We start from the raw sequence: 65935 nt of genomic DNA on the forward strand, positions 1-65935 counted from the left end.
TTTTTTTTACAGTGGTTATATGTCTCCAGAATATGCAATGTTTTGGAATATATTCTGAAAAGTCAGATATTTTTAGTTTTGGAGTTATTGTCCTGGAAATTATTAGTGGAAAGAAGAATACAAGTTTTCAGGATCAATCACAATATGCAGATAGCCTCTTAAGCTATGTAAGTTATGATAATATAATTTTCTCATTCATATTTCCTATGCAATTATCTAGACCTTTAAATGAGAGAAAGATGATTTTAACCATATATTGTGCAAGCCAATAAACGGTTGTTGATTGAAATAATTAGTTTTACTTAATTGTTGCCAGGCTTGGAATCAATGGAGGGATGAAAAGTTGCTAGACATATTGGATTCAAGGATAGAAGAATTCGGATCATACATGAATTGATAAAGTGCATCCAAATAGGGTTGTTGTGTTTCAGGAAAATCCAGAAGCGAGGCCTTCCATGGCCACTGTGGTGTCATATCTTAGCAATGATTCAGTTCAGATTCCATTTCCAGAACAGCCTGCATTCTTTTTACATGGTTCGAATGGAGCTTAACACTGCATCTGGAAGTAAAGCATCATGCTCAACTAATGAGGTGTCCATGACTGAATTCTTTCCTCGCTAGTACAAGCTAGGCTTTTATTTCTTCTTTTTCTTGGAAACCAATGCTCTCTTTAGTGTCTATATGGTAGAAGTAGTCTATGTTATTGTAAATAAAAATATATGCAATTATATTGTACTCATGTTTTTTACAACTCAGTATGATGATATTTTATTTAAGAGAAAAATGACATTTTTTTATTTATAAAATTAAGAAAAAATTAATTAACTGGTCTCTATAGTTTTGCCCAAGTTATAATTTAGTTTTTTTTACTTGATTCATTATAACTCAATCATTATAGTCTTGATTTGGATAAAATTCATTTTCTAAATTTTGACTCTTGCAACTCAGTCCTTATAATTTTATTTTTAAGAATGTTGGTCCCTATATTTTTAAAAATAAATTGCAAAGAATAAATTTTTATTAGAGATTAGGAACTAGTGTTTTTAAATAACTAAATTTATAGGGATATAAGTTGTATTGAGTTAAGTTAAAGGTTTAGGTTACAATTAACTTAATTAAATTATAAGAATTAAGGTGTATCAAGGTAAAGTTTGAGAGTTGAATTGCTAGAGCATATTAAAAATGCTACTAGCAAGTCAATAATCTTTATTATATGCTCCACGAACCCCCGGAATGTAGTCAAGATAGTAGGTGGTTGAATGCTGCTAATGCTTGATCCCTGGGTGAATTTGATGCCTTCGTGTATGAAGATGGGGATTCAATAGCGATACAGAATCATAGGGTCCGGTTCTAATATTGTTAAAAATAAGAATGGCACTTGTCCTGATGCAGAAGGGGTGTATATTCATGACTAACTCTCTGCTGGTCAGGGAAACAGAAGCTATATGCTCAGAGCTCTAAAGAGTGTCCTAATAGGTTTGTCCAGATTTGTCCTCTTGTTAAGTCGTCTCCTTTGGTTGATTTTGTTAATGGCTGTGTAGTATGCCCTGAATGTGAATGTTCAACCATCGTGGATTTTATTCTAAATCCTGGTTACTCATTAAGGACTAGTTCTTTAGGGGGGTCCCAAAAACTATTTACTAAGTTGCAGGTTTGATTGCTCGCCTTGCAATAAAAGGAATGTGCTCCTCGATCGGATTGGGTTCAAGGCCCGCATACCCTGACTCGTTTCCTAGATCAAGCTCTTTACTTTTCTGAAAGTCTCACTCCGGGAGTTTTAGATTCTGTTTTGTATTTTGCATTAATTTTTTTGTGTTGTTTTGTTGTTGTTCTTTTCTGGTTCACTGTTGCTAGTGTTAAATGCTTGGATATATTTGCTCTTATTTGATTGAAAAATAATTTTTCTGGCTAAAAACAAGTTGAAAAAAAATAAAGATTTGTATTTTGACTTAATATGGATTATAAACACATAAAACAAAAATATTTAGATGATTTATATTTTCATTTCTTTCTACTTTTTAATATATCATTTAACGAAATTTTTTTTACTAGATTATTATGATTTATAAACAAAATGCTTTGAATACTTGAAAAATAATTAGAATATAAAAATGATGACGAAGATTTGGAAGGGTAGGTCTTCAGTGGGGCTGGGGTTCAAAAAATATTAACAAAAAACTATATTTTGCTTAGTGCTTTAATTTAATTTTGATATTTAATGAACAAATCCTTTATCCTGAATGCATATTTTGTGTTAATGCACAAAGTTAAACAATATCAGAATGACACTTTTGTTAAGAAAGGAATTGATATGGATTTTATATTGATGAATAGTCTAAATTCACTATTGAACGAGTCTCTTAATTATAACTACTAGATTTTATTAAAACTTAAAAATTATCAATATATATTTATTTTTTGCAAATTTAAAACAACCATCAAGGTCAGAATTTAGAACGCTCATAATGTATATTATCCCCTCTAAAAATTTTAATTTAATATTTTTTAAATGTCATATAATAAAATCTCTTATAGTCAATGTTTTGAAAACCGGATTGGACAGGACCAACTGGTTCAGTTGATTCGGTTGACTTCTCAAAACTGTGCACAGAGAACTGGTCAATGAGGGAAAAAATTGGTCAAAAATTGAAAATAAGTTGAAAACCAAATGGGTTCCCTTCTGGATTAAATTAATTAAAAATTAAAAAAATTAATTTAACAATAATATTAAAATTAAAAAATTAATTAAAACAAAGAATAGCCAAGCATAATTAATATATATTAATCATGTATTAATCAACAATAGATCATTTTACCAAAGCATTTACGAATTTTTTTTTGAAAAATATAAAATATTTCACATGTATTCTTATTTAATTATGATACATAAATTAAAATATATTAATTTAATGTCAACGGTTCGACGATGGTTGAATCAATGAATTGTGAATTAATGCCTAGTCCTATCCAATTTTAAAATCTTGCTTAAAGCCTTTTAATTAATTGACCAGTTGTTATTGGATTCAAATCTGATTAACCACACACATTCAAATATAATAAGAATTGCGGTATAATTTAAACAAAATCATAAAATTTTGTGTAATTTTTTTCAAAATTTGCAAGAAGTAGTCATGGACTTCGAAGAAATTAATGCAAAACTTTGCTATAATTAATTTAAATTATCTGACAGAGAAACATCTCTCAAGTGGGAAGAGAAATAACAAATAATGAGTGAAAAGGTAAATAATCTATTTCCTTTATTTTTATTCACTTCTTTGTTTTTTTTTATCTTTTTTAAAAGCAATTATTTTAGCTTTTTGTTTAGATAATTAGCCCCTTAAGTAAGAATAGAAATGACTCAAATAAGGGATTTGAAGTTCAAGCTCCAAAACTTTCATAAATATTACAATTATATTCTCTTTGACCAAAAAAAAAATATATATTCCACGTGTCAACAAATTAAGGTGCTGTACAAAGATCACATGCATGTGGGTTGAAGAAAATTTTTTTAATACTTCGCAAATAAAAAGAAGATATTCTTTTTAATACAAGGATCGCACTGGTAAAAATTTTGAATTTTAAAGATAAATAGCAAACCATATAGAAAGTTTAGGCTGTGATGTGTTTTATAATATTTAAACTTCAATGTTAGACTTTTTATATCAGGAGTCTTTACAAATCATGTGGAAAATACTTTTTACATCAAGTACCACACCCAATGTAGAAAGTGTAGTTTCTACATTAGGTGCTATATTTGATATAAAAGTGATTTAAATTTTTTAAAAAATAAAAAATAACTAATTTTTACACCAATTGAGAGCCTCACACCCAATGTAGAGAGAATTTTTTTTTTTACAAAAAAAAAATACTCACTTTCTAAATCGGAAAGCAGAGGCACTCAATGCAGAAAGTGATTTAAAATTAATAGGGACAAGTCTTCTCCTCTTCGTCATGTCTTCTTCCTAATAGAGTTTCTCTCGCCTCTTGTCTCTTTGCACATTGCCATTGTCTCTCCCCTCCTCCTCCTCTTCCATTGAGCATCGTCAAGCTCCTCCCTCCTCCTCATCTCTTTGCTGTCCTCTCCCCCCCCCTCCATCCCCCCCCCCCTAAAGAGAAAAAAACCCAAAACCCATTTTTCCTCCCTCATCCTGCTCCTCTGTGGTTCTTGAAGAATTTTCCAAGTATACTCTCTTCACTTTCTTTTTTTTATTTTTTTAATGTGTGTGTAATGATAGTTGAATGTAATTAAGTTTAATTTAATTTTAGTTTAATTTGATGGTATTTTTTTATTAATTATTTTAATCAGTTAGTGGCTATTATATGATGATAGTTAAATATTATATGCTTGAGAGTGCTGTTAGTGGCTGTCTAATGCTTTAGATTGTTGCGCTTGATTAAATTGTTGTTGTTGTTGACATTGTTCATGTGATAAGTTCAAATTTCTTTGTCCGCTCACATGATAGAGAAAAGGAATACTTTGGAGTTAAGGCCCAATACCTCCTGGAGAGAGTATGTAAAGTCATAGAACGTTTTCATGGCTTTATATGTACACTCATAAGGATCAATTTGTAATTAATTGTTTTTACTAATGTGAATTTACTCTAACTCATATTTTATTTTGCAAGAACCATTAGTAGCTGTTTGTTCTTTCAATGAAAAGAAACACTATCTGTGAATATCGTATTTTGTCTGGGCGCTCATAAAATTAAATAAATGAAATAAATAAAAGAAGAAGAAGAAGAAATAAAAGTGGTTTTTGTGATTTAAATAATAATAATAATAATGTTACCCTTTTATTTTGTTAACCCCACATCCCCTCAATCATATTTCTCACAAAAATTAATTTAATTAAGAGAAAATTAGAAAAATTGAAAATTCAAATTAATCGATTTTTGATTTCGAGATGATTATGGCTTGATTGGAATTTGGTTTAATTGAGAAAAGAATTTGAAAATCTAATTTGAAAAGTCAAATAGCAATTAATAGGATTTTGATTTGAGAGTATCAAGTCTTGATGGGATCATTGATGAAAGAAAATCCTAATTGAGCTTATAAAAAAGAAGAGAAGAGAGCATGGAGGGGGTGGATGAAAAGAGTGTAGGAGAAAGAGTGAGGGTCAAGCGCGATGCTGCAAAAGGTACAGTGATTACTTTCATGCGTTTTATTTTTTCATTCGTGGGATCATGGTAGAACAATAAAGAATGATAGTATATTACTCTTGTGTACCTCTTACACTGTGCAAACTTGTACAACTTGTATGTTGCTCAATATCATCATAAGGGATACGACCGAATTTACACTTGAGATAAATATATTTTTAAAAATTTTATTTTATTATATTATTTAAGATTAATTAGTTAATAAGCTTTTGCCAATTATATTTTAGATACTTGACAATGCAGATTTATTCTCCAAAGAAGAAATTGAAGATATCCGTGTATATTGGGCAACTCATTTTATAAAAATTTGTGAGTTTTGTTGATAATTTTAGACAATTTAACAAGTTTATTAGTTTTAGATACTTTTGTTAATAGTTGATTGTGAGAATTTTAATTGTTGCAATTTTTTTATATGAATTATGTTAGATAGAGTTTAATTTTGGATAGGTAAACAAGATTGTGATTTGTGTTGGAAATTATAAATGAATTATGCTGTCTGGTAGTGGCAATTTTCATGTACAAGGATGGGTAATTGAAAAAACAAATACAATATTAAAAAAAAACTTTCTCATCAATTATGACTTTAATCGATGTAAAAAGTGTATACTGATGTACATCAGTTAAGCTCAAGAACCAATTTAAAAAGTGTCGAATTATTTTTTTTTCAAAAAAATTGATGTAGAAAGTCTATTTTATAATATTATAATATAACAATAAAACCTATTTTCTACGTCGATTTTTGGATATAGCATTGTAGAAAATAGACTTTCTTGTAGAATTGGTGTGGGAAATCCCACCTCCAAGAACAACGCCTTTTAAACTGATGTAAATATAGTGAGACCAGGAAAAATGTGAGACTAACTACCTATTTACCACTTGTGATGGAAATTTTGGAGAGAACGTACACCTCTATACTCTACAGGAGGAACATTATATATAGACAATTTCGACTTGTAGTTGATGTCCCCACACGAGCTAGCAAGTTTGTAACACGACTTACTTCTTTTGACTCTTGATATGTGATAAAAAATAAAAATGCAATCTCATATGAGGAGATGTGAATTTCTCTAATCTTGCCATTTAGCGAGAGATTTTGGGAGAGCTCTCACTGTTTATGAGGTGTAGAGCTTACATGGAGTCACCGAAAACGTCAATTCCAGCTGAAACACTTGTTCCTTGATGTAGAAAATAACGAAGCCCCAATGTTGAACGTTGTGATCTTTCGAGAAAACCTTGCTGCATATCTGTTTTCTGATTGCCCCAACAAATGAGTGAAGAGTTTTGCTAAGGGTATAGTATTCTAATTTTCTGCTTCATTTTTGAGTTCCACAGAATCCACTGCACGCGCGAAGAGAAAAAAAGGTTTGGTAACATGTGGATTGAGGGTCGGTCCCGAAGCAGGCATGTGGATCCACGAGTCAAAGGAATCAGGATACAGTATGTGAGTTCGAAGAATTTGAATGCAAACAACCACAACATTAATCTTGTGCCATGGGTTTTCACCTTTTAGCATTCATAGTGCGCCTGACATTTTAAGCCCCATATACGACAATTAACGAAGACTACCTTTTTTTTGTTTTTTGACCAGAACGAAGACTACTTTTCAAGTCTTCCTTATTATCCATTCGTGAACGCGATCGCTTTCACTGAAGGACCCGCATTCGGTGCTTCCTGCTCCTCACCTAAAAGGTGATCTCAACCCTTCATTTTCCCTCACAAATCATCTAGATACTTTTATTATTAATTTTTTATAATATTAATTTTAAAATTATTAAAAAAATAATATTAAGTTCAGACTGTCCAGCATATCTAGATGGTAAAATTGTTAAAATTATAAAAAAAAAATTTATTATTAAATTAGACCTTTCAGATTATATCCACGCTATACAAAGTATATCAGGATAGTTAATTTATAAAAATTATTAAAAATACTATTGAATTGGGTCATCTAAATTGAATCCGTATTGATTAGATTAGTGATAATCAGTTTTATTAAACCTTTTTATGTTTTTGACATATTTTTAATTAAATAAGTATAAAATAAAAATATAAAGTTTAAATCTAAAGTATGCAGCTCATCAGGAGTGATGACTACCATGACACTTATGCTTTCATAAGCATGAAAAAACATCCCAGATTTCATATTAAAATTTTTACATATTTTTATTTTGATAAATATAATAGTAAAAATAGTTTAAAAAATTTAAAATCAATGGCAAAAATTATTTTTGAGAAGAAAATGAAGGGTTTAGATTACCTTATAGGTGATAGCACGATCCATTGAATGGTAAGAGGCTAAGAGCCCCTTTGGGCTCTGGCTTTGCCTCTCTTCAATTTTATATTCGTTAATAAGTGAATGGTCTGGCAATTATTGATGCAGAAACATCATTGATTGCTTGGTAGAAGATATGCATGATAAATATTAAAATAAGACTTGAGCCAAGTACTATTTTAAAACAAATGTATTTGTTAAAAAAAAATGGAGGGGAAAAAGTGGTGGATACTTTTAAAAGCCTTTTAAAAGCCGACCATGTAAAGTGAAGTTTGGAATAATTGCCCATTGGGCGTAGACAAAGTCATGACATGACATGGTTGGACATTGTATTGTAGAAGTTGAAACCACCTCTTTTTCTTTTCTTTGTAGCTTTCATGTTTTCATGTCATTTTCCATACCACATACTATTCCTGTCGCTTTTCGCAAGTTTTATAGTTGTTATATAGATTTATGTTGTAACAGTAATGTACTAATTCCCATTTGGTTGGCTATTAATTATTCTCCTCAAACTATATCTTCCAAATTTTGGGATATATAAAGATAATAGAATAGGTCGCGAAATATTATATAATATAATAACTTAACAACGAAAGATATCCTCACAGCTCAATCTCTTAACATCTTACTGATGATAAATCAGTTGACAGACTTGTCAACGTGACACTTGTGAAATAACAAGGTGACTCTTACATAAGAGCTAGATAATTGTTTAAAATTGGAAAGGCAATTCTGTCCTTAAGCTTGCACTTGACCTGTAAAGTATTCCATAATCCTCCTTTAAAGAGAAATACACAAATGGCGTGTTTTAATTTTTGATACTACACGTCTACACCCATTTGACGCAATAATGCTAATTTGAGTATTTAACTGAACAAAGGTACTAACGAGGATGCAAGTCAGTAATTGCATCTTCATTCACAGACCGTTGCATATATTTACTTGCAGAACGATCCGAAGTATTCTCAAAAATTGCAAGATTGTTTAAATCTGTTCTATGGCGATCTACAAAAGATGCAGCTGGCTCTTGAGGATCTGACAAGGTGACGGAATGACTACTTAGCATCACCAAAATAGATTGGATTGCAGGTCTTAGAGCTGGATTTTCCTGAATACACAACAAGCTTATATGAATGCATCTCATGACTTCATTCCTTGAACAAGAACTTGTTAGACTAAGATCCAGCAATTCTAATGGCGCCCCTTCCCTCCAGAGTTTCCAGGCCTGCAGATCCATTCGTATATAATTAATTTTTTTTTCAAAGATTTTGATCTTTGTAACTACCATTTTAGTTTATTTACTTTGATAATCTACTTACATAGCTTAGCAAGTCTTCAGCATGGCTTGATATATAGAAAGATGCATTCTTGTTGCCACTAATGATCTCTAGAATTAGGACACCAAAACTATATATATCAGATTTTACTGAAATATGACCATGCATTGCATATTCTGGAGCCATGTAGCCACTACAAAATAACACACAATACATATTATGTGGCAAATAATCTCTTCTCTAGTTCATTATAAATTATGAACAAAACAGCTAGTATATGAAAATATTGACTTGAGTAACTTACTAGGTCCCGACAACTCTACTTGTGCTAGCTTGAGTTTGATCAACTCCAAAAATTCTAGCTATACCAAAGTCAGATATTTTTGGATTCAAATCTTCATCCAACAACACATTGCTAGCTTTAAGATCACGATGTATAATTTTGAGCTGAGAATCTTCATGAAAATAAAGTATTCCCCTTGCAATGCCTTCAATAATTTGCAACGCTGTGACCAATTCAATTTATCTTTGTTTTCGGTTCCTGTAGGGTTAATAAGAAGCAAAATTTAAACAATATATAAAAGGTTAATTCACATCCCTACTTAAGTTCAAACCAATTATTAATAAAGATTATATGATGGGCGGGTGATCGTATGTGTACCTAAATGCAAAAAAAAAAAAAAAATCCACAGAACTTACGAAACAGAAAATTGTCCAAGCTTTTGTTGCGCAAAAATTCATATACGAGTATCTTTTTCTTCTTCATCCAAGCAAATCCCTTGTAACCTTACAAGATTTCTGTGTCGAAGTTTTGCCATTGTAGCTACTCTACTTCATTCTTAAATTCTGGTACACCTTGTCTGGAACTACTTGACAGTCTCTTCACAGCTAACTTTGTCCGCCAGGTAAAATACCCTGCTTATAAAATAACAACGACTAAACTCCATTAGCAAAAACCTAATTAATCATTGTATGATTTGGAGAGTGATTGGGACATCCATCAGGAAAATAGATTTGCATACCTGTATACCTCACCATATCCTCCTTGACCTACTTTATTGTCAGGAGAGAAGTCGTTTGTGGCTGATTTGATGGTAAAGCCAAATCAAAACGTAGTGGCTCTGCACTTGAAATCTCATCAACTGCATAACCGAACACAAAAATTGATCAGTTGCCCAAGACTTTCTTGCACTACTCTAGCTATTTAAAGTACAAACGTTGAGAACTGTTAGTTCATGCGAAAATTTCTGATATCATGCATTCAGCAAAGGTCCTTCTTACTTCCATGTAAAATGAAAATTGCACGTGTATCTAAACATGAAAGCTGATCCCATACCAGTTTGTTTAGGAAATGAAGTATTCTTCCTTGCTCTCCATTTTAGGCACAAAAAGCAGGGATACTTGCATATGATAGTCCGCTGCTGGAACTGCTATGGCAATAATTGTCCTAGCCGAAATCTTGGTTTTATCTGAACAAATAAAAATCCAAGTCACCCACACACTTGTTGCTGGATGTATTGTAAAATAAAGATATGCTCATGATTGCTTATCATTCGAAGTGGACTCTGGGGGACTCTGGGGGATGATGAAGAGAAGGCAGCGGCGAAAGCACGTTTATAAAAGGGGTACAATTCCATACCTTACGTTTGCAACTGAGGGCGCGTGCTATTGCCCCTACCCTCCCAAAACAGCAATTGGGGTACTCTCCGATTGTTCTGCTCAGACATTTATGACATTCATCTCCAGATATATCCGTGTGCACTGCGCCAGAGTATATAGAGTCTGAAAATCACTGTAGTTTTCTTCTTTCGTCGCAAATTTCTTGTTTCCGCCACCGTACGCCGCGTTCTTTCGCCACCGCATTCATGGTGCCAACCACCAGTCCGCATAAAGCTGGTCGCGTCAGTTGCGTTGGATTTGTTATGCAGGATGCGCGTGGGGTCATCTTGCTCTGTGAGAAGAAATATGCGTTGGAGTATCGTAACGTGCACTTGTCGTACCAGGCCACTGCTTGTGTAGTATTGGGGCATCGCATGATTTCTTTGCTTGCCATGGAACACAATGCTTGACAGGCCGGAACGGTAACGTCTCCACGGCAGAGGAAGAGGCCGTAGACGGTGCCGCTGTTTTGTCCGACGGAGGTGTTGTAAAAGCCATCCCTGCGATTGGCGTTTGAGGAAAGGCTTGAGAGTAAGCGGACAAGATTCGCCTCGTATGTGCTGTTTGGGGCATAAGTTGGGGCCTGAACAATAGACGTCTGGCACCTGGCCTTTGGTTCTCTGCAATCAAGAAGACTACAAGAACAAGGAGTGGAAGGCCTTAATAGAATTCATGAAGCGAATCATTAATTTTCTGATGATCAATGTGCCGGTTCACACTACTTGGGCGTGATACTCGACTCATTTAAGAGACGCCTCTGGGATTTTTAATGTGGAAGCCTTGAAGATATGGAAACCCTTGACCAAGAGACGTGTGCTGGGACTTTATCGTGACTGCTTCCCTGCAGCTTTCAATTTCTTCCTTTGTTTTTTTTTTAGAGAACATTAACTTTCATTAATCATTAATTAAAAAAAATAGTGAAAGATAGGAACTAAATTAATTAATCTTTTTTTTTTTTACCAACAATCTCCTAATTTGTTAAAATACGAGAAGACTTTGGGTCGTCTCGGTTTTAGAGTTAATAATTTTAGCCGGGGAGCTCAATTGAAGTGGGCCTTGAAATAGTTGGATATATATATATATATATATATATATATAAACTAATATAGTCAAATCCTATTACCCTAGCCCCTGGGTTTTTGGATGTATTCGAAATGGTCCAAATACTGAAATTGTTAAAATTTTCCCACTTTTTTAAGCAGTTTTAATTTTGAGTGAAAGTGTAAATTAATTTTTAAATTATAGGTTTAGAAGTATGTATGATCCTAAACTTATTTTTAATATAATATTCTCATTTACTTTTGAAAATGATGTAATTTAGCTTTTACTGATAACAAAAATTTATTTTAATCATTAGTTGATCAGAAATGATAGAAAATGACTCCAAAATTATGAAAAATGATCAATCAAATTTTATTTCTCAATCAAATGAGGGTTAATGTGTTTGGATCCTTGTCACAAATTTTTGGGTCCTTTGTTATCCTTTTTTTATTTCTTTTTTGTAATTTTTGGGTCCTTCTATGTTTTTTTTTTGTCAATTAACTATCAAAATTAATTCTTTTTTTATGGTAAGGGCTAAATTGCATTTTTTTAAAAGTTGAAAGAAATATTGTATTAAAAATAAGTGTAGAGACTCAAATGCTTTTGACCCTATATTTTAGGAGCTAATTTGTCATTTGACCCTTTAATTTTAAGCAAACATAACACTATAACACACACCTTTTTCTACCCATGTTAATGTAAAACAAAGTATTAAAGAGTAAAAGTGACAGTATATGAAATAATCTAGGGAAAATGATACTAAAATGTTATTAAAATATATAAATGACAATTAAATTCCTTAAAATTTCATAATTCCTTTAAAGTCCTGGGATACCTTTCAAATATTAATAATTTATGTTAAATGATTAAATTTCTCCTTACTTAAAATAAAAATAATGAGTCTAGCTTCATTTTCCCAATTACAATTTTTGTTTAAAAATCACAACTTTTGTTCTATAAATTAAAAAAATTAAAATAAGAAATCATAACTTCTCACATGAAATTTCCCTTTATAATGATAAACAAGTTCTAAAAATAATCAATCTAAATCAAACTTTTATTTAATCAATCACAACTTTGATTCTGTGAATAGTAAAATTGAATAAAAAAACCACAACTTCTCATATAAAATTTTCTTTATCATTGAAGTCTAGGTTCTAAAAATAACTATCACAATTTTTATTTAAGCAATCATAACTTTTTTTTATTAATCTCAAAATTAAATAAAAAATCACTCAAAAATCATTAATGTCACAAAGGCACCTAAGGACATAAGAGAAATTATGATATTTCAAGAGACATAATTATCATTATATATTTTGATAAAATTTTATTATCATTTTCTAATAATTTGTTGTGTTTATTTAAAAATGTGAAATGTGTGAACTGAGAGTTTGGGAAGGTGTCGTGACTTGTGAGTTCAAAGCAAAGGCTAAAATAATAATGTTAATTTTATTTTTTTAATTAAAAAAGAATTTAAATATTTGGACCAAATTTATTCAAGTTCAAACTTTGCCTGAATAAGTCTAAAATAAAATCTCTGATAAAAAAAGTCTAAAATAAAAAATAAAAAATTCAAATTGACTCACATTTGTTTGAACTTATTGCTTAATGAGGTCAGCTTGAATTTTCGCTATACTCTCGTCCAAGCTAACTAAACTTTTCATTATCCAGTGATCGCTAGACGACATATTTGGTGCATGGGGTCTGTCCCTGTGTTTCATTTGAAATATTTGAATGAAATATTTAGTTTATGCTCAGTAATTAATTTATTGTTGTAACCTATAGGATGATTTGATAAAATAAATTTTATTAATGATTTTTTAATATTTTCCTTGAAGTAGAGAGAGCTGAAATGATTGTTCTGTAATTATTGAGTTCTAGATTTTGATGTTATATTACATAAATGATATTTTTAAAAATTTATATTTTTGTTTTAAAAAATAAATTCACAAAGTGTCATTATTAAATTTTATTAATATATGTAATTCTATTTCAAATTTTTTGGCTTGCCTCGGGATAATTTTGGAAGAAGAGAAAATAATGCAAGCTGTAATTGATGAGTTCATTAAAAGCCCGGGTCCATCAATTGTTTTACCATAGATCGAGTCAAAGTCAATGGAACAGGTTGGCAAGTCGGGGGTGAAAATGACACGATGGATCTTCTGTCTCTATACACCCAAGCTATGTGAGTTCATGGAAGTCATGCGAGCTGTTAAACCATTAATGGAAGGTTTTATACATTAATGATAATTGTTGGGCATTTATGTCTGAAAATTTAAGATTTATGATGAGTTTTGGAGGTTGTTGGACAACATTAATAACTCTAAAAGAGTTAATGAAGTTAGTTTGAATTGATAGTTGAGAATTAAAAAGATTGAATGCTAAAAGAGAATTTTGGGATATTTATAGAACTGAAATTTGAAGCTTGAATTAATGTAAATGATGTATTAATGAGTTTAGACACAATTAATTATAGATTAATAGCCTGCGCACCTATTTGGCTTGGTAGTAAGTAATTGGAAGTATTAACTTGAGGAATAAACCTTCGACCTTTTAAAAATTTAGGTAATAAAAAAATATATTATGTGTATTGTTTTTTAATTAATTTATAATTTTTAAAAATAAATTACTTAACATAGATGAATACTTGACATAATTGTGTATATGTGTAAAACAAGTGATGTTTGAATTTAATATATATGAAATATCACCATCATGTTTTAAAAGAAATTGATAAGTTGATAAGACACGAGTTGTTATACCCAGTTTTGTACAATATATGAAAAGAAGTGAAGAATATGTTATTGGATATGAGATTGAGAATAAAAGTGATGTGCGTATTTGACAAAAAAAAAGGGTGATGTGTGTAAAGTGATAATATTTATAAGGCTCACGCATGAAAAATTTATGTGTGAATCAAATGAGTTTGTATTGTATATGAGAATATGTTAAAAAAATGTGAGCATGAACTCATTGCATGAACTTTTGGGTAGAATGTCTAAGAGATGAGTAGTTAAATTCATATGGTATTATTTGGCTACCTTTCGATAAACGAAGGCTAGCTCTATCCTACTAGTTGTTGAAGGATTGTTCCCATAATTAGTCAAGGGATTCAAATTTAGCTATCTCCCCTGTTGTCGAGAAGACTGGCTCAGAGTTTACGAAACCCTAGGGATCTGAGAATGGGAAAAGTTATGGTCTGAGAGTGAGTGTAGTAATCTTTGGGCTCGGGCACTCCTCACAATTGATAAACTTAGGTAGTACATTCACACAGATGAAGCTTAATTGATTTATAGCTCATAGTTTTAGTTGATGAAAATAAAGAGAAATCGATCATGCATTCTTATATGATGTATCATATAGTTGTTAAGTTTGTGGCAAGTCGTTATATTAATTATGCCATTGTCACATGGTTGTTGTTATTATGGCAATGTGCAATGTTATGCTCATTGGGTCATTGTCACATAGTTGTTAGTATGGTGGTAATGTATCTTGTGATATAATTTCATGGAAATATTGAAAATAAGATGAATCTTGTAATGGTATATGTGTTATCAATGAATTAAATGTGTACAAGTATTTGTCTTTCATATATGTTTTAATTGTCAATTAGTATGGAATTATATAAGACAAAACCTACCTTAATTACTGAGTGGTTTTACTCACTCTTCTTTCTCACTATTTATAAACTCTAACTCGGATGCGGAAAGGGAAAAGATTCTAAAAACTTAGAAACTTTTGTATTCCTGCTATTAGACCTCCCAAACTTTATTTTATGTAATTGATGGGATATTGCTAACTAAGAAAGGCATTTGAAAATGCTTGCTATTACGCCTGATGTCTTAAAGTCTATCAATATTATAGAGTCTGTCAATATTAATATATCTTAAATTAATGAGATATTGCACAAGTTGTAAAACCACTCTTCTAAAAATATGGTTGTGCAGTTTTAATTCCAGGTAAAAAATAAAAAGTGGTATTACATTTTATTAAATTAATATAATTAAAAAATATTTAATTCTAAATAATTGAATCAATATAATTTTAAAATCTTTACTTCTAAATAATTAAATCAATATAATTAAAAAATATTTACTTTTAAATAATTATTACATTTTAATCAAGAATGTCTTGTTTCAATCAATGAACTTACAGATTTTTAAGGGAGATGGGATCATTAACTTGTGAATTTTTTTGTCACTACTTAGCTTTTGTTTTAGTTTTCTGTGTTTTCCATCTCCTTGTTTTAAAAAAAATATATATATAAATAGCTTTATAATACACAATAATGTATTTTCTTTTTTTAAACTATTAAGTACAGCATGTGAGATAAGATTAGAAAAAAATGAAAGAGATTTTATTAGGAGCAGTATAGCATTTTTAAATTTATATTTTAGTATTTGGTCCTTCTTAATAATTACAATTTTTTAAAATCTTCTCCAATAAATATTATTTTCTTCAAGTCCTTCGTTATAATTTTCCTTTTACTTAATTGTAGAACAAAGTAGTTGCGGGCGTGGTTCCTAAAAGCAATATTAAAAAAGTCAAGAAACTGGAGGAGTGAGAATAGAAGCATGGATTTGGATTAGATCCATATCTTTAATATAGATGCTGAATATTTGTTTCATTTAAGTCATTAAAATTTAGATTAATGACTCTAAATTCTTACTCTACTAAAAATTAATGAATGAATTAATTTATTTAAAATTTTGATTTAAATTTCAACAATTCAAATAAAATAAATACTTCATGTCTAAACTAGACCTGAATCTACATCTATAGAAGTAGTAAGTAAAGAAGTGCTATTTTAACAGTGATATTCATAGATTCCATAGAGTTAATCACCACGATCTCGGTTTTGAATATTCTCATGATAAAATAAATTAAATATTATTAAATGTTTTCAATAATATCGTTAAAAAATCCAACTCAAGTTTTTTGTAAGAAGGAAAAACTACGGTGCTTTTTTTTTTTGTTAAAAAATAAGTTGGATTAGTCTATCAGTATTTGATAATACTTTGTAGTATTTTAGATTGTTTCCTGAGAAAATTTTTGAGAAATAATGAAACTTGATTGTATTTTGAAAGTTAGAGGATGAAAAAGAAACTAAATAAAATTAAAGGATGAAAATGAAACCTGCATTAAAGAACGAAAGAAATTATTTTAGCCGTATAATTATATTCCATATTTGCACCATTGGGGCTGCTGCAAAGAAGTGGAGGTGTTTTTTTTTTTCTTGCCCATTAAATAGTTAAAAAATCATATCTTATCAATTTTTTATTAACCATATCTTATCAATTTTAATTAATTTATTAAATATTTTTAAATTAAATAAAATCAATATAATCATTCATAATTATCCTTAAATCCTTTGAGACAATTCATCACTTACATTTCTGAGCTTAGAAAATAAAACCCTGAAGCAAGAATACATAGAAATAAGGGGATTTGAAACTCCCATGACAACACATGCACATCTATCACAGCCACTGTGACTGATGATTGCACACAGATATTTTTTCGAATTAAGATGATTGAGGTGGGGATTCTCTCTCTTTTTTCCCCATTCTTTTCTCATTCTTTTCCTTTTCCAATTATGAGATCAGGATTTAGATGATTCAAATTTAATCTCTTATAAAATAATTATTAAAATATTAATTACAAAAAATAAATAACCAAATTCAATCTACTAAGATTTAATTTGAATAGTTTAAAATTATAGTACAAATAAAATAAAAATATTTTATAAAAAATCAAATCTGCACTGTTGAAAATGTTAATCTTGTGGTTAGAAAAAGAAAAGATGAGGAAGAGGATAAGAATTGGGAAGGGAATTTTGAAGACAAACGCTGTCAATCAAAAGTATAATTAACTGTTGTCTGCTCCACATTTCCATGTTTATTCAACTTCTCCATCACCCAGAGGCCCTTCCGTTCGCTCTTTAAGGAAGCCAGTTCGTGTTCATCCGTTTCCTCTTGGGCGGTAGATTTTTCTCATTTCCATTCTTCCGTTTCATATTCCTGGAATTATCATTGTCTTTTCCCTTGCAGTTTCGATCTCTGAGGTCCTTTTGTTCCTCTCCTTTTACGAGGATATAATCCTCTATCATCATTCCATTCAACAGGCTTTTCTTTTCTATTGTTCCTCTCATTTTTTCCTTTACATTATACTCCTCCCTCCGGTCCCTTTTTTATGTGATTCCTACCAACCTCACCATACCAATGCAAAAAAGTAAAATGAATGAAAAAGTATAAAAATTTCAAATATACCCATATATAAAAAATTCAAAAAGTAATGTCAGGTTAATTTTTTTTTCTCTCATGAAGGATAATTTTAAAAATATTTTTTAAATATTACCTAAAAAGCTATCACTTATAAATAAGACTAAATGAACTTTTTAAAATGTGCCTTATAAATAAGTTGGGGGAATATCTTCTAAAGTTTTCCTTTTTGTGGTTTCTGTTTTGATATTTTATACAAAGTCTTTTGAACTTCAGATGGATCTCGACCAGTTTACTCCTCTAAAGATCTTCAAGAGGATGTCCTACATGATGACTTACCCGTACATGTGTGAATTTTTTGGATAGATAATCTTGGTTATTCCTCTCATGGCGATGCTGTTGATTTAGGCCAACTCTACCACCTCTTCGTGCAACTAAAGGTCAATCTTATAGTTCATCTCATAGGGATAGTGGTTTTTCTATTTCTTCATCAAACAAGCATGAAAACAAAATCGTTTTTGCTCATTCATCTTATGATTTTAGAAATGGGTTTTTTTCTAACCAAGTTGAAAGACCATGTTGTTGTTGACCCTTACTTTGCATTATTAGGCACTGTACTACAATATACGGGCGTGTAATTTGGCCTCCTTTCTGCTCTGTATAAAGTAAACAAAGTTTTTAGTGCTGCATAGATGTGGATATTTCCTGGCCCTCTCTTTGGTGTTTTTCTGTTCATTCTCCATTTTAGAACTAAATGACCTTATTTCACAAGCCTCTTTCACCATTATTCTTGGAGATCCGAAACGGAGAGGTCATAAAAGTGTAGATTGGATAGAGCTCTAAAAGACTGCGTTCGTTAACTAACGATAGGCCGCAAGAATCCCACTTAAATTGAAGTACAAGTGTGAAGAGATTCTTCTAAGATGTAATCTCTTCATTGCACTTACCATATGTAAGGTTGCCCTTAATAATCCATCATTAACTCCAAAATTGTGGTAATTATCAAACTAATTCAATTAGGTTACCAAGTTTGTAATATTTACATAAAGATGGTATTCCAAGTTTTCAACTTAAAAGAATATACAATATTCTTTTATAAACTAAAATCAAACTAAGATATAAATATGAAAGCATGATATTCTTATAACTTTCAAAACCATGAAAGATAGATGAAAATCCTTTTATTCCCCTAAATTGAGAGATGTGTTACGGCATAGCTCCCTTGCATAGTGCAGGCACAATGTTCTGCAGCGCGTTGCACGTTTTGATAGCATTTTCATTATCATTTTGACAACAATTCAGGCAACTTTGAACTTGTCTTAATTTTTGTGTAGGAAAGTTTTTTTTAAACCCTAGCTATTGACATAGGTTTTATTCCTAAAAGATTTCAAACAAAGGAGTTGGACACCTAAATATATTTTTACCATTCTTTTCTTAACCAAAAGGTGTCCAAAACCCACATACAAGTGCCAAAGCTATATTTATCATCTACACCATACTCAATAGGCTTAGGACTTCCTGTGCAACACACTATATACACAGAATAACTACAAGAACTCATTTCCAAGCCTCAACCCCTCAATATCAAAAACAATGGGGGAGGTCATGCATGGGAACTATAAGGATCCTCCCTATACTTGCACTATATTTTGACCTTGTTATTAATAATCAAATTTATTTACAATATTTGAGGGCCCAAAATACATCCCTTAATCATAAACATCACTATAATGCAAGTAGTTCAAAATGCCTTTCCTAGTTGGCAATATCCCATCACTTATATAAAATAAATGAGTTTGGGAGGCTTAATAACAGGAATACAAAAGTTCCAAAGCCTCTAGAATCTTTTCCCTTTCCACACCTGATCTAGAGCTTATAAAATATTGAAAAATAGGAGTGAGTATAATCATTCAGTAATTAAGGCACGTTTGTCCTATGTAATTGCATACTAATTAACAATTAAACATATATGAAAGATGAATACTCGTACACATTTAATCATTGATGACACATACAATTACAAGATTCATCTTATTTTCAATATTTCCACAAAATCATATCACAAGATGCATTGCCACAACACTAACAACTATGTAACAATGGCTGAATGAGCATAACATTGCACATTGTCATAATAATAACAACCATGTAACAATGGCACAATCAACTATAATGAATTACCACAAACTTAATGACCATGTGACACATCATATAAGAATGCATGATCGATTCCTCTTTATTTCCTTCGACTGAAACCGTGGGCTATAAATCAATTAAGGCTTTATCTGTGTAAATGGACTACCTAAGTTTACCAATTGTGAGGAGTTCCCCAGTGAAAGATCACTATACTCACTCTCAGACCATAACTTTTTTCATTCTCAACTTCCTAGGGTTTCGTAAACCTTGAGCTAGTCTCCTGGACAAACAAGTAGAGATAGCTAGATTCAAGTCTCTCGACAAACTATGAAACAGTCCCTCAATAAATAGTGGAATAAGGCTAGCCTTCGTCTATCGAAAGGTAGCTAAATAATACCATATGAATTTAACTACTCATCTTCCTAGACGAGCCCCTGCCAAAAGTTCATGCAATGAGTTCATGCTCACATTTTTTTAACATATTCTCATATATAAATACAAACTCATTTAATTCACACAATAAATTTTTCATCTGTGAGCCTTATAAATATTATCACTTTACACACATCACCTTTACTCTCACTCTCATATCCCAACAACATATTCTTCCCTTCTTTTCATATTGTACACAACTAGTACAACAACTTAGTTGTCTTATCAACTTATCAACTTCTTCTTTTAAAACATAATAGTGATATTTCATATATATTAAATTCAAACATAACATGTTTTGAACATATACACAATTATGGAAAGTATTCATCCATATCAAGTAATTCATTTTTAAAAATTATAAATCAATTAACAAACAATTACACATAACAAATTTTTCCCTAATTATCTCAAATTTTTGAAAGGTTAAAGGTTTACTCCTCAAGTTAATGCTTATAAGCTTACTATCAGGCAAATAGGTGCGCGGACTATTAATCTATAATTAATCCTGTCCAAACTCATTAGCATAATCATTTACACAACTCAAGCTTCAAATTTCAGTTCTATAAATACCCCAAAATTTTCATTTTTAGCATTCAATCTTTTTGAATTTCTTAAATTCCATCAACCCAAACTAACTTCATTAACTCCTTTAGAGTTATTAATGTTGTCCAATAACCTCCAAAACTCATCATAATGCTAAATTTTCAGACATAAATGCCCAACAACCATCATTAATGTGTAAAACCTTCAATCAATGATTTAAACAACTTACACAACTTCCATCAACTCTATTCGAGTTAGTGGACCAAAAATTAACTCTACTCAACAAACACTACAACATTTTTGTCTTCTAACAACATTTAGCTTTGCAACAGTTTTGAAAGTGTTGCCTAATGTGTAAATAAGCAACATTTTTTAAGCGTTGCAATTGATTACTACTTTAAGCAATTTATATTTGACAACATTTGAAAAATGTTGCTTAAAATAGAATAGGCAACACTTTTAGACTATTGAACTTCATTTTTCAAATAGACTATACTAGAATTGTTGCCTATACAATGACTTTTTCACAATAATTGAAAACTGTTGCCTTTAAATGTTTCTTTTTGGAACATTTAATAACAATTGCATATTGTGTTTTTATACATAAAAACCATTCACTTTTACACTTTTAATATTTTTTGTTATACTTTTATTAATTAAATAATTAATAGATTGATTATTTAAATTATTAATTGTTTAAATTAAAAAATTACTTAAAAATTATCTATATATATATACACACAAAAATTAGCACCAAATGACATGATAGTAGCTTTGGAAAAGTAGTAAGAGTGATTTTTGGCTCCCTTGAGATTCAAGGTTCCAATACCAAGTATAGAGAGAAATTCTAATTTTTTTCTATTTTATATCTATACAATAGTTCTTAATTGCTGCTTATTAAAATATGATAGGCAACATTTTAAAATTGTTGCAATAGATTGACATGAGAACTGTTGTTTATTCTTAAAACTATAGGCAATAATTTTTTAAATGTGTGGTTATAGAATGCAAAAACTGTTGCCTTTTATAATAGGTAATACTGGAATACGTACAAGTTCAAAAATGTTGCATTTTTTTTAGGCAATAGTTTTCATACTTTAAGCAACAATTTTCAAACTGTTGTTATATGGCAAAAGTATTGTAGTGAAACCCTAACCATAAACTTAAGAAAATGGGTTGAAGAGGAAGAAGAAAGGGCTAAAAGACTTACTCTTAGGGTTTGATAACTTAGAAACACCTCCATGTTTCTTAAAATTAAAGCCCTAACAGAGTAAATTCATGCTCTTTTGTTTTCTCCTTCTAAATCTTCTAAATCTTCCCTTTGATTTCAGCAGAAAATGAGCCATGTGCTATGGCATTTGGCATAAAGAGCCATGGCCACATTATTTTGTGACCATGCATCGTGATAGATGCTTCTTACATTGTGGTGGATGGCACAGAGAGGCTCTCCCTCCCTTTCTCAGCCTATTGCATTGTGATGAACTAAAAACATGCCGTAGTGTGTGAAACAAAACCACACTTCATCATTTTCTCCCTCTTCTAGGCATATATGGCTCGAACTCAATCTCGGACCTATTCCTAGGGCTATACCCATGCTTGGATGGTCCCTTAATCTTCTCTAACCATTCTCTAAATCAATTCTACTAAATTAATTTTGATTATCTCTTTAATTAACTAAGGAATTAAAATTTAGGATGTTACACTGTGAACATGGTAGATGAAGAATTATGACAATTTTTTTACTTTATTAGAGATAATTATTTGTTGCATGTATTAGTGAAATCTATATATATTATTATCCTCCAAAACACCTTCTAGTATGCTTAGCTATTTAGCCTTGGTTTTTTTGCTTCTTGATGCATAATAGACAGATAACAATTTAAAACATATTATAGGTTGCAATAGGTTTTTTTTATTTTATGTATACATCAATATCAATATCAATTAAGAGAGATGTTCGTGGCTCCGCGCACGTGCACACACACAATTTTCAAATTCAAATTGTAAATCGCAACTTTCACGAGAGCATTAATTGATGCAGTTTTCTCCATTACGGTCCAGGTCAACTACCATTTTATATTATATGTGTGTGTGCATGTGCATGCTTTTTAGGGAAACATTTTTATAGGTAATGGTTAGACAGGTGATGTACTAGACTTATATATGCTGACAAAATTTATTTATAATGATTTCAAAATCTGAATTTGGACACATGTTTTGTAATTTACTCATTTCTATAATGATGTGAGGGCATGTGGAAGGTTTTTTTTTCATTCAAATCTTTGATATGAAGAATTTATTCTTGATACTTAATTCATCTAAAATATGTGAACTAATTTTTGGTTTAATTTGATGATTTCTACATATTGGTGCAAACAATGGATTATTCTATCATAATATGTGATACTGCTCTTATTGGTCATACACTCATACTCCTGCAATTTCCATAAATTTTAGAGAGTGTCTTGCAAAAGTCATGTATTGGAAAAATAAATTCATTAGTTTGTTTAATTAGGTATACTTTCTTTATTTGTTTGAAAGTGAAAGAGGCTTAATGTTTTAAATAATTATCATATTGCAATTTTTAAAAATTCATAATCCTTATTTTACATTTCTTTCTTGTAGAGTACATGAGATTAATGCAATTGAGCATGTTCTTCTTTGTCAAAGGACAGGATGTATAGTCTTTTGTTTCTAATTCAAACCTGAAATTTTTGTTAATGTAGAGCCATGAATTTCTTAAGTGAAAGTTGACAAAGTTATTAAAAAAATTAGGCTTCCTAATTCGCATAGGGTTGAGGCCTTAGGATTCTCAGGAGGCACTTAGATCCTGTGGATGCAGAATGTTGATATCAAAATCATTGCTAATCACTTCCAATTTGTTCACATGGAAGTCTCTTATCCTACTGCAAATCAAAGTTTCTTGTTCTCAGCTATTTATGGCAGCCCTCAAGCTCACTGGCGTAAGCTCCTTTAGAAAGATCTCTCTGTATTTACCCCTCAACACAATTGCCCATAGGTTTTGGCAGTTGCCTATAATGCTATTTTGTCAAATGATGAAAGGAAAGGGGGTTCTGGATGCAATGTTGTGGGTTGTGGTTTATTTTGGTCTTTTTTAAATTAACATGGGCTAGTGGACTTGGGCTTCAATGGCCAAAAATTCACTTAGAGGGGTGGTACTTTTCTAGTGCGACTGGATCGGGCTTTGGGCAACCAAGCTTGGATTAACTCTTTTACCTCTTGCATAATTAACCATCTCCCAAAAATTTCTTTCTAATCACTGTCCCATTTTGGTCAATTTGGACTCTCTAAAGCATTTCTCCCTAATGGATAAGCCCTTTAAATTTCTGGCCTCTTGGATTACACATCCAGATTTTTCTGACCTTGTCAAGCGATCTTGGGTTGATAATACAAATATCAAGGATAAAGGCCTTCACTGCTGAAGCTAAGCACTGGAATGGTTCCAAAAATCTTATGGTTCCAAAAATCTTCTACAAATATCAGTGTTTCTTATCCTGGATTCTGTCTATTTTTGGTCATTTAGCAATCTCACCCAGATTGACGCCTTTTTTCTCTATATATTTTTAGTAATACTTTCCTTTTTTTTTTCAATTTGAATATTTTCCCGTAACCGATCACAAGACATTCTTACTATTTTTTTTGTCAGCGTTTTTTTCCCAACATTTCATGAAATATTTATTTGACATTGTAACACGCGTCATAACAAAAAATCTGTTATTCCTTAACAGAACGTGTTCAATTAAAAAAATTAACGTTCATTAATTTTCAACCTTATATATACATATATATATATATGTATATATATATATATACATATATATATATATGCATATATAAATTGATGTTCACACAATTTAAGCAAACTGCAAGTGTACGGATCAAATGTAATAAAGCGAATTAAAGTCATCCTACAAAGAACTAAAGCAACAGGAATCAGACACAATAGAACTTGTTTTCATCTCAATTAAGTTATCCAATTAAAGGTAAAATTTTATTAAATTAAAAATAAATATGAATAAAATAAAATAAGGTCAAAGAATATATCTAAGGTAAGATTAGCAATTAAAGAGCACCCTAGAAATTCTAATCCCTTTCACTTTGCTATTCAATTCTTCTAGTTACCACATTTTAATTTAACTTTAAAATTAAGGCTCTAATTTAGATTTTGTATCGGTCAATTACAAATTCGTGATTTAATTTATCATATCTCTATTTAATATTTTAAGAGATATTTATTATCATGTAAGATATTTTTAGTTGATAAGAAGCTATATATATATATATATATATATATATATAGCTTGTCTCTCCATCTCTCACAATCGAGATAATTATCATAATTTTTATTTTATAGTGAAATTGCTTGCTTGTTGCCCATGAGTTTTTGTCCCTCATATAGGGGGTTTTTCTATGTTAAATTTTTTGCATAATCTTTTATTACTTTTCTCAAACTTCTCCATATTTTTCAATTATTATATTCTGTTTACTTTGCTAATTATTTGCGCACTTACTAACAATAATCAATCTATTCAAGATTTGATTTAATACCTAGCCAACCATCATTTGAGCTTATTTATTTGGTAATTTACTTACATAGCTTAATAGGTCTTCAGCACAACTTGATAAATGCAACTTTTTTTGTTAAAAAATGTAAGACATTTTTTAAGAGGTTGGATGTTCAAAAATATAGGGCATTTTTAGTATTTCAAGGTATAATTATTGCTTTTTTTTCAAAAGTACCTCCATTAAATAAATCATTTTATATCTATTTTAGGGTGAAATACCGTATTAAATAAGGGCAAACATGAAAAGATAGGGTTATTTTGAAGATAAAAACTACTTTATTGAGAGATAAGATTGGTTAAAAATGCCTTATATTTTTTAATAGAGAGAGTAATATATTAAACACTCTCTCACATCTACCACATCATATTATTTCCAAAAACTACTTAAAATAGCTTCTTACAATAATTAAAAATATATTTTTTATTTTAATTATTTTTAAAAGTTTAAATAAATATTATAAAAAATAAAAAAAATATATACATGTCAGTTTTGATTGATATTTGGCCGAGCTTTACATACTCTGGAGATATGTAGCTCTGCAAATAGCATACATACATGGTAAATCATCTCTTTTCTCTAGTTTGTTAAATATTATGATGGAAAATATTAATTTGGCAAAATCTTGATTTCAGAAACTTACAACTACCACCAACGAACACTTGTCTTTGCTTGAGTTTGGTCAACTTCAAAATGTCTAACCATACCAAGGTCAGAGATTTTTGGATTCAGACCTTCATCCAACAATACATTGCTTGTGCTTTGAGATGGGGATGTATCATTTTGAGTTGAGAATATTCATGAAGATAAAATATTCAGTGCCTTCAATAATCTTGTAATGCTCTTATCAATAATTCAATTTATCTTTGCTTTCAGGTCTTGTATGGGGTATATATACATAACAAGCATGTGTAGACCATATGATAAAATTATATATATTAATAAATAGCCCTACTCAAGTAATACAAACCAATTATTAATAAAATGATATGATTGGATGAGTCATCGTATGCGTACCGGTACCTAAATGTTGAAAATAATTGTACAGAACTTACCAAACAGAAATTGTCCAGCTTTTGTTGGGCAAAAATTCATATATAGACGAGCATCTTTTCTTCTTCATCCAAACAAATTCCAGTAACATTACAAGATTTCTATGTTGAAGTTTTGCCATGGTAACAACTTCATTCTCAAACTGTGCTACGCCTTGTTTGGAGCTACGTGATAGCCTTTTCACGGCCAACTCTTGTCCGCTAGGTAGAATGCCCTGCATATATACCATAAAAATAACCAAACTGTTAAAATCCCTTTGCAAATTAACAAATAATAAGTTTATAATTAATTCTAAAAGTAATTCTGCTTTTCATCAGTGAAATAGACTTATATGCCTAGTAGACCTCACCAAATCCTCCTTCACCTGGTTTATTGTCGGGAGAGAAGTCATTTGTGGCTGATTTGATGGTATGCAAACCAAATTCTAGAGACTCTACACTTGAAATCTCAACTACGTGACCATACAAAAAAATTGATCGATTTCAATTTCCACAGAACTTTCTTGCAAAATAGTTTGACTGGTCGAAGGGAAATTGTTAATTAATTAGATCGTTGTAATTAGATTCATCATATTAATCGACGAAGGATACTTCCTTAATCATTACTTCCACGTAAAGTGAAAATTGCAACGTGTATCTCAATATGAAAGCTGATCATTATCATACGCATGCCAGATTGTTTAGGAAGTAGGAACTGAGGAAGAGGAATGCTTCGTCCTGGCTCCCCTCTTTTGGCACAAGAAGCAGAGCAAGAGTAGCTAGTAATGTGACTGTCACTGTTGGTACAACTATGGAGATAATGGTTCTGGCTGGAATATTGCTCTTGCTTTTATCTGAACAAATAACAAAAATAAATTAATTCCACCAAAAAAAAATATAAATAAATTAATCACATTTATCTTTATTAATTTATATACGTATTTTTTACACAAAAATTTTAAAATTGAAGGTATTTTCTTAATCACTAATATAAAAAATTTAAAAATCTTTGGGCCTGTTTGTTTTTTGTTTTTGAAACTGAAAATTAAAAATTTGTTTGGATAAGTGTTTTTTATTTAGTCGTTTTCAAAACTGTTTTCATTTTTTATTTTTAAAAATAACAAAATAGAAACAATTTTAACTTATTTTAATTTTATTTTTCTTATTTTTAAAATATAATATATTTAATTATTGAAAATTATAATTAACTTGATTAATTTTTATTAATACTCACAATCATTAAATGCCTATAACCATCACTATTAATTTATTTTTTAAATTTTAAAACTTTTTTTAATTGGCATAACCAAAGAAATTTTTATTTTATTTTGTTTTAAAAATAATTTTTAAAACTGGATTATAAAACAGTTTTTAAAAATAAAAAATGAGAACAGAAGCCAACAGGCCATTTATGTAGGAGAAATTTTATGCATATTTAAAAAAATAATTCATATAAATTTACTATTTTCAAGTACATTAATGAAACTTCACTTCATGCCATATTAATCACTAATAAATTTCTAAGACTAATTTTAGTTTGTGCTCCCCCCCCCCCGGGGCGATGAACAAGTTTCTTTAATTACAAATACTACAAAGGGTTTCACAACTATTCTATTCAAATTCACAAGTGTCCATAAGAGGGATTGAAATTCTATATAATTTTTTTTTAAAATACAAGTTTTAAGAAAGAAACTCACAATAGACCCTCTCTCAGATTCACAAGTCCGCTAAAGGCGAGGAGGTTGAAATTTCATGCAATTTTTTATTTTTCCTAAAAAATAATAAATTTGAAATAGTGCTTCCAAAAAAAAAAAAACAAAAGATTCACCGTTTTTCTTTTCAGATTTATAGCTTTTTCTTTTGGTCGAAAGTTTAAGATAGGGAGTTGAAGTTTCATTTGGTCAAAACTCAGAAGTTATAGATTTCCAAAATTGCCAAACTTTGCTTCTTTGGTCACAAATAATTTCTTGCCGCCGTACGCCGCTTCTTTTTGCCACCACACTCAACCTATTGCTCGACAGTCTCATAAAACCACTCTGGTCTGATACATTGCCGGAGGTCCAATCCGTAACCATGGGGTTATCTTGCATTGTGGAGAAGAAAGACTGGTTCGAGTATCGCGTAACCAGCATTTTTCTTACCAAATGATGGCTTCTTTCATCTACGGGCGTTTCACGAGGATATCTTCGATTGCCTCGGAAACACATTCTTGACAAGTCGGACCGGTGACGTCTCCGGGGAAGAGGAAGAGGCCGTACACGGTGGCTCTGGGGTTGTTTTGCCCGACGGTGGTGTTGTAGAATCCAACGCTCTGATTGGCGTTCGACGAAAGGGAAGAGAGTAAGCGATTGAGATTGGTTTGGTATGTACTGCATGGGGCATATGTGGTTGTGTCTAGACAGAATTGAGCCTGGCCTTTGATTCTAGCCATTCAAAACATTGCTCCTTGGGTCCTTTTTATTTTCTAAAAAATTTTCTTGGTTCTTTATACAACTTGTTTTTTTTTCTTATTTTTGTAATTTTTAAAGCAAAATTCCAAAAATATCTTTAAATAAATTATTTAAAAAAAGTGTAATGTTTTAATTTTTTTTAAAAAATATTCTTATATATTAAATTACTCTTTTTTAAATTTAAGGATAAAACTAAAAAGTGAATTATTTTTAAAATAATTTTATTATTTTAATTAACTGCCTTAATTTAAGTGATCTAGTTAAAAAAAATTATAAAAAGGATAGGATAATATAAGATAAATAAGAAGAAAAGCATAAATAGAATTTGGGAAGCGAATCACTTTCTGATGATCACATCGACATATGAACTAATATTAATCGGTCGTTCTTGTAGTGAGTAGTAGTACAAGTGTACAACAGTACAAGACGAAGGCTCTATTAAATGCTTTAGCTGAACTCGACTACACACCCTTCATTTATAGTGAAAACCTTGGGCCCACATCAGTAGTCGGAATCTTGGCAGCAAAAATTTCGTTAAAATCCTGAACAAATTTATTTAAAATCAACCCTTAAAATTTTAAAATATCAGTTTAGTCTTTATAGATATCATTTGTACGCAATTAAAATTAAGTTTTTGAGAAAAATGACACAAATAATCCCAATTCCTAATGTCAATTATATAATTTTCATACAATACTAATCAATTTTCTTTATATGAGTTGTTCATGTACATTACTTTATTTGTTTTTATTCATAGTGGTATTATGTTATTAATAAGAGTTGTAAATTTTTCTGTCAGTTATTTATTTTTTATACATCAGTTGTTTATTTGGATTAAAAAATTTACAACTGAGGTTAGGATTCAACTGAGGTTAGCAAACTAAGGTTAAAAAAAAGTCAGTGAATGTAATGTGATTTATATTTAGATATTTTTTTTAGAAGTCAGTTAGATAAATTAAATTTCTTTTTCATGATTTAAGGTAAAAGTCAGTTGAGATATTTAACGATGAAAATAAACCTAAATTTTCTTGTCTACATTTTTGTTACTAATTAAAAGTAAAAAATATTAAACTTAAAATTACAATTAATAACTAAAAAATATTAATATTTTAAAAAATATAATAAAAAATTCAATTCTAATTATATAATATTTATCTAATAAAAAATCAAAATATTTAATTACGAAAAACTAAAAATTCAAGTCCTCATATGCCAAGATCGACATTCCTCCACTATCTTCAATTCATACTATAAGCAAGCATCATTCCTTCGCCATCTTCAATCCCAAGATCCCAATACTTCTAACTTGACACATGATCAACGAATGACAATGATGATCATTTTCATGCAGAGAAGCGCAGATCTGGTACGAGAAGAATGGATGACGATAGTGATGACACTCTTGAAGCAGGAACACTGTATCAACCCAAAAAGAAGGGACGACGACAAGCAAGAATCAACACGAGCAACACACATGGTTGAGATCAAATAGTAGTAGCGGTGCCGGTGGTAGCAATCTTAGGTAAAATTTGACAGTGCAAAGTAAATGAAGGTGAAAATAATAAATGAAGCAAAGCAAGGATTTGAGCAATGGAGATAATGAAGAGAGAGAAACAGCAGAAAGGGGAAGGGATGACAGCAATGCACATGGTGGAGATAAGGTCTCGTGGCGGCTATGATCTCTCATCAGATTCGGAGAGTGAAAGGCAACTGAAGGGTGAGCAAGGGATGAGCTAGCATAGGGTGACAACAATGAAGGGTGTAACACCCTGTCCTACTATCTAAACATTTAGCAAACAATTATCGAAGAATAAAGGCTCCACCCACTTTATTTAATTCAAAGCATAATTTTTATTTTGTGACATCATAGTTCAAAATATAACTAAATTCTAGAAATATTAATCCAAGCCAGTTTATGGTGAACTATCGTCCAATAACTAAAAGCAGATAGAAAGAAAGAAATATAGTTTAAAAATGATAAAAGGTCCAATAGTCAGTGCAAAAAGTAAATATAATCCTATATGTACTGTGAGGAGTACAATAGCCAAACGCTCATTCCTCTGACGCCTTCTCTTGATTCCTACTTAGGCTTTCTCCTAACAAATGTTAAAGAAGGGATGAGAACTAGCGTCTCAGTAACCCAAAGTTTAATCATACATGCACAAACTACAACCACACAATTATACAACTAATATACAAGTGAGTTCATAAGAATCATTCAATTATAACAAAAAAAGTTCATACAATATAGCTCATACTATGTCAATATGCAATATCAAAAATCTCCTTTATTACTCCATCTATCCTTATTCCATTGACTGGAACCATAGGCTTAAATACGGTCTGGCCACATGCTGGACTGACCAAACTTCTTCAGTGCTCGAGATATACCTGGCTAAAGGTACAGAACCCAAGCTTAGATTATAACTCCCTTCTTTGAAAAACCCCAACTAGGAGGTGTCACTGTCCTACCTTCTCCCTTTACAAAGCCGGCCAGGTAAGTATTGAGGAATGGGACTTTTTTTAAAAAAAACAAGCCAACTACTATGCGCGCAGTAGAGGCAAACCATGTGGTTATTGAATCATATATGTATCAACATCATCATCTCCTCATCAACCCATCCCCTAATGCATACTACACATAAACAACAATTACATCGTGTACAAGCATGCTTGAAAAGGAATAGACTTATCTCATTCAATCAACTCAATGTACAAACATGCTTGAAAGAAATAAATCACTCTTAAATAATACATACCATTTCCATCAAATAAAATTCATTAATCAGCATTTACAAGCATGCTTGAAAAGAAACACTAATAATATATAGCCAAGCTACAAGCATGCTTGATAAGATTATAAATTTTTACAATTAAATTTATGATTATATGTATTCGTTATTAAACACATAGCTTGCACACATATGGAAAAACCTCGAGATACCTGTTCTCCTTAAGCACAAGCAGCCACACAGCAAAATCAAATAAGAAGAGCTTTCAGTGAGAGTCTACAAAAAGTGCACACATATAATATATTACTATATAGCTTAAAACTATTAAAAATTCACCCTAAAACTACTCTAAGGTCATCCTAAAGCTATTTTAACTAGGACCTTAAAACCGTCCTAAAGAGCCCAAAATTCTCTTCAAGTTTTCATAATTAAAATTACACAACCCTTAATTTTATTTGACCTCTGTAATTTATATATACTAGTAGTTAAAACTAATTTACTGTATAATTTTTATCTATATAGCTTATCCAAGAAAAATAAAAATTAGCCAATAGTCTTTTGATGAAATCTTGAGAAAATAGATGGAGAAACAATAGGGAAAAAAATGAGAAAAAGAGAAGAACAACAAACAGGTCATATGTATTAATTAGCGTATATGTATAGAAAAAAAAAAGAGAGGAGCATGTATATGAGGATCTATGTGTGACTAAATATACCCACACCAGAATTTAATGTAGATATGTATATGGAAAAAGAATGATAGAAAGATGCATTTATTTATGTACATGCGTTGTGCGTACGGTGAGAATGAGCACGGAGAGAGAAGATGCACCTATAACTTATGTACATTGATAAAGTGGTCTGACACAAGGAAAGGCGAAAAGCAAGAGAACAAATGTGAAGGGAAGAGGAAAACGTGAAAAGAAGATACAACTTGGAAGGTACCTGAAAAGAAACTCTATGGAGCGAGCAAATGCAGCAGATGTTAGGATAAAAATGGTAGTGTAGGGTTTATAATTAGGTTATATTTTAGACTCATAAATTTATAAATTTAAATAAATTTTCTTTCTATTAATTATTATTTTTATAATATTTTTAAAGATAATTCTAGAATGATCTGATAGTAGATAATGAAGAGAGAGAGAGAGAGAGAATTCATTTATTAAACGCTTCGGTCACACTGGCTTGGATAACCATTTAATGCTGCCAACATTCATTCACCCTGACGCAGATGAGAAAGCTAGGTATATCAGCTTAATCTAAAATGCTAGTTTGGAGCTAATTGTGGTTGAATTTTTTTTTTTTTTTTTTTTGCAATCCAAACTTCATAGCTTGAGTTTTTAACATCCTAGCTTAGGTTTAGGCCATCCCAACTTAAGTTGAGATGTTATCCAAACATGCTCTATGTCTTGCATGAAACACGTTCCCAGTCTCAACAATAATATAATTCTCTTGTTGCGTTCCCATTGACTATCCCGAAAATAATTTTCTTGCTGTGTGTCACGATGAATCCAATCTTCATATCAATCTATACACTTGTGAAAGCAGAATTTTTTTTTTTTAATGAAATAAAGTTTAGATGAGTTGAATTTTGAGATTCACTAATGTCAGTGTATGCCTCCAAACTTCAAGAACACTTATAGAGATACTTATAGATCATCCACTAACAAGATCTTCAAGATTTAAACCCATGACTAGATGTTGTAATTTGGGTCAAGCTTAATAAGTTAGTTTAAATGAGTCTAAAAATCTTAAGGCTAAGCTTAGGAATTTAGAAGATTTCCTTTTATCTCGGGTTACAGAAGAAACTCAATTCAAGCCTCGAACCCAAATGAGTGTAGCTTGAATACCTAAATTCTTTTTTATTATTATTAATAAAATAAAATTAAAATAATATAAAAATTGAAAATATTAATTTCCAAGGTAAAAATTAAAATTAGCTAGAAAAATAAAAATATAATAAAATAATATTTTTTAATTCAGATATGTGAGCTAGCCCAGTGCCCAAGGTGTTAGGACAAGATTTGATTATATGAGTTTTGTTTATATGTTCAAGTATTTAAAGTATGATTTGAATATGTTTGGCTTAAATAAACCCAATCTGCTTGAATAATTAGTTTTACCCATGAGTTGCATGAGTCAAATCCTTATTAATTGAATTAAAAAAATAGAGAGCAATTGGACCTACAACAATAAATTAATACATATAATTGGATGTAGCACTCTTATTTTTGTAAGAATGACAAAAAGTTCTCAAAAGATCAATTAATTCAATATAGGTCCCAAATTTCAAGAATTTTCAATTTAATCTCTCAGTTTTGAAGCTTCATTATGATGGATTTATAACTTGTATTTCAAATTTTAATAGAGAAAATAATTTTTTTTTATCGTTTAACCATGCTTTTGGAAAACAAGTTGTAAATTCATTATAATGCAATTACAAAATTAAGAGATTTAGTTGCAAATTTATGGAACTTGACACTTAAAACCTAACTTGAATTAATTAATTTTTTTGAGACATCTTTGTTATTCTCATTTTTTTTGTAATTATAAGGTATAGGTCTCGCCGACAATAGAGAATATCTCTTTTAAAGTATTGAGAATAATAAATAAATTTTTCTAAACTAAATTACTACATATAACAGAGGCATCATATTTTAATGCAAAAATTTAAAACAATAAATTTATGAATCCTTTCATTTATATATTTTTATGCTTATTAACTCTATCTAATGTGGGTTTCCCTCCAGCTTGTTTATATCAAATCAAGAATCCTAGTTACACTCAGCTTGACATCCAAACAATAATGATGACACATATTCCAAATTAAATTAAACCTGTTCACATGAGGATAATCTCTCCCATTATTTCTCTTTACTTCACAACGTGTCAACATTCCTTGCTTATATATGGGAAAGGAGCAACATGTGTTTGTTTCCCGTAACATCTCGCGTTAATTGAGCCGTGGCGCATATGTATGTATGCATGTAGTTATGTACCCACAACTTATGACGATGAATATAGTTTGTTAATTATGGAAGATTATATATCGCGAGGTTAATTTGAACACATCGTGCCACAATACAATGCGTCTAGTATGGTTAACATTACAAGAGAAGAAAATATCTCTAGTTTTGCGAGACTTCACCATGCACGAGCTTCGACAAAAGAGATGAACATATATATTCAGCAATAATCTCTGTGCTTTTTGCATAGAAGCCTCAGAAAAGACATAAAAATTTCTAAGCATCAAATTGTTAATTAAAATATCCTTTTATATTAGTTTATAAGTAAGATCTACACATCCTGTTTGTTCCTCCATTACTACATACAGTTGTTCAAATATATTATGTGTAACGAATGGTACTTTGGCAATCATTGATGCAGAGTCAGAAACATCGTTGATCAGTGAGTAAAAGTTTTAATTTCCGCTTAAAAGGTAAAAACACAAATAACTTGTATTGATTATATTCTTGATACTACACCTATTTACAACACCAGGCCAGTCTCAAACTTGTACCAGTTGACAGACAATACAATAACAAGTTGAGTATTTTAGGTGGGAAAAAAAAAAAAAAGATACTAGCGAGGATACAAATCAGTAATTGGATCTTCATCCACAGACCGTTGCACCGACTTGCTTGTAGATTGATCCGAACTATTCTCAGAAATGGTCGGATTGTTTGAGTTTGTTCTATGGCGATCAACAAAAAATGCTGGCTCTTGAGGGTCTGATAGGGTGACAGAGTGGCTACTTAGCATTACCATAATAGATTGCATTGTAGGTCTCAGTGCTGGATTTTCCTGGATACATAACATGCTTATATGAATGCATTTATTAACTTCATTTCTTGAACAAGAATCTCTTAAACTAGGATCCAACAATTCTAATGGCGTCCCTTCCCTCCACAGCTTCGAAGCCTGGAAATCAAATAATATATAATTAATGCGTTGAGATTTGATATCTCTCTAGCTGCCATCTGAGTTTATTTGCTTTGATAATCTACTTACATAGCTTAGTAGGTCTTCAGCGTAACTTGATACGTAGAAAGCTGTATTCTTCTCACCACTAATAATCTCCAGAATTAGGACACCAAGGCTATATATGTCAGATTTGATTGAAATATGACCATGCATTATATATTCTGGAGCCATGTAGCCACTGCAAATGAACACACAGCACATGATAAATAATCTTATGTCTCTAGTTTGTTATAAATTATGATACCAAATAATTGGAATGAAAAATTGGTTTAAGTATACACACAAGGTACCGACAACTCTACTCGTGCTTGCTTGAGTTTCATCAACTTCAAAAATTCTAGCCATGCCAAAATCAGAAATTTTTGGATTCAAATCTTCATCCAAAAGTACATTACTAGCTTTGAGATCTCGATGTATAATTTTGAGTCGAGAGTCTTCATGAAGATAAAGCATCCCCTTTACAATTCCTTCGATAATCTTGTACCGTTTTGACCAATTCAATTTACCTTCATTTTCAGGTCCTGTATATGGTCAAAGGATTTAGAAGCATATTCAAATAAAATAAAAAATTAGATTCACATCCTTACTCAAGTTAGAACTTCAAACCAATTATTTATAAAATTATATGATTGGATAAGTGAACCTGCGAGTACTTGAATGCATAACATAATTCTGCAGAACTTACCAAACAGAAACTTATCCAAGCTTTTGTTGGGCAAGAATTCATAGACAAGTATCTTTTCTTCCTCATCTAAACAAAATCCTAGTAACCTCACAAGATTTCTGTGTTGAAGTTTTGCCATCGTAACAACTTCATTCTTAAATTCTCCTACACCTTGTTTGGAATTGCTTGATAATCTCTTCACAGCTAACTCTTTTCCACCAGGAAGAGTACCCTGCATATAAAATAGCCAACTATTAAAACCCATTTGCGAACAAATAAATAATAATTTGATGATTTTAAGAGGGATTCTGATTTCCATTGGTGAAATAGACTCGTATGTATACCTTGTACACCTCGCCAAATCCTCCTTGCCCTAGTTTATTATCAGGAGAGAAGTCGTTTGTGGCTGATTTGATGGTATCCAAATCAAATTGTAGGGACTCTACACTTGAAATCTCAACTACATAACCATACACAAAAAATGATGAATTACGCTTGACTTTAATTTCTTGCACTAGAGCTATATTTACTATAGAAGCACACCAACATTACATGTTTAAACGGTGATATGAAGACTGTTCATTGTGTATTAATTTTGTGATGTTACTAATCAAAGGAACTTCCTTGCTTCCATGTAAAGCGAAAATTGCAGGTGCATCCAGTTCGATACGAAATCTGATAATCATATCATACCAGTTTGTACAGGAAGTGATGTATGCTTCTTTATCCTTGCTCTCCTTTTTAAGCACCAGAAGCTGCCGAGCGAGACTGTCAATATGAATTTAAATGTTGGAACAGCTATGGAAGTGACTGTACCAGTTGAAATCCTGCCTTTATCTGCACAAAAAAAAAAAAAAATCAAATTACGTATATTTTCGGATTTTTATTAAAATTGGACAATTGTTTTCTTTATCCTTAACAATTAACATGTTCACAAATTTCCTATAAATCAATTTCCAAAGTTAAAATTGTCCAATTAAAATATGATTTATTAAAAACAATATATATATATATATATATATATATCTTTACCCTTAATTTTTTTTGATACAATTTACGCTTAAATTTTTAAATCGAAGGTGTTCTATTGAATTTAAAATCAAACTGAAATATAAAATATATTTTTGTTTATGAGAGATTTCACATAATTTAATGGATGAAAAATTTATGTAATATCTACAAATTGTTAATTTCTGAATCCAACATCATTTTATATAATATATACCCTTCATTAAAAATAGGACCCAAGGGAGTATCGTGTCACTCGTTAGTCATGTTGACATAAATGAATTGGTGATTCAAATATGTCTTTTTTACTTGGGGGACGAAATTTAATTAAATGAGTAGATTAACATGGATGATTGAAGAAATGATTGTTACCTTGGGAAGTGGATTGCAGCGGAGGGGCTGGTGGCGGAGGAAAGTCCTGGTAGAAGGCGTAGACTTCATACCTTAAAACGCAACTGGGCTTCTGGGTTACTCCCCCAACATTTCCATTACAGCAAGTAGGCAAATTGCTAATACTGTTTCCCAGACAGTTCCGACATTCAATCTCAGATATATCCTTCGTGCACTGCGCCAGAGTATATAGAGTTTGAAAAGGACTATACTTTACTTCTTTGGTTGCAAATTTCTTGCTTCCCCCTTCCGACGCCTCTTTCGCAACCACTGTCAAGGTTTCACCCAACAGGTTCATAAAGCTCGTCGTGTCTGTTGCGTTGCGGGCGTTAACAACAATTTGCTGGGGTTGTTCTTGCATCGTGGAGAAGAAATACTCGTCGGAGTAATGTAACCAGCAGTTTTCGAACCAAGCGACGGCTCCTGTATTATTGGGGCACCTCTGAAGGATTTTTTTGATTCCGTCGGAAACACATGTTTGACAGGCTGGGACGGTGGCAGAGCCATGGCACTGGAAGAGGCCGTGGACGGCGTCGCTGTTTTCTCCCACGGTGGTGTTGTAAAATCCATCAATTTGATTGGCGTTGGAGGAAAGGGAAGAAAGTAAGCGATTAACGTTTGTTTGGAATGTGCTGTTTGGTGCATAAGTTGTGTCTGAACAAGACGCTTTGATTCTAACAATCAAAAGGATTACAAGGCAAGCAAGGAGAGAGAGTTTTGAAGAATCCATGGGGCGAATCGTTTCCGATGATTGTATAATGCCGTGGGCGATGAAATATGAGTAGTCCCTGCTAACTTCTTGTTGTTTTTACTCTCCTCATCTCAAATTATAAAACATTTTTAGATAAAATTTTACATATTAATAAATATTATTAAATACACCTAATAATTTTATCTTTTCAAAACAAAAATATAAATTTTTAAAAATACTAATAATTTAATATATTGAAAAGAGAAGGGACAGAAATTAATTATAGAAGGAGAAAAGATAATATTAAAATTAGTACATTTAATAAAATTTTAATTTACTTAAAGTATTTTATATTTTGAAATATTTTTTTTTAAAGTGTCTTATAATTTAAGATATAGGAAGTATTATTTTGGAATTTTCAACGGGGCAGGTTTAGAATTAGGAAAGCATTGATAAATCAAGACATGACGCAGACGGGACTAATGTCGAGGTGTTAGGTGTGAATGAATGGAGCTTGGCGTGTAAAAAAGCCCCACATCAAATGAAATTAAGCCAGAGAAGATGTATACTCCTTCCATTTAAAAAAAATAAAATATTAATTTTTTAAAAAATTAAATGTTAAAAGATATAAAATATTTTTATTTTTGTAAGGTATAATCATTACTTTTTTTTAAAGTACCCCTATTATATAGATTATTTTATATTTATTTTATAATAAAACACCCTATTAATAAAGAGTAAATATAAAAGGATAAGATTAGTTTGAAGATAAATAGCTACTTTATTAGGATAAAATTTAATTAAAAATACCTTATATTTTTTGAATCGAAGAAGTATAAGTAAAAAAAACTTATAAACTCAACACCTTAAAGTTTTGGATTAAAATGTAACATTACACTCATTTATATGTTCTTTTAGACCATTGGGTGGCCCAATTGTGTTATTTCCTCTTTCGGGGTGCTTCTCGGGCCCAACACTAGGATTATCACAATATTAAGTTATTTTAATTAATCAGTCTCATATTATTCATACTTATTTTGAATTTCATCCTTAAATTTTTAATTATTAGGACCAGTCTTTAAAAATTTAAAAGGGGTAAATTATAAGAAATAACTTTAGAAAATCATGAAGTGAAAAGATTAAATTAAATTAAGAAGAGAGATAAGATTTTTTATTCTATTTATAAGTCATTTAATTAAATTTTCATCAAAAAAATTTTTATTTTCTCTCCATTAAATGTTAGAGAGAAAAAATATATTATTAAAATATATATAAAATAGGGATAAAGTTAAAAATATTTAATTTTTAAACAAAGTTAATGAATTGTAAGAGTAAAACATATTAGAAATGTTTTATATATAGAACTACAAGAATAATAAGGATTATTGTTTGATTAATTTTTTTTCCTTATCGTGAAACAGTGGGGGAGCTAGCAAGGAGACACTGCCTCGTGACGTACGGTAGCAATGAATACAAAACAAAACCATGCGCAGCATTATAAATCATAATCTTCCATGAACATGCAGCGTTAGGTAGTGCAAAAGTCAAAACCAACTTTTTGGGGTAAAACCCACTTTTCAATTCTGGGCCCTTCATTGTCATCTACTTTGTTGATCTCTTCCTTCATTATGTTTGATTAGGACTTATCTGTCTTCGGCACCAGACGGAAAATTTGAACTTATCCTTATGGATGAAGAGTTGAAGATAATAGCCAACGGAGAATGCTACCCTGATGCTGTCAAAAAGCACTGATTCCACAAGTTAATTAGGTTCTTTTGCCCCTTCAAATTCCAAATAAAATAAATTTCCACTCACCATTTAATTATGTAGTCAAGCGAATGCAGAAATTACATATCAATCACTCTCCCTCCCTCCCTCTCTCTCTCTCTCTCTCTCACTCACACACACACAAAGGTGGGTCGTCGGTAGGTGACTTGTGTGCAGTAGAGGGAGGGAGGGAGAGGTCGCGGGAGGTGGGTCATCAATGGATGATGGATTTGTCAACCAATGATGGTGGTGTGAAGCTCCTTGAGTCAATGAAGAGCTAAAAGGTGGGTCGCCGTTAGTGATGGAGTTGTCGACTTGTGTGCAAGAGAGAGAAAGAGAAGTAGCGTCATAGGGAACCTATTGTAGTTTACGCCGAGCCTGTTGTAGAGGAGGACGTCGTTGTTCGATGTCAGTGAAAGGTAGTCATCGCTAGTGGTCGCCTTGTTGCCACCATTGCTAGAAGTGTCATAGGGAAGAAGAAGGCATAAAATGGAGGAAATGGTAAAATAGACAGACAATGCATGAAAGTATCATAGAATCAGATTCCATCTTGTATATGATGGAATCCAATTCTGCCTATTTTGTAGGAATTAAGATTCTAAAGAGTTGTATTTATAGCATACCAAACACATTATAACATGAATTTCATTTTTAATTCCTTTTCCCACTTATTGATTACAAGGTACCAAATGGGGCCTCATTTTATGAAAAGAGGAGGCATCAAGTTTCTCTTCCCATGAAGGTAGCTTGAGGCGAAAGGAGGGGGACCTGCATAAGCCATGCCCCCAATTTTTAACTTTTTTCTCAATATTATATCGACGTTACGTATACTTCTAGCCCCAAAAATTTATAAAAGTTTTATAGTATCTATATTTTTTTAATCTCAACCCCAAACATATTAGAAGATCTTGACTCTAATCATACACATCAAGATGCATCCATTTCATTCTTATCATATACTCAGGTTTTACTTAGTACTAAAATAGTTGTGATCCTAAAACCAATATTAAAGATAGTCAAGAAACTAAAGGAGAGAGTATATAGAAGTGCATAAATGAAGTAATTTTTTTTATTGCTAATAAATATCCTCCTATTAAAATAATTTTATTCAAGACATGGTCGATTGGGTACTAAATGTGAGTATTTCTCTTAGCGAAAATTCAAATATCAGTTTATGATGTTGTAAAAAACTAGTCCCTTATGCTAAATCTCAAATGAAAATATTTTAATATTGATATTTATAGGTTTCCTAGACTTAATGAACTTGATTTTGGTTTTGAATATTCTCAAAATAAATTAAATATTATTAAATTTTTTCAGTAATATACTCATCTTTACAATAAAAAAATCCAAATAGTAAAAAAAAATCCAACTCCATAAGAAGGAAACAATAAGGTGGCTTTTTTTGTTTTTGAAAAAATGAAGTTAGATTGTCTATTTCGCCATGAACAAAATAAGTTGGATTAAGCAATATGTTAGTACTCCTTCAAGATCATAATGTTAAGTAATTTTCTAGAAGCCGTATTTGATTCAAAATATAAGGCATTGAATTGGTATTATATATATATATATATATATATTTTCAATTACACCCTTACTTTATTGAGTAATTAATGAATGTGTTTTGAATAAGTTAAATATTATATTTATTACTCTTCACGACATATTGAAAAGATGTGAAAAATTTTAGAAAATCAAAATATTAGCAAACTTTTTTTAGAAATATAAATTAGTTAACAATTACTTATATTATGATCTGTATTTGATCATGTTTTTTCAAATTTCCTTTGCTAACATAACTAATGGATGAGCAAATTCTAACATAACTAACTGACCAAAGAATTTTCAACGTTCATACTATGGGAAAAAAAATCCAACACATAATATAGCATGCTTGACTTTTTAAGCCCTATATATACAGCAATGAAGACCCATTTTTTCAAGTCTTTATTATTATTAGTTAACGTTAAAAAACTATGTCACTCACTTTGGGAAAACTTTTTGTCCAACCCAATAAAGAACAATATGAGGAAGAAGATGATTAGTTAGTGTAAAGTTCAAAGGAGATTAATAATGCAATTGGGGACAATAAGAAGAATTTGCTACAAGGGCATTGGCCAAAGTTGGGATCTAATGAAAAATTAAAGAATGATGTGAAACTGACTTTTGCTGAAAAACTTAAGGGCATCAATAGAGATGAGGATAGCTTAGATGATGAACAAGAAAAAGAGGATGATGCAAACTCTGGTGAGGAGAAGAATGATGATGTAATAGGCTAACTCTACAAAATTATTATTTTTAAACCATTGGAGATAAGAGCAAAAATTTTCCTACCTTTATGTTCTTGACGAAGGTGAAGAAATGTCATTATAGAGCTTAGAAGAAGGCTGCAATAGTGAAGCTCTTAGACAGACCTATTGGTGTTAAAGCCTTAAAAACAAGACTACAAGCAACATGGGCTAAAAGAGGAGTCATTAGATTTATCAATATCAGGCATGACAATTTTGTGGTCATCCTATTAGACAAGGATGATTATTTATAATTTTAGAATCATATACCTTAATGCTTTCTAAAATATAGTCCTTCATACATTCTAATTGATAAGAGTATAATAAAGTCCGGCTTCAGCTTATAGAAGCCCAATATGATATGTACTAGTGTCCAATCCGTGAGATAATATCTCATAAATACATTTACTTATTTTTTATTCTTTTTCATTCTTTAGAAGGATGTAGATGTGTTGATGTGGACTTTTCTCTTGTAATTGTTTCTTGTTATATAATGGACACTGTACCTTAGGATACTAACGTTAAGTGAGGCTTATTTTTTTTCAAAAATCCTTTTCTTGGTATCAGAGCATAAAGCATTCATGGCCACTTTTTTGCTTCTTGTGACCTACTCACAGGCTTTTGCTCCTCCACAATAACTATTCCTATGATCTCTCCTTCTTCTTCCTCTACCTTTATTCTTTATGTTTTTGCAGTTTTTGTCTCCTCCATTACTGTCATCCCTACCATCTCTCTTTCTTCCTCTACTTCCATACCTCATATCTATGCTCACCAATTTTTTCTTGTCCCTCAATAGTCTCAATCAAGCAGGATCGATCAAACTATCTACTTTGGCACAACTTAATTGTCTCCATCTTACAAAGTCATCGTCTTAAGAGTTTTCTTACAGGCATGTGTCTTGTTCCACCAGAGTTTATTTCTAATAGAACTGATATTATTACCAACCCTTCCTTTAATGACCGACATTCTACTAATCAATTGATTTATGGCTAGTTTCTTAGGTTAATAAGCCCAGATATATTGTCTCAGGATCTCTATTGTTGAACGGCTGCTCAACTATGGAAGGTAATGACATATTTTACTTACTTCAATACTCGTTCTCACCTTGTGCTTATGAAGACTGAGTTCCAGAGGACTCAAAAAAGGTCTTTGAAGATGGAAGGATTTCTTAATTATATGAAACTTTTGTCTAATCGTATGGCTCTTATAGGTCATCCTCTTTTATTATCCAAGTTGGTCATGCAAATACTTGCTAGTCTTGATGCTGTGTACACTCCTATGGTTGTTCATCTTTTAAATAAGCCTAAGTTGTCATGGATTGATTTTCAATCCTATCTCCTTAACTATGAATGGCATCTTGAATATATTCACAGTGTTAGCACTGTAAGTACTGCTTTTGCTAATATGAGTTTTTCTTCTAACTCTTCCACTATTGGTCAAGTTTTAGTGTTGGTTCAGGTTCTTGCTCCTCATGGCATGGTTCAGGTCATAGTATGGGTGGTCGTGGTCATGGGAGAAATAATCGTAACAAATTATGGTGTTAGCTTTGCACCAAAAATGGACATATGGTTGAATACTATATTCATCGATTTGATATAAATTTTATACATCGTATGAATGCTACATCCTTTCCCACAGTATAATATGCATCCTCTGAGATGATTTAGGATCCTACTTGGTATATTGATAGTGAGGCCTTCAACCACGTAACAAATCAGACCAATAGCATTAGGGGACCACTAAATACAAGTGTAGATAAATTAATTGTGGGAAGTAGTGAAGGCTTAGACATTGCTAGTCATACCTCTGGTTATATCAACTGTGAAAATATTAAATGCTTGGCTCTTAATGATGTTTTGTTTGTGCTTACTATAAAGAAAAACTTGCTTAGTGTATCTAAACTTATATTGGACAATGATATACTAATCCATTTTTATCGTTATCAATATGTTGTAAAGGATATGAGAACAGGAAGAATATACTTGGAGGAACAAGGTGTGAAGGACTCTATAAAGTTGATGGCTCCCCTCATCAAGTTTTCCATCTTTATTGTGATAATCATCCTACAAACAAGCTAATGGTGTTAGTCGTTGCTCTAGATACTTGGCACATACGCTGAGGACACTCTTATTATAGTATTGTCAAACAAGTTTCGAAAAGTTGTAATATATGATTTGATAATAAAGAAACCTTTTATTTTTGTAATGCTTGTTGTTATGGAAAAATGCATAAGCTCTCCTTTCCTTTACCTAAGTCATGAGCCAAAGCTCCACTTGATCTTATCTACACTAATTTATGGGTGCCATCTCTAATTGCTTCTAAGTCTGGTTTCAAATTTTATATCAATTTTATTGATGATTTTAGACAGTTCACCTGGCTATATCCTATATGATCTAAAGGAGAAGCACTACCTACATTTTTACAATTGTAAAAGCTAGTAGAGAATCAATTTGACAAGAAAATTAAAACTCTCTAGAGTGATTGGGGAGGTAAATTTTGTAATTTTACTTCTATTTTAGCAGATTCAGGCATCATTTTCATCACTCATGTCCTCATACATCTAAGCAAAATAAAAGAGTTAAATGAAAACACCGAAACATTATTAAAATGGGTTTAAGCATGCTAGCACAAGCTTCTATGTCTTCACATTTTTTATAGGAAGCTTTCATGAATGCTATTTTTGTTATCAATAGATTATCTACCCCAGTTCTTGACAACTTATCTCCATTTAAAGTATTATTTACATCTAAACTAAATTACAGAGGTTTTAAGACTTTTGACTGTGCCTGCTTCCCATGTTTAAGCCCTTATAATAAGCATAAATTGGAATTTCACAATGAACAATGTATTTATCTTGGTCCCAATCCTTCTCATAAGGGATACAAGTGTTTGAGTTTAGATGTCTTTATATTTTGAGGCACATGATATTTAATGAGAATGATTTTTCCTTTTTTAAGTCCTCTCCCTCATTAGGGACTTATACACAGACTGCTTTTAGTGATTTTTAATTATCTGACTTTATTTAGGAATTATCGGATTTTATTGCTATTTGTGATAGTCCTGAGGTTTAAGATGATATAACATCCTTATTGTTGCACGAGTTTCCAACTTCTATGTCTTTAACCATATTATTACCCTCTTGCTTTGACTCCAAAAAATGCTACTATTTCAATGACATCATCTCCTTTGGATTTTACACCAAGTGTTGATTTAATTTTGGATCCTCTTTTAGCCAGATCAGTCCAGTCTTTACCAAAGTCTTCTTTAGGCCCTCTTATATCTAGCCGAGTTAGTCAAGATTTAGTTCTTATTGTTACTGATCACTCATTGCCATAAATGGGCTCATCCTCTTCAACCCAATTAGTGTAGAATGCTCATCCTATGGTCACATGAGGCAAACTTGATATTTCAAAGCCCAAGAAACCTTTTATTTGTTTAACTCAACATGATCCCTATCGATTAGTTATAGAACCTTTCTTTGTTTCTGAAGCTTTAAAACTACTTCATTGGCATTAGGTGATAGTGGATTAATTTGCTGCTTTGCAATGAAATGGAACATGGGAACTCATTCCTTCTCGACCTTCATACAATATTGTTAGTAGTCATTAGGATTTTAAAACCAAATTTAATACTAATCATTCTGTAGAGCATTATAATGCTCGTCTTATTACTAAAGGGTATCTTCAAGAACCAAATATTGATTATGGAAAAACATACAATCTTGTTATTAAACCTTCTACAATTAAAGTTGTTTTAACTCTTGCTACCTCTCAAAATTAAGATGTTCATCAATTAGATATCAACAATGCATTTCATAATGGTTTTTTCTCAGAAATAGTTTATATAGCTCATCTAGAGGGTTTATTGATTCTATCAAACTTGATTATGTTTGTCATCTGAAGAAAGCTTTATATGGCTTAAAGAAAGCACCTCGTACTTTGTTAGATAAGTGATAAATGATAATTTTATATATTTTTATTCTTTTAATTTAGACTTTTAATTATTTATTTAAGGCTAATTGAGTTTAATTAGATATTATTTGATTTTATTAGCTAATATTCAGTTTTGGAATTTTAACTAACTAAATCTTTGATTTTAAAATATAAATAATATCTTTAATATTTTTGCACAGGTGCTATTTAATTTTATTTTATTTGTGTAGATTTTCTAGATTCAATTTGAAAGATATTGATGAAGAATATTTTGGATAAGAAGAATATGGGCATGCTTGGAGATCAAATCAAGAATCAAATCTTTAAAATTTTATTTGAATTTATTTTGGATTATTTAGTGTAATTTTTAATTAGGGTCCACTTTTCATATATATATATATATATATACACGATCTGGAAAAAAAAAACGAAAGAAGGGAAACAGAGCAGCGATCGCCATTCGTCTTTCCTTCTTCCAATTTCTTGGGTGATGGCTTCTCAATTTTTCATTTCATGTTATTTGATTTTTAATTCTATGGAGAGCTAATTTTGTTTTGGTGTGATCAATCACAAACCATGATCCTAAATTTTAATCAGAGTCTTTAATATTCAGGAAAGATTTTATTTTAGCTTTATTCCAATTTTCTCTTCTTCTCTCTACCTCTAATTTTATGCTTTAATTACTATTACTGATTAGAGTAGCTTTATTGCATAATTTTTGAGTTATAAATTTTATCTGAGGTTTTAATTGCTATAATCGATTGATATAGCATTGTAAGAGTAATTTGGCTTGGCTTGGGTGATTATCCATGCTTTGTTTTTGGTGTGGCTATAAAACAATTGTTAGGTTGTGGGTTAAAGGAGATTTCAATTAATCTATAACTTAACTTCTTGTTTAATTCTTGAATGATAATTTGAGAAATATTATAATGAAACCAGAATAATAAAGTGAATAAAATTAATTTATTTTGTAGACGAGGAAGGTTAAATTTAGGTGATTGGGTTGTGATTGATTGCGCTGCTTGTTGTCGGTAATTTTCTTAATTGAATTTCCTCTATTTATTTATTTATAATTTAGTTTTTAATTTCATCATAAAAAAACCCCCCCATTATTTACCTTTTCATAATCATAATTTAAATAGTTACTCTATTGACTCTTAGGGAGACGACCTAGGTTGCACTTTACTGCAAAATCTAGTTTTTATTAATTTTGGTGCTATTCGACAGTAGTGTCAATAAGTTAAGAACAATCTTATTGTCTTGGTAGTTTACAAACAGAAAAAGTGATTCCTCTCCATTTTTCTTCCAGAACAAAGATAAACTTATTCTTATTTTGATTTATGTTGATGATATTCTTGTCACCAACAACAATAGTTATAGCTTATAGTGTTTTATCACTAAGTTGAATGCTATATTTTCCTTAAAGGATGTGGGCTTTGTGCATTATTTCTTGACATTGAAATTTCTCATGATGATACTGGTTTCTACTTAAATAATTAAAGCAAATACACCTCTAATCTCTTGCCTAATGGTCTATGGCTAAGTCTTCCTCATGGTCAACTCCTATGGTCCCTAGTTAAGCATTGTCTAAGTTTGATAGTTCACCTACTAGAAATTATACCCTAAGGCCAATCATTGTACTATTAATATTGCTATTTATAGAATTTTTCTTTTGTTATTATATTAATTGCATATTCACTATAATAACTGTATCATTGGATAAACAATGTTGATTGTCTTAAATATTTCTAGTCAGTCATTTACGAAAGATCATAGATAAAATAAGACTAGTATAACTTTGATTAATTATAGAGATATAAATCAAAGTCGTAGGCACTTGAAAAGATTCAAGGTATTGGATTGACATGCTATGAGAAAGCTGCATAGTATAAGTTATAAGCTTATCTTATATGTAACCATATTACTAAGCCCTTTGACATAATATCATCATGGATTCCAACATGATGACCACTGAAATTTGACCTAGTCAAAAGTCACCTTTGACTGGGTGATCATAAAGGCTGTGATTGAGTTTAGTAATATTCATGAAGAGGAATATGAGTGGTTAAGATGAAATTTGTCCCTCATATTAATTGAGAGATATTATTGGGCTTCTCGATGAGTACGACTGAGAAAATGTATGGCTATACTATAATGGAAAGGGTTTTTCCATTTATAATCAATCCACTTAGAGATCGAAAAAGTAATGGTTAGGTAAAGAAAAATGATAATTTCATGTGTCATACTTGACCGAAATATTGCGTGACAAAAGAAATGTGATACGGTTACATGATATGTTATATCAAATCATCGATTCCCATATGAATTGGGTAGTTACAATGTCTGCTAAAGGCTACTTATGACTTGTGAGCTAGTAGCATAATTAGCCTGCTGCCAACTTCATGTAGGCCTAACTTCATGTAGGCCTATAGGATTGCACACAAGAATAGCCCAACTCAAACTATAATTTTCAAGTTCATTGAATTTGGAATGTATCTAGATTCAATGAATGTAATGCTTTTTTAGGGTGAACGAATTATATATATATATATATATATCAAATAAATATTTAAATATATATATATATATATGAAATATAAAATTCAAAATATAATTATATATATATTTTTTGAAATATATATATTCATGTTTATATATATATATATATATATATATTTGATATGTATATATGTGTATATGATATATGAAATTAAATATATATATATAATATACATATATTTTTAAAATATATATATATATACACATAATATAATATGTATATGTGATATCTATATTATATTATATTATGTTATGTTATGTTATGTTATGTTAGTTTTAAATTTATGTGATAGATTAAATTTAAATAACTAACATGATATAAGAGAATATCATATCAGTTATATAATTTGAATTTATGAAACAAATTCAAATTAGATATGATATCATAGACTAAATTTATAAGATAAATTTAATTAAATTTTCATGAGCTCTTCAAGTGAAAGGCAAAAACCCTAATCTATAATATATAGACAGGGACGTGCCTCAAATGTGTGTGAGAGTTATAAAAGTTCTGACGACCAAACACTTTGAGAGCTACAAAACACCTTAGAGAAAGGAAAACCAACAGTCAAAAAAGAACGGATGTTGGGAGCGCGAGTATGCTGTTTGAGTTAGAGAGCTGTTCATGTGGACACCGGTAGAAAGAATAAATCTACGTTGTCGGCTCCTAAGATCTAGACATTTGAAGGTGAAGCACGAAAAAAAAGATAACTCTTCTTTCCACCTTGACGTAAAACGAGTTCGTTTGGTTTATATTAGGATAGATATTTTAAAATTTTAATCTTTTGCTGCATCTCCCTATCCAACACTTTATACAATTTTTTTTATATTTTGATAATTTTTAATGCAAAATTTCAAAAATATCTTCAATCAAATTCTTAAAAAAGTGTAATATTTCAATTTTTAACAAATTCTTTTAATAAATCAAATCATACTTTTTAAATTTAAGGATAAAATTAGAAAGTGAATTATTTTTAACTAATTTATCTTGATTTAAGCGATTTAGTTAAAGATGAATTATAAAAAGGATAGGAGAATATAAGATAAAGAAGAAGAAAGGCTTTAATATAATTTAGGAAGCGAATCACTTTCTAATGATCACATCGGTAAATGAACTATGAATTGGACGTTCTTGTAGTGAGTAGTAGTGCAATTGTACAAGACGAAAGCTCTATTAAAAGTTGCAGCTGAACTCAACTGCTCACTCTTCATTTACAGTGAAAACCTTGGGCACAAAGAATCTCTAGTATTTGAGATATATCCAATCAAAGATATAAAACCCAATAGTCTATATTACGGCCCTCTCCTTAAAGAAACTAATAAGGAGGTGTTATTGTCATACATTTTCCTTTTTGTAAACCTTGCTAGATAATATTGAAGAACGAGGCCTTGAGGTGTCTTTGCCCCGTACTCCCCTTACAAATCTGGCCAAGTAATATTAAGAAATGAGGCTCTAAAAAAGGCTAAACACTATGTGCAAAGCGGAGGCAAACATGTTCACAATCACATAGATATCATCATCATCGTCATCGTCATCATCTTCTTCTTCTCAGCCCATCAGCAATGCCTGCCATATGCATATGCAACACCAACGACAGAACATACAAGCAAGCTTTAAAGAAAATAAATTATCTCACTAAATCATGGCAAATATGTTTGAAAAGAATGAACTATTTTAGAATTTCATAATAATAACCAGAACTTACAACATGATTAAAAAGAAAACTAATATAATATGATTTCATTACATACATTCATATACAAACACACATATATAATAACAAGCAAGCTTGACAACGTTAAACTAATTTAGTAATTTCCAAGAATTATCGTTTCCCAGCCTTAAAAATTTTGCACTTCTATTATCCCTAACTAGACAAGGTTTATACACATATATAATTATATAAACTTATTATATCACGCAAAGCTTCCACACATGGAAAAACTCTGAATTACATGTTTTTTTGAGCTTATAAGCAGACACACAATAATTCCATGCAGTAAGAGCTATCGGTGAGAGTATGATCTGAAAGCATAAAATCACCTGGAAGATATCTGATTGTGAAGTCTCTATATTAAATCCCTCTCCCTCGCACGCTCTCTCGCCTGCTCTCCGCGTTTTCGCCGCTGGAGAATTTGTGAAAGTGGAAATGTGTGTGTTCAGGTTAGGTTTAGGTGGGATGGGGGTGGGGTTACACCAAGTTTTATCTATTCTTTTCCTTCTCTTCTTTCCCCCTTTTTTTACTTATATACAATATGTTTTATATTACAAATTACAAACATAAATAAATGCACACACCCACTCACAATCTTTCATCCACTTTCTTTTATATATATACACACACACTCTTGTGAGTTTATGCGCGTGCATATATATATATATATATATATATGCATGAATATTTATAGAGATTTATATTTATATATCTTTTATTTTCACCCACTCTCTTTTTAAATATACACGTATTATTTTATTATGTTTATTATTATTGCTTGAAATTAGATTCGTATAATTTATTCTATTTTAAGTAAACTTTTCTTCAATAATTAATATGCCTCAAATCTCTTCCTATATTTTGAAATTTTCTATAATTAGTTTATTATTTAAAAATTAAAATTTGGAATGTTACGCCTAATTTCCATCTTCCTTAGATCACGTAGGGCTTTTCAATTTTTTTAGTCTCCCCTTTAACTACTCTAGTTGAATTTGAATCTGATGAATAGTTTAAATCTACTCATATCATTTAATAAGTATCAAGTGACACAATTAATAACCATTTAGTTTATAATTGAATAGTTATTAAATATTTTGTTATACAATATTTAAAAAGTATTAAATCTCAAATTTTTTAAGAGGTTAATATATATAATTATGTGTGTTTGAATTGTTTTAAATTTTTTTTAAAATGTGTTTTGATAATTTTAAGTATTAATGAAAATTAATTATTGTAATTGAAGCACTGAGTGCGTGGACTTGGACCATTGATCGATTCCAAATTCACATGAGTTCCGTTTGTGCATGAATTGTTGCTGCATCTATCATAAAAATTAATGAATGCCATTACTATATAGTCCCCCACAAGCACCACCACTTTCCCCTGCAATGGTGGTTTGAGAGGCTGTTGATCCTTAAACAAAGCAAAAGATGAAGCTATAGATGTCATTAAACGGGGGAAAAAAATACACGGAGAGCAAAAACGATAGAGAATCTTGTAACAGAGAAATAGAGGAAAGCGTTAATCCATAGCCCTGCGTGGGATGAGCACCCCAACGAAGAGAGGGCAGAGGAGAGAAGAAGGAAGACGTGGCACGATGTCAAGCGCTGGATGACATGGACGGTTTTGATGCCGCACGATGCACAGAGAAGTGACGAGGTTGAGAATCCGAATCCCCCAGGTGCAGGTTTTTCAAACAACTCATTTTCCAACAGAACAGATAGCTGGAAAATTGAAGATGCAATTAAGCAAAGCTTGACTTGCTCTCCTCCATTTTATTGGCTATCGTCTAGGTTGTCCGTATATCATCAATCAACCCTTCCCTGTCACTCCAATAATATCTTCTTCCTCGGGCGAGCGAAGGAAGATGGTACCTTACTTGCCATTCAAAAACTCCACCAGCAAAACGTAAACGCCCTTGCCTCAATAATATCTCCAACACCACTTGGTTGCTCAGCTAAGAAAAACCATGCCACAAGGGAATCAACGATATCTGGCTTTGGAAAACAAGGAGGAAGAGCTCTGTATCCCACTTTCAACTGTCGCTATGAACTGAATCCCTTATATTCTGCCATCAGATCCCAACGTAAAGTTCAAGCTTGATGCTTCTCTAATTTCTAGTTTCATAACACATTAAGGTGAATCTATTTCCTAGATATATGTTATAGCCTGACTTTGGTATCAAAATTAGTTTCTAAACGTGAGAAAATAATATATACACTACACGTTCACATGGAAACAGAGGAACAATTAATTTATTATTTCTATTAAAAACATGCGCGCATAAAATTTCATGAATTGAATTTTATTAATTGTTTATTCTTATTTTAAATAATCGAAATGCAAGAATTCTCTGCACATGGCTTAAAATTTGAGTCTTCTGATGTCATTACAATACACGGAGACATGAAGTATCTCATGCCCCCCCCCAGGTAAAAAAAAAAAAACAGAGAAAACACAAAAGCCCTGTTTTTGCCGACCATGTCTGAAGGAGTCAAATGAGGAAGAGTCGCAGGGTTGCTTTTAGAGAATCTGCAATTCAATCTGACTTTTTTTTTTTTTTTTAACGATGGTGATTCGATCTGACTGCTACAGAAGCAGGAACAAAGGTAAGTTTTCACACGAAAATAGATTAGGCAAATTGGACTTGGACAAGATTTCAAGTGACATATTTTCATTTTTAATCAAGCCAATTCCAGGGTGTTCATCCAAATGGCCAAGAAATAGTGGCAAAGATATTTTCAAAAGGCTCCAGATAAGGTGCCAAAGATATTTCAAGACAATCCAGAAACAAGGCTCTCCATGGCGAGTAATAATGAAATGTCCGCGAGTAATAAAACCCCACATTTTGAAAGACTTCATTTTCACTCAAAAGCTGACTCTTGCTTCACCATAACCATGTCCATCGTCTACAAGCTCGTGCTCTTCCTCCTCCATATTAGCGTCCTCTGTTCTGCTACTGTGGATCCTCCTGGTCCTTCTTATCTTGGCCACGCATGCAACAGCCCAACCGTCCCTGCCAATAGTACCTACCAGTTCCACCTAACCACCATCCTCTCTTCCTTATCGTCCAACTCTACCGGCAACAAGCAGTTCTACAACACCAACGTCACCCGGAGTAACTCCTCCGACATCGTCTATGGCCTCCGATCATGTGCCAAGGCGACATGCTCCCTCAGCTCTGCCATAAATGCGTCGTCCTCTCGTCTGCGCAAATATCCTCCGTGTGCCCCTTAAAGGAGGCTATAGTCTGGTACATGGAGTGCTTTCTCCGATATTCCAACCGCTATATCTTCTCCACCGTTGACATGCGGCCTAGTTATGCCCTCAAAAACACTGAAGATGCGTCCCAGGAAAGCTACTTACTTGACCGTATTGTTGAACACGCTTGACGGCAGAAAAAGTAGCCAACGCTTCTGTGGGCGCTAAGAAATATGGCACAACAGAAGCAAGCATATCTGGGTTTGGAACTATGTATTCCATGGCTCAGTGCACGCCGCCGGATTTGTCATCCCAAGATTGCTAAGGTTGTCTGAGCGGTGCGATTGGGGATCTTCCAGATTGTTGCGCGGGAAAGCGAGGAGGAAGAATTCTGTATCCTAGCTGTGATGTTGGCTATGAATTGTACCGTTTCTATGATACTGCTGCTCCTTCAGCTGCAGCATCATCGCCTTTAAAGCCTTCGAGGAATTTTTCCGAGCCTCAAGATAAGTCCAAGACTACTATTTTTATTATTTTAAAAAATTTTCGCAACTATATTTCCCTCTTTCTTGTTTTTTTCTTCCTATCCAAATCCAAATGAAGGTAAGTGAGAGCTACGTTTGAAAATTCGAACATGAAATCTTGTATTTAAGTGTTTGAGTGACCAAATTCAACTCCTTTTTTTATTTATTTTGTGTGGTTTCCATTTTTTCGCACAAGGGCGCTGAAAAAAGATGAGTGGTTAGACTAACTGACTGAGCACTCTCTCCACACTGTTTTAATTAAATATCTCTTTTTTTTTAATATAGTTTTCATCTTCATAAAAAATACACACACATGTGACACAGATGCTCCCTCATTGTCTATTATATAAGAAAAAAATTATATCACACAATTTAAAAAAATTAAGTAACCATAAATAAGGTTAAAATACATAAAATCTCCCTAAATTTTGAGACAATTGTATATGACCTCCTCACATTTTAAAAGTTTAAAATTAACTCTCCTAACCTTTACCCTATTGTTAATTATGTTATTTTTTATGAGGGTTAAAATGTCATTCAATTAAAAAAATATTATTAAATAAAAATATTATATTGTATAACTATATATTTATAACAATTTTTTTATACTTTTTGGATACTTGAGGCATTGATAACAAAAAAAAAATAATATTATTATCACTGTATAAAATTTTAAGTATTTATGTTTATATTAATTTTATCCATGTTTTTTATTATTAATGGTGCATGATTTTATTGTTTTGAAAGATAAATTTTTATTTATTTTTTATTTTAGATTAATGTAATACGCATGGCTAAAATATTTAAAATTTTAAAGCTACTGTATGATATTTTCGCTCTATATTTCTTCACTCAATTAGCATTCCTTTCCTTTTTAAAAGAAAATTATGTTTCTATAAAATAATAATCAATCAAAATTAATACTTTTCAATTTTTAATTAATTATCAAAGATAAATTGATAATAGGGAGAATGATATTTAAGTCCCAGTAAAGTCCCAACAAAATTTAAAATACAAAGGAAGTCCTTGGTCTTTAATTGATCTTTTAACTAAATTTTAAACTTTTAAATTTTTAATTCATTCTACTTTGATTTGCAGCTCGGTTTCCTAATTTAATTTAAGAACACAATTTTTTTTTCTAAAAAACACAAAATTTTAACATTAAATTTTAAGATTAATATGCAATTTGAACCCTAAACTATATGTCCAAAGGTGATTTGAACCCTAAATTTTAAAAAGGTCCCAACTTTAATTGTTTAAAGTTTAAAATATATCTGTTTAAAGTTTATGATTTAAATCACCCCCTAAATCTATAGTTTAAGGTTCAAATTCCATTAACCCTACAAAGAATTGAATTTTTAAAAAATGCACTCTAATAAATAATAATTCAATAGTAACAAAAAAATTATATTTTGCATATTATATCAATTTTTAAAAAGATTTTGAAGAAGTGTGTGAGTTTCTTGATTTGAATTGATCGATGAAGGTGAAAATTTATCAAACAGAACCAAATGCTTTTCTGATAAGTAAAGAGACAAAGAAAAAGTATATGAAGAGTAATCTATTTTAGATTTTTTTTTTCTAATGAAGAATGATAATATTTTTTTTCATCGATATTATTATGAGATTTCATTATGCCAAAGAACAAAAAAAAAATGAAAGTGCACTTATAGAAAAAAATTATGTTACATTTCTATTATTGCCATTGATAGCCTATCAAAATCGCATCCCGCAAGAACAAAAATAATCAACTTCACACTGTCTTATTCACACTCACCATAATCTTTACGAAAAACTACTTTACTCATTATTACAATGTGCAGCCTTCTTTTATATAGTTTCATCATCATCATCATCATTTACTTTTTTTTATTCCATCTTCTCATTTCCTAAAAAATTTGTAATATTACCATGAGTTAATATACAAATTAAACCATAAATTATAGGTTCAGAGGTAATTTGAATCCTAAACAAATAAAGTTAAAAAAATTTCACCCTTATTGTAAACTTTCAACAAAGATCTATCAAATTGGTGCCTAATGTAAAATTTTCACTTAATAAATTTGATGGATATTTGTTGAAAGTTAATGGTAGGTGTGAAATTGCCCGACTTTAATTATTTAGAGTTTAGAATATACATTTTTAAAGTTTAGGGTTGAAATCACTTATGGACTTTTAGTTTAAGGTTCAAATTGTATAATAATCCTAAATTTTATAAAATTATTTAGTCAGTTCCAGGAATTTGCAACTTATTCTCCCATATTTGCAATTTTATCTATTATAATTTGCAACTATGTATCCTAATTTTATTTATGAACATAATCTCAATATTTATTTTTCTCATGAGAAATTATTTGTTCAATTCTAAGAATTTGCAATCAACTTCACCTAATATGCAATTCCATTTACCTTAGCTTATAACTTGAGTTTCAAAATTCATAAGTAAAATTAATATTGAAATTTTGTGTTCATAAATAAAATTGGGATATATAACATTATAAATTCAAAGTTGAGATCTTGCATTTTTAAATAAAATTTGGAACTTGAATTGCAAACTAAGATAAATAGAATTACAAATTATAGAGATTAAGTTGCAAAATTTTGAAATTGAATGAGTAATTTCTCATGAGAAAAATAAACATTGAGATTGTGTTCATAAATAAAATTGGGATGCGTAATTGCAAATCATACTAGATAAAGTTGCAAATCCAAAAAAATAAGTTTCAAATTCTTGAAATTAAATAAATAATTTTACAAAATTCAATGTTAAAATTTTGTACTTTTTTATTAAAAAATTTGCTCTTAAATTAAAATAGGAAATCAAGTTGTAAGTCAAAATAGAATGAGTTGTAACTTTTAGAAAATAAGTTGTAAATTTGTAAATTTAAAATTTTGTTAAGATCAATTAAGAACCAAGGGACTTTCTTTGTATTTTGAAATTTGTTGGGACTCTACTAGGATAAAATGATTCTTTGGAGACTTAAGTGTTATTCTCCTAATAACCTGCTGCAAATGAAAACTTGAGAAGAGGGAATGTTTATACTTTTTGAATTTTATTTGGCATTTTGGAGTATCTACGTGAAAATAACGAGCTTCACAAGCAGTATTATATTGGTTCTTTCATAAATTTTCATATTGGCATTTATTTAGATAATTAAAAATTCTAAGATAGAAAAATTATATTACAAAATTAAAATTTTAAGTTTATTCTACAAAATTTGGAGAGAGAAAGGAACCGATACAATATTCTCCTATTGAAATCAAATAAGTTCTAGTCTCCCTCAACCTTTGTATTGTTGTCCAGTTGGAAACGAAAGCAGCACTTTAGAGCCTTTGGAATTCAGTTTGGCTACAATTGAAGCAGCAACGAACAAGTTTTCACAGGAGAACAGTATAGGCAAGGCTGGTTATGGAGAAGTTTACAAGGTGACATATATATGCCTCCACAGTGATGTTTTATGCTTATGTGTATATATATATATATATATATTTTCCAGTTTGGCATTTTGAGGTGATTGAGTGCATCCAAATTGGGTTTTTGCGTGTTCAGGAAAATCCAGAAGCAAGTCCTTCTATGGCCGCTGTGGTGTCATATCTTAGCAATGATTCAGTTCAGATCCCATTTCCAGAACAGCCTGCATTCTTTTTACATGGTCGATTGGAGCTTAACACTGCATCTGGAAGTAAAGCATCATGCTCTACTAATGAGGTGTCCATGACCGAAATCTTTCCTCGCTGGTGCAAGCTAGGCTTTTATTTCTTCTTTTTCTTGGACGCCAAGGCTTTCTTTAGTGTCTACATGGTAGCAGTATTTTTATGTTATTGTAAATTAAAATATATACAATTATATTGTACTCATGTTTTTACAACTCAATGTCATGATATTGTATTTAATAGAAAAGTAACATTTTTTACTTCTAAAATTAAGAAAAATTAATCAATTTGTCTCTATATATAGTTTGAGTAAGTTAAAATTTAATCCCTAAACTTTGATTCATTAAAACTCAGTCATTATAGTTTTGATTTAGGTAAAATTTATTTTCTAAACTTCGACTCTTGCAACTCAATTTTTATAATTTTATTTATTTAAAATGTTGGTCCCTATATTTTTGAAAATAAAATTGCTAAGAATAAAGTTATTATTAAAAATTAGAGACTAGCGTTTTAAATAACTAAAATTATAGGGATATAAGTTGCACTGAGTTAAAGTTCAAGAGTTAGGTTACAATTGAATTAATTAAATTATAAGAATTAAGTTATACCGAGTTAAGGTTTAGGAATTGAATTGCTAGAGCATATTAAAATGCTACTAGCAAGTCAATAATATTTATATATGCTCCAAGAACCCTAGAATGTAGTCAAGATAGTAGGTGGTTGGATGCTGCTAATGCTTGATCCCTGGGTGAGTTTGATGTCTTCGTGCAAGAAGATGGGGATTTCAATTGTAATACAGAATCATAGGATCCTGGTTCTAATATTGTTAAAAATAAGAATGGCACTTGAATTCATGCAGAAGGGGTGTTATCCATGACTAATTCTCTGCTGGTTAGGGAAACAGAAGCTATATGCTCAGAGCTCTAAAGAGGTGTCCTAATAGGTTTGTCCAGATTTGTCCTCTTGTTAAGTCGTCTCCCTTTGGTTGATTTTGTTAATGGCTGTGTAGTATGCCCTGAATGTGAATGTTCAACCATTGTGGATTTTATTCTAAATCTTGGTTACTCATTAAGGAACTAGTTCTTTAAGGGGTCCCAAAAACTTTTACCAAGTTGCAGGTTCGGTTGCTCGCCCTGCGATACAAGGGATGTTCTCATTGGATTGGGTTCAAGGGCCCACATCCCCTGATTTGTTTCCTAGATCAAGCTCTTGACTTATCTAGAAGTCTCACTCTTGGAGTTTTAGCTTCTGTTTTGTATTTCGCATTACTTTTTTTTTTTTTTTGTGTTGTTTTGTTGTTGTTCTTTTCTGGTTCACTGTTGCTAGTGTTAAATGCTTGGATATATTTGCTCTTGTTTGATTGAAAAAATGTTTTTTCTGGCTAAAAACAAGTTGAAAAAAATAATGATTTGTATTTTGGCTTAATATGGATTATAAACACATAAAACAAAATATTTAGATGATTTATATTTTCATTTCTTTCTACCTTTTAATATATCATTTAAGGAAATTTTTTTCCTAGATTATTATGATTTATAAACAAAATACTTTTGAATACTTGAAAAATAATTAGAATATAAAAATGATTACGAAGACTTGGAAGGGTAGGTCTTCGGTGGGGACTGGGATTAAAAAAGATATTAACAAAAAACTATATTTTTCTTAGTGTTTTAATTTAATTTTGATTTTTAATGAAGAAATTCTCTTATCCTGAATGCATATTTTGTTTAATTCACAAAGTTAAACAACATTAGAATAACAATTTTGTTAAGAGAGGAGTGTAATCTCCCTATTGTAATCATCATTATTTTTTAAAAGTTAAGGTAATCAAGGGTCTTAACCCAATAAAGATTATCATGTTTTTCAAAATACAAGTGGAAGAAACAAGTTTTCCAAATTTTCCAATGGAGGAAACAACTTTAAACCATTTGCAATGGAATCCCAAATCTTTCAACATTTAAAATACTCTCAACATTCAAGGGACAAAAGTTAGAGTTTTAAAATCATTGCAGAAACATGGGAAACAAGAAAAATCAAAGCGTTTGCATAAAATCACCAAAACAGTGAAAATTGTATAAAATGGCAGGTGTGCCACGGCTCGTTAGCCTCTGTGCCATGTGCAACAGCATGAGATACCATGCGCTTCAGCTCATTGCATAATTTTTAATAGCAAACTTCTGCTGTCATATGATAGCACTGGGAACAAACTTTCAATGCGTCCTAAATTTTCGTCTAATATTCAATTGAGGTGATTTTGATGTCTAACTAGGCAAAATGAATTTAAATTCATTTTTTACAAAAAGTTAGACACCCAAACTCATTTTCACTCTTTTTTTCTTAAAAACTTACAACAATGGTGTTCAAACTCTCACACAAGTGTGAAAAGCCAATACCGATCATTTGACCATACTCAATAAACAGTATAAAACTTGTGCAACACACTACAACCATTCAAATACACATAACACAAATTTACCACTCAAACCCAAATTTCATAAAACATAAGGGGGAGGAAATTCTTGCACAAATCATCCATTTTCATTTCAAAACTTTTCAAAATACACATAACACTACTTGTACAAGTATTTTGGCCCTTTATAAGGTTTACAGCCAAGACTCATCAACCCAGGGCACAATATACATACATTGTACACAAGTATAATGCAAGTAACTTAAAATAATCATGTGAATCCTGGTTGGCAAATTAACATTGATACACATAAAATAACACAATGAGGCATACAAGTAGGATTTACTCTACAATCTTAAGCCTCAGCACATTTTCCCCAATCTTGATCCGATGAGCCAAGCCCTAAAAATATTAAAAATTAAAGAGTGAGTATAATCACTCAATAACTAGGTTTCACCTAGTCTATACAGTTGCTTATCAATTAAAAATAGATGTAATTGGCACATGTGATAAATATAGCTATGGTCATAACAATAAAAATCATGTGACTAGGCATAAAATACATATCATATTAATAATTATGCACAACTTGGGATTGCAAAACTAACAACCATGCGCCCCTAACACATATCGGACCATCATAATAACAATCATGTGGTCAAAACTAGATGCATAATCAAATGTCAGCCTTATACCTTCCTGTTAGCTTCGACATGAAACCAGTAGTTATTAAGTAGTTATGTAGCCCACAGACTAACTCAGTCTTTCACTTGTGAGGAGCTATCAGGTTAGGGTTAACTTACTCACTTGTGTATCACGATTTCTCCTAATACTAATAATCATAGGGTGTTGTACCCCCAATATAGCCTGCTCATAAACCAGTGGAGACTAGTTAGGTTTGAGTGCCTCATAGAACCTGTAGGACATTCCCAAATCAACTATAGAACAAGATCTACCTCTTAATTCTAACAGTCAGTACAAAAGCAAGCTTTTGATTCCAACGGTTAGCCGCCAATACCACATAGATTTATCAATATACTCCTCTCCTGAGGCGAACTTGCCAATGATCATGCTATGCATATATGATAAATAGTATGCATTTGATACATATTATTTCAATTATTTCATGCATATACAATTTTCTCCTTTCACTCTTCTCCATATGCCATTGAACACATAGTCATGCTCTCAACCATCATCATCATCATTCACACATGTAAAATATGCACATTGTTTGCAACCATTCAACATAATTTTCAAACAAGCCAAATTTGCATCACAAAGTTCAAATTTCAATCACAGTTTCAAAACAACAATTTCAATCAATAAGTAATTAATATCCAACTATATAAACTAGGTTTCTTTCAATTACCTCAAACCTTTAAGAGGTCAAATGTTTATCCTTCATAATACTAACTTTTAAAGCTTCTTTCCAAGCTCAAATGGTGTCAAATGAGTTACTCTACAATTGTATTGCAAGGATATCATCATTATCTCATTCTTGGAAATTTACCAACATTAAACTCCACATTCTCCATGTTATTAACCTCATAAATTCATTACCTATCATACCCAATGGTTTGCTAGGTTCGATTGGCCTACATCATTACTAATGAGTTATTAAACTATCATTAGTAAATATTAAATACTCCCAACAACCTCATTTATTTTAAAATTTAGATATTAATGGCTCCCAACTACTAACCACTTACAAAACTATTAATATTGGGTTTAAATACTCTAAATCACTATCATTATATCCATTTTAACTAATGAATTTAGACCCATAACTTGTAGGATCAAAAATCACCATTAACACTCAAACCCTAACTTAATTCCTCATAATAATGGAAGTAGAAAGAAGAGAGAAGCACATTACACTTATCTTGGGTGTTAGAAGGCTTCAAGTTAGCACCAATGGTCTCTAATATCGTGCCCTAGGAGAGTAATAGATATACCTCACAATTCTTTTCTCTCTTCTCTTTTGATTTCACATGCAAATATGTACAAATTTATTCAGGATTGTGGCCATATGCCGCAGCGCACGTAGGCTTCCATTACAGCGCGTGGCACAGAGAGCTCCAATTCACTCTGATTTGCCTCTGTGTACCACAACAGATCATCTACATGCTGTGACATGTGGCATAGAGGACTTTCCTTTAAATTTTCCTCTTCTTTCCTTGCCCGAATGGCCTGACTTCACTTCGGACACTATTTAGGGCTAAAATCATAGCCAAATACACTATTATACCCCTCTGGTCACACACCTCATCAATTCACTAATTACCCTTATTATGTTTAATTAGTCATGCTTAGAATATTTCTAGGATGTTACAAGGAGTTGATATGAATTTAGATTCAGTGAATAGCCTAAATTTACTTACTCAATAAGCGTCTTAATCACAACTATTAGATTTCATTACCACTTAAAAATTATCAAAGTAAATTTGTTTTTGAAAATTCAATATAATTATCATGATCAAAATTTAGAATGCTCATAATGCATATTATCCCCTCTAAAAATTTTAGATTTATTATTTTCTAAATGTCATATGATAAAGTCTCTAATAGCCTTTTAATTAAATTGAATAGTTATTATTGTATCACATGGGATACTCATTAAGGGTGTGTTTGGTTTAAGGAGAAGCAAGGGATTTTAATGAAGGGAAGGAGAGAGGAGGGGAGGGATTTGTTATTATCTTGTTTGGTTTAGGAGGGGAGGGGAGGAAAAATAATTATATATAGGTCACTTTATCCTCATTTTATTAGTGTTTAGATACTAGAGAAGTATATTTGCATTTTTTAAACTTATCACATAAGGCATATTAGTTAAAGTATGATAGATTTTACCTCTCCCCTTAGGAATTTTTTAAAATTTTTCCCTCCACTCCAATTTTTAAAGCCAAACAAGGGGATGGGGGACAAAATCCCTCCTCTCCCCTCTAACCAAACAACCCCAAAGCAAGTAGACCACTTAATAAATTTTAAATTTTAAATTGGATTCAAATTTTATTGAATAATATATATATATATATATATATATTTAAATATAATAAGAATTTCCATATGATTTAAACAAAATTCATAAAATTTTATGTAACTTATTTTAAAATTTGTGAGAAGTAGTCATGGACTTCGAAGAAATTAATGCAAAACTTTTCTACAACTAATTTAAATTATCTGACAAGAGAAACATCTCTCAAGTGGGAAAAGAAATATCAAATAATGAGTGAAAAGATATAAAAAAAATCTATTTCCTCTATTTTTATTCACTTATTTTGTTATTTTAATCTTTTTCAAAAGCAATTAAAGCTTTTTGTTTAGATATTTAACCCTTAAGTAAGAATAGAAATAACTCAAACAAGGGATTTGAAGCTCAAATTCCAAAACTTTCAGAAATATTACAACTATATTCCACGTGCCTTTGATTTAAAAAAAAAATTCCACTGTCAGCAAATTAAGGTGCTGTGTGTTTGAAGATTTTTTTTAAAAAAAATACAAAGATCACACTAGTACAAATTATGAATTTTAAAGATAAAAGGCAAATAATGTAAAAAGTGATGACATTTTTGTAATATTTGTATTTGATTGTTGGATTTTTTATTTCAAAAGCCTTTGCAAATGACATAGAAAACACTTTCTACATCACGTACTACACTTAATGTAGAAAGTATAGTTTTTACATTGGGTGCCATATCCAATGTAGTATTTATGCATGTGCCACATGCGCCTGTATAAAATTTTATATGCCTCTACTATATTGTTGACAAATATGCCCTCATAACTTTGGCGGCAACTTTTTAATAGTATAATTTTAATCAAGAAAATTCATTAAAAATTTTCCTTCCCTTTCCTCCATTATCATTTTGCCAGATAAGCTCCCCACCATTTTTCTATCCAAACAAGGGTAGGGGAATGAATAACACGTTGAGGATAATTATCATAAACTTGTATGTCACAGAATTAGCGTGAATATTATCAAGGAGTGCCATAATTATTGTGTCCCGTTACAATGATTAATTAATGATTTTCTTGATTGGTTCTTATACTGGAAACGCCTTATAAAGGGATGGGATTATTATCAATCTTGGCTCACTAGATTCTTGCCATGTTGCTATGTTTAGTCCTTTGCCTTTAGGAAGGGATTAATGAATGGGTCAAAGGATCAAGAGTATGCAACTTATATAAAGAGATTGCTATTATATATTTTAGTAAATATTTATTTCATTATAAAATCTACCTATCTTAATTTGATTGGATAAAAATATATTAAGTATAAGGACATAAGTCTTTCTCTAAAAATAATAATAAATTCAACTGTTTAGTTGTGTGTAACTTTGTTTTTAGACGTATCCGTTACATGAAAAAGTCGTCCAGCTTGTTGCTGATCACCATGGAAATACGTAGAGACATGAGAGTATAGATCGGTTATTGCGAGAACTGACGGATGATTTGTTTGGGTTCAAAGAATCAGGTACAACTCAGTCACACACACACAATATCTTCTGGTAATTTTTTTTTTTGATAAAAAGCATGAAAGAAACCGGTCACAGAAAATCAATGTGTATGGATTTTCAACGTTAAGATTAGTCTACGACCCATCCCATACGACAAGGAATTTAGTCTACGACCCATCCCATACGACAAGGAAACGAAGACCCATTTTGTCAAGTCTCCCTCCTTTGTCCTTTTGTTCCTTCGTAGACCAAGGCTGTGCGTCAACGGCCAAAATTAATGAATCTTCCCCCCCCCCCCCCGGGGGGGCCTCCGTCATAATTTTGTTATAATCTTTGATATTTTTTTAATTTTATTTGATTTATGTGTTTATTTCAAAAATTATCTCGCATGTCACTTTTATCTCTTATTTCAGTTGGTTCTAATTTGAATATTCAATTTTACCTCAAATTTTACCCGTCTTTTGATTTAGTTTTGCCTAATTTGTTCCTATGTTACATATTCGTTTGTGTATATTGATATGTAGCTCAATTTATAGATATGCAATCCAATTTATAGATATGCAATGAATTGAAGCGAAGCTTCAGAGTAACTTGAGCGAGCGAGAGACGGAGATCATCTTCGTCATCAACGAAATAATGAAGCTCTTCAAAGTTGATCCTCCTCTCTCTGTTTTCGTGAGCTTCACGACGATCCTTGCAGTAATAATAACCAGTTCTAGAGCATCAGCCCAAACTGAGGAATATTATGACTGTCGAAACACAACCTTTTTCTCTTCCAATAGTGCCTATCAAACCAATCTCGACCATCTCCTTTCATGGCTTTCCACAAATTCCACCAGCCAAAACGGTTTCTCTACTACGCCACTGCCGGCGACTCCGACAACACTGTCTACGGTGCCTTCCTCTGCCGGGGAGATCTCGCCGCCGATGCCTGCCATGACTGCGCTTCCACAGCAGCCAAACAAATACTCCGAAAGTGTCCGTTCGATAAAAAGTCAGTACTCTGGTTCAACGAGTGTATGTTACGTTACTCAGACAAGCCTTTCTTCTCCACCAGTGAAGAAACCCCCCGTCTGATTTTGATGAATACTGCGACTAGCTTAAACCAGAGTAGCTTTATGTCGCTGTTGGGAGAAAATATCAACGCG

General features: G+C 31.2%; 2 protein-coding genes across 2 annotated transcripts; both read right to left on the reverse strand.

Annotated features, from left to right (window-relative positions):
• Window positions 1–8120: 8120 nt before the first annotated feature.
• LOC129286105 (cysteine-rich receptor-like protein kinase 10) lies at window positions 8121–9746 on the reverse strand. The gene is given in 8 exon segments (XM_054922129.1): window positions 8121–8656; window positions 8751–8901; window positions 9013–9211; window positions 9214–9249; window positions 9408–9462; window positions 9464–9535; window positions 9538–9623; window positions 9731–9746. Coding segments are annotated over 8 exon segments (957 nt in total). The 3' UTR covers window positions 8121–8314.
• A 25303-nt stretch (window positions 9747–35049) lies between these two features.
• LOC129285011 (cysteine-rich receptor-like protein kinase 44) lies at window positions 35050–38370 on the reverse strand. Its single transcript, XM_054920546.1, has 7 exons — window positions 37572–38370; window positions 36885–37028; window positions 36536–36651; window positions 36213–36423; window positions 35811–36048; window positions 35555–35705; window positions 35050–35464 (listed from the first exon to the last, which is right to left on the reverse strand). The coding sequence occupies exons 1-7, from the start codon at window positions 38317–38319 to the stop codon at window positions 35126–35128; spliced, it is 1947 nt and encodes a 648-aa protein (XP_054776521.1). The 5' UTR covers window positions 38320–38370; the 3' UTR covers window positions 35050–35125.
• Window positions 38371–65935: the final 27565 nt, after the last annotated feature.

Source organism: Prosopis cineraria, unplaced genomic scaffold (assembly GCF_029017545.1).
Source record: "Prosopis cineraria cultivar Desert tree isolate PC_DT_omini unplaced genomic scaffold, ASM2901754v1 PC11, whole genome shotgun sequence".
NCBI lineage: Eukaryota > Viridiplantae > Streptophyta > Magnoliopsida > Fabales > Fabaceae > Prosopis > Prosopis cineraria.

Bases quoted from the DNA above. Each gene is read 5' to 3' on its own strand.
- LOC129285011 (XM_054920546.1), bottom strand. From the start codon at position 38,319: ATGGATTCTTCAAAACTCTCTCTCCTTGCTTGCCTTGTAATCCTTTTG. The intron at 37,029-37,571 runs GTAACAATCATT...TTTTTTGTGCAG, and splicing joins GCTGCAATCCACTTCCCAAG to ATAAAGGCAGGATTTCAACT. The intron at 36,652-36,884 runs GTATGATATGAT...ATGGTTATGTAG, and splicing joins ATCACTTCCTGTACAAACTG to TTGAGATTTCAAGTGTAGAG.